The sequence below is a fragment of the Cavia porcellus genome, unplaced genomic scaffold (genome assembly GCF_034190915.1).
Source record: "Cavia porcellus strain 051 isolate PalLab524CR breed Dunkin Hartley unplaced genomic scaffold, mCavPor4.1 scaffold_12, whole genome shotgun sequence".
Classification (NCBI taxonomy): Eukaryota; Metazoa; Chordata; class Mammalia; order Rodentia; family Caviidae; genus Cavia; species Cavia porcellus.
This window is the reverse complement of record NW_026947495.1, coordinates 60,063,154-60,135,242: the sequence shown is the minus strand read 5'-3', so window position 1 is coordinate 60,135,242 and position 72,089 is coordinate 60,063,154. Positions and strand designations below refer to the sequence as shown.

The window sequence follows — 72,089 nt, the reverse complement described above, 5'->3', positions numbered from 1 at the left end:
CAAAGGTAGCTTTTCAGACCACAGTCTTCTCAAGCAGAGCAGCAAGTGGCCCTGGTTCTCACCAGCACTGGGAATTCCATGTTGAGCTTGACTAGAAGGAGAGTTACTCCTTTAAAATTGCTACTTTAACAAATTCTTTTATTTTATGCCCTGGATGCATTTAATTCAAAGTCACTTACTTATTGCACCAAAGATTCAAACTCAAAGATATTTAATTATGTTTAACCTTTATCCCATTAAACCGATTAAAAATCTAACATCCTGGCTGGCCCCCTGTACCGCTGGTCCCTTAGGTATGCATGCTCAATTGCAGCTTACAAAAAGTAAGAAATTACAATAGTTTTAAAACAGTATTTAGCTTTTGCTTCTATTTGGAGCTTATGCTTGGCTTAATTATATGAAACAAAGTAATGATTCTAAAGTGAAAGCAAATTCACAAATACAAATGTAAATCCATCATTGGCTCCCAAGTGATCTTTCGAGGACTCAAGAAATTGGCATTACTTGTGATCTTTTGCCAGGAGTATTCTTAAATATGGTCTCAAAATAGGAGAAAAGAAAAAAAAAAAAACCACACCAAAGAAGGTAGATGCAGAAGATTTCTTATTTGGGTAAGTCCTCACACCATATGAAATTCCTTAAGGTGAAATCAGAAAGAAATTTAAATGTTGTGATGTGTAGTGATGTTACTCTACTTACCACATAAAGCAGGCAGATGAGGATCTTTGATAAGAAACACTATTTATGAATGGAGCTTGGGCAGTACTATAATACTTTGGTGAATGACAAGGTGATATTTAGTGCTGAGACAACAGTAAAAGTGGAAATATCTATGTTAAAAAATGTACACAAGGTCTACATCGGGGTGTGTCTGTGTGTGTGAGTGTGAGCAGCTGTATGCTGGTAAATGTTTAACAACCAACTCTGAGAAATAAAAGGCCTGTTGTGCTTGCCTGTCTCTAGGATGTAAATACTTGTACCACAGCCAGTTTCAAACTACCAACATGAATTCACTGAATACAGAGTTGGGAAGAAATGCATAGCAGCACACCACGTTATATAGTATTGCCATCATGCAGATACGGTAGGAATAAATAATTAGGAAGTAATACATTTTGAGATTGTATTATATTAGCAGTTAATATAATTTAGTTGTTAAGTATATATAAATGTTAATAGTAACTATGTTTATCCTTTAGTTTGCAAAATCCCATCAAATATTCATATCAGCTCTCAGGAAACAGATCCAGAGGATGCTGGCGTGGAGTGGGGGAATGGGGTGCATGTACACAAGTGCAGTCTTGTACACATAGAATACAAGCTCTGGGTCAAGGAGTATGCCAATACCGGAACCTTTTCCTTTGAGTTTAAAATAATTTCAGAGGAGACAGCTTGGTGCATAGAATAAAAATTGGTCATAATCAAACATCCAGAATAACTCCCCAAAATGCAGAATATAAACTTAAAAATTGCTAAAACTTGGTAGGTACAATAATTGCAAGCTGAGATGGAAATGGTGTATCCCATTCCAGAGTAAAATTTTGTAACTCCCAGATGGCTGGTGCAACCTTTTCAGATGCTTACTCAAAGAATATTTTTCCTTGCAGTACAAAAATTTGTAACAAAGAAGCTACATTTCTATTACTTGAAAATATTCTTGTGTATAGAGCGAAGAGCAGGAGAAAAGGAGCTATTACATTTCTCATTTGTTAATTCTTTTGAGTAGTGGACTGTTGTCACATTTTCTTTTTGTTTTCCTTCCTTTCTTTTTTCTTTTTTTTCCCCTAAAGCTTCACACATCCTTTTTCTGGTAAATGAACCACAGGAATGTGTATCGGACCCAAGACTGGAAAATTAGAACACCGCATCCCTTTGAGAATGATTCTTGGTTCATGAAATCTGTGTTGCCCACTAATCTGCCTGTTCCTGAGGTTGAATCAATGCCTGGCTTCTCAGCTTTCCTGTTGTACAAGTAAACCAACTCTTCCTCTTCCGTATCAGGCTAGTTTCTGTCACTAGCAACCAAGAATCTTGTGCTTGCTTTCCATTACTGAGACACCACCTGCGATAAAGGAGCTTTAAAGGAGGAAAGATTCGTTTCGGCTCATGGTTTCAGAGGTGTCCGTCCCTAGCTGGCAGGCTCCATTGGCATAAGCCTGTGGTAAGGTAGAACATCACAATGTCAGGACTGTATGGCACAGCAAAGCTGCTCACCTCAAGGATGGCCAGGGAGGGGAGAGGAAGGGGAAAAATGGGTGGGTAGGGGGGAAAGTGTATGTGTGGGAACGGGTAAGATACACCCTTTCAGGACACAGCCCCAGTGACCTACTTCCTGCAAATAAGTCCCACATACTAAAATTTCACCATCTCCCAATAATGTCGTGAAATTATAAATCCATAGTGGATTAATCCATTGATAAGGTCAGAGACCTTATACTCTATTTATATAGATTACAATCTATAATTATAGATAGAGTACAATCTATATTCTCATTGCTACACTAGGGGGCCAAACCATTAACGCGAGGTTTTGGGAAATTTTCAAATATAAATTATAACAAATCCTAACTAATAAAGAGATTGCAAAAGGCAAAAAAAAAAAAAAATTAAAACCCACAAAAAACCTCTCTAGTTAAAGTCACTGAGAAAAAAGAAAGGAAGCATATGAAAAAAAAATAAGAGTCAAATGTAAGTGGTTAATTCATATGTGGGAGGTGGTTGGGAAATCTGCCTAATAAATTCTTGGTTATGCAGAGGTAAATCTATGAATAAATTACCAAAAACATCATTAGACATATACTTCTGAAACACTGCAATGAAACCATGGTTTGTGAGCACCATTCATTCTGGAAACATATTTATAATCCAAAGTACTTGTATATCAAAGTAAATTTCCCCATGAGAAACAATGGAAACTCAGATGATTCATTTTGCAACCCAAAAATATACATATAGAAGTGATTACAATACTGTAATACAATACAAAATATAAAGAAAAATAAACAAATTAACCTGCACTTACCTTGTAAACCTTGTGGCTGGGGTGAGGAGGACGAGACAGAGGGAGGTTTTGTGTCGTGTGATTTTCACTATCACTGATGAAATTGCTGCTGTCTACTGGTTCAGTGGAATCTTTTTCTTTTCCTGTAACTTGTGCCTCCTTGGAAATGTGACATTCCATTGTCATTAAACATATTCATCACCTGAACTGTGACAGCCTTATCTGGGTGATGCTTTTCTATGAAATTATGAACTGTTTCTCACATTTTACACATCTCCCTAATCTCATTTCAAGCAAAGAATTCCTCTGCCTTTTTCTCTTCCTTCTCTGCAGATCTTCCTCCTTGTCTAGATCTGCTCAATAAGCTGCTGCTGTTGGGAGACCATTGCCCTCAATCCCAGAGAGAGTGATAGAGAGTCAGAGAGAAAGAAACAGAGAGAGAGAGACAGACTTGGCTCCGTTGTGATCATGAGATGTTTGGTCTCACACACTGCTCATATTGCAAGATATTGCTCAAGTTAAAATTTTTTAGAAATGTTTGCTTGTCTTGCAGAACACTCAGATCAAGCTACTCACAATCCAAGGTTGTAGTGTACTTTCCACCCCCCCATTCTTTATTAATATGTTATAAATAAGAGGAATAGGAGCAGCAGCAGAGGTGATTTGCTGGTAGTGTTACCAAACAGACCCTGACAACCGTCTGCACCTTCTTTATCACCCTGTCATGGCCCTCAGTTAGGCCTTCCTTGCCTGGATAGTGGCCATATCCTTATTTCCAATCACTTTTAAATTAGAATTTTATTTTACGACATCAAGTATCTTCCTTAATGGAAATACAATTTTGCAAAAATAAAATATAAACCCTTGACATGATCTGGGACCTCCCGGCCCTGATTTTCCAGCCTCATCTCCTGCCAACCCCACCTGTGCCCTGGTGTGCTATTGTTACCTGGGCACACCAGGATTTTTCTCTCATTGCTGTGCTTCTATGCAGGTTGTTCTCCTCTACTGGAATATTTACACAAAAAAGTTCAATACTTCCTTTAAGATTCAGCTTAAATGTCCTCATGAAGCCTTTCTAAAATTCTCCTTGGAAGAAGCTCCCACATTAGCTCTGCACATTAGGTAATATAGTACCTCTATTATTACAGCTATTATATCCCAGAAGAGTAGCTTCTGTGTTTGTTTCCTCACCGAGTTACAAGCTTCTTCAGGAACAGGAAAGCTTTATGTGTTACTATTATCTGGCACATTGGCAAATTTTGAGCACAGGCATATTCTTTGAATAGGTGAGTACATGAATAATCAAATGAAGATAGTAGATATTCTTTATGCAATATGATATACTAAGCATTTTACATGGAATATTTTGTTTAGTTCCCTCCCAATTTCTATGAGGTAGTTACTATTACTGCAGTTGATCCGTGAAAAAAAACAAGATGTAGAATTTGAGTCACATCTAGAGGTCATATAGGAAATGGTGGTAGAGCCAGAATTAGACCCAGGATATTTGATTCCAATCTGCCTCCCTACATCAAAATCTCCTATTCCCTCCAGATACTCAGCTATTTTTCTTTTGCTGACTGGGATCAGGGATCTATTCAGTTAGCTTATTCTGGAAGCCATCCAGACACCCCGTGAAAATTCAGCCCACAGTCATACTTAAGCTCTCCTCCGCATTTGGCAGCCCTGCCTAACCCCAGCTCAGGGATAGCTGGGTGTGGAGCAGAAAGGATGCTCATCTCCCAGGACAGAGCCTTTTGAGAGAACTCATTTTTGTCCATCCAGGGTGGAGCATTAAGCCTAAAAGAGCTAGTCTTAACTGCAGCATTTTTTGTCTGAGTAAATATTAAACTTAAATTCTACTAGGCTTTTGGTTAGCAAATCACAGCTTGAGGCTTCGCCATCCATGTGTCCTCCTGGGCTCTCTGTGGGAAAATCGGTCCTACAGCGTGACCCGAGGAGCGCTGGTGAGGCAGACTCAAGTCAGCTTGTGATGTGGATTGTCACGAAGTCCAAACACACAGCTCTCCCTTCCAAGACTTCCACAGTGATTGGTGGCACTGTTCCTTCTGCTAGGCGCTAACCAGACCTCCCAGGAGGAGTACATTAAACAAACCAAGGGTTTTCGTGTATTCTGAGAAATCGGATGCAAGGCTGTCTCAAAGGGCTCTATAGTTTAATATGAAGATGGAGATGTCATTAGATATTATTCAGTTTTCCTCTTTTTAACTGGAATGCTGCCCATAGAATCAGGATGAAATGGACCATACTTGGGTATCAACCCAGCCCATCCCCCTGAGCGCCCAGGAAGCTGTCGGACTTTCTGGTGACTTGACTTTTTTTTTTTTTTTTTTAAAGAGATTAAGACAAAACAGGACATAACAAAGGAGATCAGAACAAAACAGAACAACGTAAGCAACACAGTATTTCACCAGGAGACAACTTGTAATTAACAGTAACTACCACAATGTCTCTTTATTTGAAATAGTTGAGCATAACTTCATATACAATAGTATCAAATGTAACAAAATATAAAACCATTCAAGAGAATGAAAGTATTAAGGGCATGCAGAACCAAATAATAGAAAACGAATAATAGAAAATGGCTACTGTATTATCTCATTTTCCATAGAAAATTTGTTTGTACTATCACACATAATACAATCCAATATGATACAACATGGTAGAACCAATGAAAACAAAAGGACAAAAGCATGGTAGGACTTGAGAGTAAGATATTAAATCATCACTGGCTATTATAATGTCTTATTTTCTTCAAAACAGCTGTTCATACCATCACAGATAGTAAGATCAAACAGATCAGGATAAACCCATTCCAACTAATGAATGTAATCATTATAAGGCTTCAAAGCAATGTAATGGGGAATCATGATTACTATAAGCTCTTATGTACTCTTACCATTTCTTATACTAAGGAGACTGTATCATATTTATATATGTGAGTTTGCTTTATTTCTCTTATGAGTATGGTCTCAAATTGCATCCATGTATTTATAAATATCTCAATATGATCATTCTTTATAGCTGAGTAGTACTCCATTGTATAAAAATACCACAACTTTTTTATCCATTCCTCAGTTGATGGGCACTTAGGTTGTTTCCAAGATCTGGCTATTACAAATTGTGCTGCTATAAACATGGGTGCACATATATCACTGTACTTGACTTTTCTTTACATGATGAATTTGTGTTTAAATATATTGAAAACTGGGGGGTCAGGCATAGTAGTATATGCCTATAGTCCCAGCACTTGGGAGGCTGAGGCAGGAGTATCTTCATGAGTCTAAGCCCAACCTGGACTACATAGTGAGTTCAAGGCCATCTTGAGCTACACAGCAAGACTCTGTCTAAACAAAACAAAACAAAACAACAACAAAAAACAACCAAACAACAAAACCTTCTGGGCATAGTAGTGCATGCCTGTGATCTCAGCTACTCAGGATATGGAGACAGGAGGATTTCAAGTTTAAGGCCAGCCTGAGCAAGATCCTGTCTTAAAATATAAAATTAAAAGAAACAGAAAGAGGTATAATGTTCCTGGGCTGCATCCCCAACAACGCACACAGGAGCTCGCGCACAGAATTGGGAAGTGAGGGCAGGATGGGCTCATCAGCTACTTCATTGGAGCATTTACTGGAGCTATTGCATGAACTATTTGTGTCTTTAACAAAAGCCAACCCCACCAGTTAAGGAGACTGATGCCCACAGCACTCGGCAGAGAGTGGGCCATTTACCCAGTGACCATGTACTCTTCTGGGAACCGGACCCCAACTTTAATGAACTACCTTCTCCCCTTGGTCAGGACCATCCATCAAGATGTCTTGTCACCCCCAGCCAAGACAGGGTCTCTGGTCCAAGGTGACCACCTAGTAATCTGAATCCTGTACAAATTAATGAAAGGACTATTTGCGGTTGATTACTTCTGATAAAACACCACCCAGCAGTTCTGCTGCTTGAAACACACCTCCCCAGCTTCCACTCAAACTTCGCAATTTCTGCCTAAGTCCAATGCTTCACCTTTCCTTTTGTATATATAAGTTACTTCATAGCCATCAAATTCATGCCTTTTCTGTTTAAGTTAGTCAGAATTTGTTTTTGTTACTTGGCAGCTAAGAATCATAAGTTTATCCCATATAGATGTGCATGCAGTATATTTCTTCATTCATTTCTGTTTGTCTCCGATCACGAAGTCCACCCACTGTCTGTGGTTTGAGCACTTAAGGGAAGGGAATGGGGGAAAATGAAAAATTAAGATATATTATGTACAGGTGTGTATATAACGTATGAGTGTGATCATTCTGTATGATGAGTGTGATCATTCTGTATATCAAGAGTATTAGTGAGTTTAACTTTTTAAAATGCAGACCTGAAGAACAGACAAGTATAGGAAATGATCCACCATACAGAGACTGGTGCCAACCGGTTCATTCAGGTTGCTTTCCAGTTGCCAAGAAGGCAGGAGGAAAGCCACTGACATTCTTAGGGCCTTCAGGGGAGCCGAGCAAAGTGGCTAAGGTCCTGAAAAAACCAGACACCACTGCTGCCTGGAGGCGGTTTTAGAAACAGAAAAACACGAACCAAGAAAGGATGGGCCCAAGCAAATGCTGCTTTCTCCTGCTGCTTCTCCTTCCAGGCCCTGGGACCCAGCTGCCAGAAATGTGACTGCAGGTGACTATTGTCACGGTAAGAGTGTGACTTCATTGTAGGCTACATATATTTTTGGGGGACTCAAACAGTCACTTTTACATCCTTTCAATGGCTACACATTTTTGCAGTAGCCAAAGGAACTAACACATTTTCTGGACTCAATATTTCCTAAATGTTCCATGCTCTCAAATCTCCAGTCAGTACTTCTGACATCACTAGCCTACCCAGGAGTCTTCGCTTTCTACATACCATTAAGCTGTTGTCCTCCTAAATATTAATATGTTTTACTTATATATTTATATACCTTGAATGCATGACTTAGCCAAGCCTTGGTCAAATCTGATTTTGGAACAAGTAAGATAAATCTCAAATTATGGTAGTTAGTAAATATTTTAACCAACATAAACACTCTGATTATCAGTGATGTTCAGAAAGTAAACAAAGCTATGAGATTAGTTGTCAAAGAAGAAAAAGGTACAGTGATACTTCAGTTCATGAATGCTTTTGTTTGTGAACAGCTTGGTTCACAAACAGGAGCAAATGTTCATATTTTGTTTTTGCTTGTGAACTCTGCACCGGGTGATGAACATGGCCATCTTGTCCAGAACCATGGAACCACTGTATTTAAAAATTTGGTTACTTGTTATATTGTTATGTCCTCTTTTATCTCAATCTCTCCCTTATTCATTAAAAAAATTATTTAGTTATTTTTTATGGTTTTTTTAATTAAGGGGAAAAATTTAAAAATTAGCAGGATATATAATAGTAACTTTTTTTGATTTCCTATTAACTTGTTTTGAAGTCCTGTAATACTCCCACGATCTTGTTTTGACTGATTAGACTCTGTTCCATTCTGTATGATAGTATCAAGTTTGAGGGTATAGGCAACTACTTTGAAGGCAATAGGATTCACTAAGATGCCCATTCTGGTTTGACTATTGTCTCCTTTGGAAGTCCTGTAATGTTTACAATGCTTAAGTTTTATTGGTCTTGTTCTCTACTGTTTTGTTCAACTTTATAATACCTAATGAGATAGACAATTCTTTTTAAGGAAACAAGATACATTATGGTAACCATTGTTGATTACCTTGTACTCTGTTTTTAACATCATGTGCTATGTCTATCCTTGGTTTTGACTGAAAGCTTTGTTTTGCCATATTTGACTTTATTCTCCCCCCCCCAAAAGTAATAAGAACTAAGGAGTAATAAAACCCAAAATGTGTAAATTTTGTTGTAAAAAAGAGAAGGAAGAAAAGTGCTCTAAAAGATACAACAGCAAGTGTTTAGGGGTGTTAAATAGCTGACCATATTAATGTTTTTGGTTGGATCATTGAACACCACTGTTTGCAGTCTCACTGTTTGAATGTCCACTTTGTATGCTTTGATACTGTGACTTGAGCAACTATCTCTAAGATGATAATATGTAATCTATTAACTGGTGATTTCTTACTGGGTTTTTTTTGGTAGTTCTGTATTACTTGTACCCTTACACCGCTTTGTTTTGTTTTGTTTTTTCTCTTTTTCCTTTTAAATAAAATTTTTAAAAAAATAAAAATTTGGTTACCAAGAGATTTCTGGCTGTTTAGCTTCAAATTAACATAAATTCACGTTTATATAACGGTGGAGATTGCAACTGTGCCTTTTGTTTAACCTTAGAACACTGCTAATAGTCTTACTAGGTCAATTTATGAGTTTTTCAAAGAAATAACTTCACAGACGAGACAAGACAGATGGCTCTGTCATGGTCCTTATTCATCAGTTGCTCATATGAAGATGGAAAAAAAAGTGTCAAGATCAGGCCTGCCCCTGTTTGTCTTATGCAATGATCTTCCAAGCTTAGCCCCAGGCCGTGTTGCCTGGGGGTAAAGAACAGAAACTCCGTCTCTGAGTCATTTACTGTAACCTTTTGGGTAACCACACCACCCAGGGCTTTACTTATTTGAGGAATAAGGTGTGAATGAGGAAATAAGAATGCCAAAGTCATGTATAATTTGGAGGGAGGAAGACTAGATTAGTGATGATAACTGTAATGAATTATAAGAAGCCACCAAACTCCCCATCTTTTTGGCAAGAACATTCATAATCAGAAATGTAAATTAGTTTTACTTCAGGTATCCTTTCTTCCTAGAATCTTCTCTTTAGACACAATTGAGTCTTTGCTTGAAAGAATGACAATTGGGGTTTTAATAAATATATATTACCAGGTCCAAGACACACATGTCCCCACATTTTACCATCCCTGAAATCTAGATAATTCTTATTTTCATGTTGCTGAACTAGGGGTGTATCCTACAATTTACGATATCTTAAATTTAATGATATAGTGGCATCTCTCTCTTTTTTTTAATGTAAGTCTGTAGAGGCTTCCTTCCGCCTTCATTAAATTGGCTTGCAGAAAGGATTGTGGTGACTGTGAAGAAGTTGGAGCCCTGAATTTTTGCAAAAAGTTGACATAACAGTGGCCCCAACTCAGGAAGACAGACTGCACCACGCATGGCTTGGCCAGTGCTGCAGTAGGGGGACATGCAGGATTCTTTGAGAACACCCTGCTCAGATGTGGGGTGAGGGAGGGTAATCAGGAAGACTTTCTGGGAGAAGGTGATGTCTTAGCTGAGACTGAGAGAAAGGGCGGGTGTTATTTAGAGCAATTCGACTCAAAGTGGCTGCAGTGTGTCTGTTTTAAGGTATGTTCAGGAAACGAGTCAGGATTTTGAAACTTCGGAAACATTCTATACACATACAATAAATGAGTAATTTTATGTTTCTGTTGGATGTAATAATACAAAATTGGGGAAGCATTTGATGTATCTGTTTCCACAGTTTCATTTTTCCCTAGTAGTTCATTTTATTGTGTTTAATGAAAGTAATGCTCAGGTACAGATAGGAAATGTTTTAAACACAAAACTGATTTTTCACCTCTGGTCTTTTGGAAAACACTGAGCTAGAGGTAGTGAAAGCTTAAGAGAAATCAGCTGTATTTGTGAGGTCCTGGGCCTGAGGGAGCTGAAAGGGTAGGGAGAGAGAGAGGAAGAGGTGAAGGAGAGAAGGAAGGTGAGGAGGAAGGGAGGAATAGGCTCAGTGACAGCCGCTATATACAGTCTCCCAAGGGAGAGAGAACAGTCTTCAAAATGTTTCAAGTGGATTCTCTCTGCCAGTGGCTTTTCAAGGGACTTTTGCTTCCTTCATTCACTGCCTGAATCCTTCAGTCCACTGAAGCAGACCCTTCAGTCCTTGACTCCTAAAGCAACTCCTAAAGCACCTCTGGCTTCTGCGCTGCCCAAGCCTAGGTCTTCAGTGTTTCTTTACATTCTCTGAGTTTTCTCACCCCTTTTAGATAAATAATCTTTGATTCAAGTTAGTAGAGTTGGTGTGACGGGTGCTGTGTATTAGACATGCTTGTAGTGTCTTTGCAAACAGAAAGACTCCAGAGTTGGCCGAATCACTGTGGACTGGTGTTAAGAACTGGTCAACTTAAGGCCAGCTGGATTACATCAGCATGGCACTGAGATGCTCCACCTGAGGAAAGTTGCCAGCATAAATAGATGGAAAAGGAGATGCTGGGCTTTGGGGTGTTAATGCGTTATTGCATTGAGGCTTTGTGGTTTCTACGAGTTGCTGTTTGAGGGGTTCGTTCTCCTGGAGAAGCTGTAGTCTTCACATCGAGCATTGCTTCCTGGTTCTAGAGGAAAAGATGTGTGCTGCTTGGTCTCCAGGATGAACTCTTCACGCTGGCTTCCTGGCAGGTACTTGACTGTGCTTGTTATCGAAGGAGCTCAGGGCCTCCGTGTCACTGAGGATGGTTGTGGTGCTTTTCAGGACAGCCCTGGTCTTTTTGTGAGTGTGACTTCTCGGCTCCAGCATAGACCCCTCAATCTACCAGCACAGCTCCTTCACTCCCTGGCATGGACTTTCTGGCTTCCACCGCTGACCTTTGGGCCTTCCCGGCACAGATCTGTAAAGAAACTGACGTGAGTCCTTCTTGTGGGCTCTGGACCTCCAGTTGGATTCATGGGAGGCATTGTCATGAGCTCTGGGTCTTCATGTGGACTCATGTGGGATATTGCTGTGGGACTAAATATTAGGCCCTTGACTAGGCCCTTGACTAAATATTCTATGTCTTTGGTGTTGCAGATAGATTTTTTGCATTTTCTTGTGTTAACTCCCAGTGGCTATTATAAAAATAATATTATAAAATCCATGTCCTGATTCTAATTGTTCTCTGCAGAACCCCTAACTACAACAACTGGTGAAAAGAATAGCTTCCAGATTCAGAATGCAAGGCTCAAATCCAGCCACTCACCAGCTGTGTGGTTTAGGCAGATTTCTTATGCTGTCTTGTATCTGTCTCCTCATCAGAAGGAAAGAGTGGAAAAAAAACATCTGTTGGACGGAGCTACTGTGAAGATTACATGAGATAATCCACATGAAATACACTATACACATCCAGTGTTGCCCAAGCACTTGCTATTCTGGCTGTTTTGTAGGCAGAGCCTTGGACCAGAACATAAAGCAGATCTGGCACAGCCATGGGAAGTCACTGGACTCCGGGACTCCAGCAGCCATGAGATTTAAGGGCTCACTGTATCTCTACTTCCCTTCAGATTTGCTTGCTTTATGGGCCCTTACTTCTGGTTATGCTTCAGATACACATCTTGAAAGAAGGGGGCTCTGATTGGTTCATCTAGTTTCTATGATTCCCCTTAATTAGGTAAACTGTCAACTGGCCCGCCTATAGGTTGACAGAGCCTGGGGCAGGGCCTCTCTTAATCCAATCAGCTCTCTTGTGCATCCCACCAAGCTCCACCTTGGGTCCCCTCCCCCCCACCTAATAGGACTTGACAGGAAGCTACAACAGTTCCATGACACAGTTCTTGTGTTCCCATTGACCCCAGTGCTGTCAGCCCCCAGGAAATCACCCACTTTCTTCTGGTTCCTTGGATGCGGCCCAGAACTGCCAGAGGGAGCCAACTGATGGTGCTGTTGAAAATCAGATTCCAAGAATGCCTTCCGCAAGCCCTCACAGAACACACTGACAATAGGACTGCTTCTCTACCTTCTCTTGCTGGCACAGCTGCAGGCTGAAACTTTTCCAAAAACTCACATGAAGAATGACTTCAATGTTGAAAATAATGTGCTTAAAGGGAGTTCTAATTTTCCCCATTTAGTCAGCTTCATATACAGAAGATTGGGTGGTTTTATAAGAATGGGGAGAAGATGAATTCAGGAATTCTGAGTGATTGTATCTGGACTTTGTGCCCACAGCTGCAAATGCTGACATCTGTGATTTATCAGATCCTAAGTGAAGCAGGCACATAGCAGCACCTGCGTGGTGGAATTCTTTCCATTTTTTGACATCTGGAGCTGGGTTGTGCTGACACCACATAAATTTCATCTGTCTGGAAAGCTCTCCTCCTGCAAGGAACGCTTACAAGGAATAAAGACCAGGAAACCATATAAATGTGGACTCCTGCTTCTGTAGGAGCAGGAGTAGGAGAGAGAGTGAGCAAAACTGCAAAACTGCACAACGGCCAAGGCCCCAAGGGTGGACATTTCAGGAGCTGAAACTACCACCTGGATAATGGACTGAGCGCTTAGTGCATCAGCTGTTGAGAACATGACCTCCACACAATGGTTGTCAGGCAATAGGCTGCGTGATGATGTCTCTACTGATCAACAATTTAGGTGCTGAAAATGACAAGCCCCATTCGTTGGTTCAGGGATAATCTTTCCATTTTATTTAGTTTCTGTGTGGAAGTGAGGAGCTATGGAGAGGGAAAGAGAACAGTGTGTGCTTCCCAGACAGCGTCTGGAGAAGGGAGATGGCAGGTTTGAGCTAGGGAGAGTGCACGGTGGTTTGCTGAGGCCACAAAGGTGAGGGCCACGTTGAAGTTAGGGGGCAAAGGTGACAGCATATGCCACCTTCCTATTTCCTAGGAGGAAAAAAGCCAGAACAGAAACGTACAAATAATCAACTCGGCAAATTATAAAAAATGTATGCTCAGTCTTGTTTTTCTTAGTGACAGTGTAAAGATCATGAAGGATAGGAAGTAAAATCAGACAAAATACGTGCTCTTTCAATTTTCCAAATCTCTTAGACATGTCCACGTCTGTTCTTCTGGAACCCTCTAGAACATTCCAGTCAAACCCATCTCTACCATGATCAAGCTGTAATTCCCATGTACCTTTCTTTCTCTTTTATATGTACTGTTTTTCTCCCAGAAATGCTTTATCCTCCCTTTTTACCTGGAAAATTACTAATCCTCTGAAACTTTGAAGTTTCAGAAGATGTATTTTGTTTCTCTAGTGATCCCTCTCATATCTCCATGACAATACCTTTCTTTCATTGTTTGTGTTGGGCTGATACTGTTACTGTGATCCATTCTCTCCTTTTCTCCATACAAATAGAATGGCAGTATGTTACTGCTGAGCCCCACAACAATATTCTTCTGTGTGTTGTCTCTTTCCTAGAAGCTGGAGCACAGATGAACCAGGAGCCAGCTTTGATCTTTGTATCAATGAGCTCTCACTAGGTAACAAACCAACCCCAAAGGCAAATTGAAAGCCATGATCATTTGTTCTCTCAGATTGTTGGCTAGGTGGCTCTGTTTCCACTGTGGGTCTGACTTTCTGCTGGGATTGAGCTCTGATGGATCCTACAAGTGTCTGTCATGTAGCAGCTACTTACACTCTGATTGTGACTGTGGGGATGCCAGAGGAAAGCTCAACACAGCAGCCCACAGTGAGCTTCTGGCTGAGCTGCACCTGCTAACATTTTGCTCTTAGCCACAGGATAGTCCAAATTTAAGGAGGAAGAGTAGTGTACACTTTCCCCAGAGGCTTGGAGAAGGAAGTCACTATTTCTGAGCAATAGCTGAATCTACCTCAAGCACACAGACAAGGGCAAGGCCTGTGGAGAAGAGAGGCAGTGCAAAAGGCACTTGCTTCTATAATCCTTGCTGCTTGTGGGAAGCAGGTATCCTGCTCACCCACTCTCCCTGTTATGCAAGATAACAGTTTTTTTTTTTTTCTTCAAGCCACAGAAATGTTCGGTGTTTGTTAAAGCCGCTCAGATTTTTACTCTGGGTAATGCAACAGTCTCTCCACTAGAATATTTATTTAATTTTTTCAAGCATATTTCTTTCCCTATTAGAAGTTTTCTGAAATAAACAAGTATGCCTTAATTGTTGAATCCCTATCCTATTCCACAGTGAGTGGTCAGTGGATGTTTCTTAAATGACTAGATGACTTTCTACATGTCTGGTTACTTTCCCCGGGAAGATAAATGTTTAAAAAAGTATTGCTGGAGCACAGTTTTGGAAAGAACGAAGGCACATTCTATGGGCTAGATCAAACTGTGTTGACAAAAGATGTGCAGAAATGTAATTCCTCCAAGGAAAGTGGCTGTAGGAGCACATTCATTCACATAGTCATCGCACAATGACTCCTGTAATATTTACCATGTGGCAGGCCCAACTGAGGCAAAGAGGACAGACTAGTGGACAAAGGAGACCAAACCCCCTATCAAGAGCCCATCGTCTATGGAAGAAAGAGGGAGATGATACCCAAGTAAACAAGTGAAAGATAAAGTGAGGTGGAGAAAGGTCCCAGGGAGTTGGGAGGAATGGAATCATCTGTGAAGGCAGTGGTGCAGCAGGGCTGGCAGAGAGGAAGCTTCCCAGTTAGCCACCCTGGGGTGGGCGCCTCCCTGATAGATTCAAAGAACAACAAGGGAGCCAGTATGGCCAGAGCAGGGCCCCCAGTGTGACATCCACACTGCAGCAGTGGGGCATGGTGTCCCAGTGCATGAAGAATCCACTGCTTAGCAATCAAGTGCTCAAAGCTCCAGCTCATTGATATCCTTGGCTTCATCTGTTCACGGTCCATCTCCAAAAGTGACTTGAGGAGACCAACGTCAATAGCCACTCTGCAACAAGATTAACCACATTCTACCGGACCGGTTCTCGGGAGCCACATGACGGCTTTTTCCCATTGGGGGAGGCACTGAGCAGGAGACTCTGGGATCATCGGGATATTGTGCCCTGCCTCTCTGTGAGTCCGCGTCAGCCACAGGTGTCTTCACTTAGTATGAAACCCACGTTCATCTCTGCCCTACCCTTGTCCCCACCCCATTCCTTTTCCTTTTCAAAGAAAAGCCATAGCTGTATTTCAATTGCTGCTTTTTTTGGTGGCAAGATGGATTGTGGATCAGGACAGAAAAAGTATTAAACAGAATGAAAAACTATCAAGCGCTTCTGAACATATTGTCTTCAAACAGCCTCTTGAGACCCATTGACTAGGGAGGAAAGACACTAGGGCTTGGATGGTGGGATTGAATGCAGCTCCTCCTGCCTTTTTAATGTTCTAGATGAGTCGTTTGAATACTAAGTCAATACTCGGGAAGGTAATTGCCTTTCAAGCCAGTCCTATCAAAACATCATCAGACCTGGTGTGTTCCAGATGTGACAAATACCAGAGCCGAGGAAGAATGTGGGGAGTGCGCTCCCTTTTCTGGACTCTGACCTGGTAGCTGCTATTGTGGATTCTTCAGCCTTTGTTCCAATGACTCTCTGGGCCCAGCATTGAAACTCACCTCACTAGCTCGCTCTCTCTCTCTCCCTCTCTTTCTCCCTCAGTTCTCAAAGGGAAACAGTCTCCTCTGTTTCCCGTGATGTATTACCCTAGTAAATTATAATTTTATTTGTTCTGTTAAGCAGTTGAAATTTGTATTTTTATTCATTTTGTACAATAGACACTAAGTAATTCTGAATTAGATTTAAGAAAACCTTCACATTGGCCAAAGGTTTATGCTTCTGTGCCACAGTGAATTTTCCCTTGATCTATTCTAGGTAGGAAACGCAAGTCTTTCCTTTCTACTCCATCTCAGGCCTGGGGCAAAGCAGCAAGACTTTCAGACCTCCTTCCTCATACCCCTTATCAGATCCCTTCATCTTTTATACTGGACCCAGTTACACAGCATTACAATAAAGATTTAACTCAGAGGCCAGGTGGCTCATGCCATGAGTCCTTCCAAGCTGCTGTAAGACAATGCCACAGGCTCAGTAGCTTATGAACAACAGAAGTTTCTCCCTGTTCTGGAGGCTGGGAAGTCCAATATCAAGGTGTTGGCAGATGTGTTGTTGGTGAGCTTCCTGTTCTGCGACAAAATACAGACTAAAACAATTTAAAGGCTTATGACTCACAGCTCAGAGACTGCAGTTCATGGTCAGTGGCTCTGTGGCTTTCATGCCTGTGGTGAGGCAGAAACAGAAACGCCAAAGGGCACGGCCGAGGAGAGCTGCTTTCCTTCTGGCAGATAGGAAAGAGAGAGAGGGAAGAAGGAGGAGAAAGACAGAAGGTGGAAAAGGAAAAAGAAGAGGAGGGCAAAAAAAGGGTCAGGAACAAACTATCTACTTGCAGGGCACATCCCCAGTTACCTTCTTCCTCCAATGAAGCCCCCGTTTGAAAATGTCTATCACCTCTCAATACTGACACCAAATCTTAAGTCCATCAATGGGTGAGATTAGAGCTTTCATGATCCAATCACCTTCCTGAAGTCCCTGCCTTGGCCATGGGGGACTGAGCCTTCAACACACCCACTCTGGGGGGATATTTCAGATCACCAGGACTGTTTCTTCCCAGGCTCCCTCCTTGGCTTGTGGTGGCTCTTTCTTGCTGAACCCACACGCAGTGTTCGCAGTGTGTGTGTATAGTCTCCCTCTCACGTGTCTGAATCTCCTCTTCTGTTTGATTATATTGAGGTCCATGCCAATGACCTCATTTTACTTAATCACCTCTTGAAATGCCCTGACTCTAACAGTGCACTCTGATGTATTGAGTTAGAGCTTTAGTGTATGAATATTGGGTACCCAAAATTCAGCCTGAACATGCAGTAAAATATTTTGGTTGTAGTAGGCTAAAATGCCGTATATAATCAAACCTTCAGGTAAAAAGGGGTGGATTGCTAGCTTTGGCAGTACATATACAAAAAAAAAAGGGAGCATGGGAGACATTTTTACTGCACTTTGACTCCTTCACAGCTGGGACAGAAGCTGGCCTTATTCTCCTCAAGCAACTTGATGGCGACAAGGACTGCAGTGGCAATCCTAGGATTGACTGCTCTGGGCAGTTATGAGGAACACATGGAGCACGTGGAGAAGGGAGGCCAGGGAGAAAGTCCCGGTGGTGTCACTTTAGATGGACTTTCAAAAACATTCTACTGATTTTAGCGCCTGGTATATAATCCCAATCCTCTCACCCCAAATCTCTGCAAGTCTTGAGCAAAGTCTGCCAGGCCCGCTTGACTTCCATAAGTGAGTTCTTTACAGAGATGAAGGAAAAGGCTAGGTGGCATGAACCGGAGCAGGACAGAGCAGGCCCAGGAGCAGCGGATGTGGGGGTCCCAGGCCGCTGGGAGGAGGAACGTGCAAGCACAGGGGACTGTGGAGCCCTGAGAGTTGTCCGGATCTTCGGGACAAGGGCATCCGAGTTCTCACAGGATGTGTGAGAGGGTGCCTGAACTAATTTTATTAAATCTCGAAGGACAGGGTGACGTCAGCTGACATCTGGGCTGCACTTGTTATCGAGGAGCTGCAGTGAAGACGCAGAGGCATGCTTATCAAATTTGTGGAGCACAGGAAGCCAAAGGGAACAGCCAGTGAGTAATTAGAATCCAGAAAAGTCTCAGCAAGCTAGAACGCCAGCCTGCATTTAATAAGAGGAAACTTAATAGGGAGGAAGGGGGTGCCTTGCACTTGAGATTCAATAAATAAGTGAGACAAAATAAACCACCAATGTGAGGAAAGGGGTCGGGGATCAACTCGGAGCTGGGCACCTCAAAAGCTGATCAGACTGAAGCTGCTCTTGTGGGAAAATGGGGTGCAAAGGCAGGAGCAGCAATCAGTTTCCAGCCTCCTGCCACTGTTTGTTCAGAGGGATGTGAACCAGAGCACATCCAGAGAGTGAATGGCCAAACCACACAGCACAGGAACGGTGCGAGGAGGCGGGAGAACAGAAGTATCTGGTAGACTGGCGAATTCCACACAAATACCTAAAATTCTGCCACACAGAGATGGAATAGGCTGTTCACCTACAGCTCTGAGCAGTCAGATCAAGGGAGTGGTGGATGCTTCAGGGGAAAAGTACATACTAGATAATTAAGAAACCAAAAGTACCCACTCATAGTGGTTTAATTATAAATAATGGAGATTTTAATTGACAATGACTTCATAAAACTGTTCTAATTCTTTTTTTTTTTTTTTACCAGTACCAGGGATCAAACTCACGACTGCATGCTTGCAAGACAGGCGCTTATGCGGCTGAGCTAAATCCCCAGCCCCAAAATGTTCTAATTCTTAAAAAGAGGCTTAGAAGTAGCGTATGGTTAAGGGACCAGGTAGTTTCCAAGCTTCTTCTCTGCGTTCTTGGGAGTGCGAGTCTCAGTTTCCTGTCTATTGTCTCCTGGTCACAAGATGGCTGCTGAGTTACAACAACACAACACTGTACTCAAAATGAGGAGGAAGGTAATAGAGAAGGAAACAGCAAACCTAGAAAAAGACCTTTTCCTTACAGGTGCTATCATTTTGTCAAGAAAGGAAGCAACTTCACAGACTTCTCTGGACATTTCCTTGGTTATATAGCCAATTGTTATAACAAGAGGCGGAAATAGGAATACCTAGCCTATGTAATGGGAAGCTTGCAAGGGATAAAGAGTGATCTCTTAGTGTTCCCCAGCAGTGTCTGTCATCGCAAAATCACCTGTCATTCCATCACCAATATATTGTTTTAGTCTTTTTAATGCCAATATATATATGTTTATATATGAACACATATGCCCACATATAAGTTTTTACAGATTTGGGATTATGTGTGGTAAATACTTTGATTCCTGTTTGATTTCTTAACATTTGGAGTGCCTTTCCATATCATGTTCAAGTTCTTTGAAATATAATTTTCAACAGCTGCACACTGTCCCACGTGATATCCCACATTCCGCCTCCTCCTCCTCTAGGATATGTATTTGCAGTTTAGTAGGACAGCGTACATTCCAGAGATAAGAGAGTTTGTCACAGGAGGTAAAGAGTTGTTCAGCCCTAGAAGGATTCCATCCCATCCCATCACAGCGATGGGACAGGACAGGTAGGACACAAGCATCAGCTGGGCCACAGATTAGATGACAGTTTAAATGCTTCTCCTTGAGATGCTGATGATAGGATTTAAAAGAGCCAGAGGTGCAGCTGGATAGGCTGGAGCACACCTCTAACCCCGGAGGACTGTAGATTTGAGCCCAGCCTCCGTAACTTTGCAACTTAATGAAAGCCTATCTTAAAAAAAAAATAAGATTAGAGATGTAGATCATTGTAAAGTCCTTGGGTTTAATCTGAGAACCACTGAAAGGAAACAAAACAAAACCAACCAAGAAAAGAGGAAAAATAATCATGGGGGATTCATCTCTACTCCCTCTGCCTGAGCTCACAGGCAAGGGACACCTCTCCTGCTCCACAAGTCATCCCAAGGTCAGCCCTTTGCATTCTCTGTGACCTCTTCTCTCTCACAATTGTCAACAGAGAAAGCCTGAGTTGTTCTTGCTGTACCTTAAAATGGCCTTGATGAGCATAGCAAGGCCTGTAGCTCTATCAGCGGGGCCAAACTCCTAGTGTGAAGGGCACAAGCGCGGGCTGGAGCGGCTGCGTAGAGCACAAGATACCAGGGGCTGATGACATCACAATGGCGATGTCTCTCGTGCTCTCTGGAAATTCATTTGTGGTTTTTAGAGTGGTTTCAGGACAGGACGGGACAGGCATCTTCAAGAGACACTTCTAAGGTTCCTGCGGTCAGCTAGGATAGAATGGGTAAGCAGGGTCAGCATTTCCCCAGGTCCCTGCTCTGGGGGCCGCAGATTCAGGAGTGGTGGCAGACACCACTTTATCATCCAAGTGTGGTGTCAGCTTTTTGCTAGACAGAGATGTTTCCAAGGACGGGCCTAACCAAAGACTGTCTGAATCTTATCAGTGCGGTCAAACTTGAGAATCTGTATTTTCCTTCCATGCAACTGATAGACATTCACTGTCTTCAACAGGGTTGATTTACTGAAACTATAGCTCAAGAACTAGAATTTAAAACAAAATGGATACAAGCAACCTACATGACAGCCATCAATAAAAAATAATAACTATTAATAACATTGCTGCTAGGTTTTTCTTAGTTATGTGGCATTTAACTCTGGTATCTTACTCTTTTTGTGGTTATAGGGAATAAATAGATGTTTAAGGTCAAATCGGTTCAGTATACTTTATAGATATATTGCTAACACTGAACAACCCAGAAAGAAAAGCTCCAATAGTTTTATCTCTTTTCTAAAAATGGAGCTCTAATTGCCTGGTGGTTTTATTGAATTGGAAAAATAGCAGTTTGCTGGGGTCAGCAGCCCTGAGAGTCACTTTCTTGCCTATGAGGGCATTGTGCCTGCCAGAAACACCAATCACATCTGTACTGACAGCTCCTAGGGGGCAGACCAGAGGTCAGAACAGGAAATTTAGGGAGTCCATTTCTATTTCAGTTCCCCCAACACCTCCCACAAGAAACAAATTTCTTAATTTTTCAGTGTTTGCTTTCTCCTTAAATGGGATTTCATGTAAAGTCCATGAAACTGACCACCAAAGAAATCTGTTTTTTGTTCAGTGTTTTTGAGACAGGGTCTCACTATGTAGCCCAGGCTGGCCTCAAACTCATGGCAAGCATCCTGGCTCAGGCTCTCCGAGTGCACCAGCAGAAGGAAACTTGAAAAGTCCTTACTACTGTTGGCAGCCCTCTATCCCCAGATTAATATCAAAACAAAGAACCCTGTTACAATGTTTGGCTTTGATTAGGGACAAGTCTCATTGTGCTCATCACAAGTCTCTTAAAATTCTACTGATTCTAAGTTTTAGAACAAAATAAAGTGTGGCTCATCTTAATGAAGCACAGATTGGGAAGATGTTAAATATTCTGCTTCTGTTCTCTGTTTCAGCTCTCACAGATGCAGAGCACGGCATGAAGCCACTTGCTGGCGTGTGGACCTGGGTAGGCCAGGCCCCTGGACTGCAGGTGTTTTTGAAAGGAGAACAACCTCCTGACAGGTGATCACTATAAATATTAAGAGAGAAAGGAAAGGGGATGCAGAAGTTACACGTATTACATGAGCAGCTGTCATAGGCACATCTGGGATGTCTCATGAGCCAAAATCTCTCTCCTGAAAACCTGGAGTCATGATTCAGAGCGCTTGAGAACTCAATCAATTTTGGGCAGCTTTAAATGTGGAGGATGAGGCAAAGAGGAAGAAGAGAAAATAGAAGAGAGAAACAGCCACCAGATCCCATGGGTGTTACCCGTGTGCCTCAGAAGATGTCTGTTCTGGTTCCCAGTGCCTTCCCTTTCCTAGTTCCGGAATATCTTCCCAAAACATCCCTGTAGCCCATGAGCAATTTCTCCTTTCTTCTTTGCCTGGCTCATGTGCATGGCTGTTACTTATACTCAATCGTCTTGATGAGGACTTGAGCAATAATAAGCCCTACTCCTGTAAAAGTAGACATGGATAATCCAAAAGAGCCCAACATCCAAAATAACAAATCATCCAGCCATCCAGAAATGGCTCTGGAAGGCACTGTAACATGCATATGTTTAAACTGCTGGAATTTATAACACTTCAAATCAAAGTACAAACCCACACCAACATTAACCTGATCTGAGAGATCGGCAAAGCATGTGCACTGTCTTCATTTTGCCTTAGGTTCTGTTCTCTGGTCCTTCCAGGGCACGGACAGCATGGTCACTCCTCTCTTCCTCCATGTCACCTTCCTAGAATGCCACAGCCATCTCCGGTGATGTCAACCTTAGCTTGGCACATCTTTCCGGAGAGGTAAATTTTCACAAGGCCTTCTGGAAAGTCACAAGCAAAAGAGACAGCAGCCTGAGAAAACAGTCAGTAGAAGAGTGGAGAGGACCATGGAGACCTTCGTAGGAAGAGTTTACCATTCAGCTCAGATGATGCACCAAGTCAACAGCACCTGAAAGGAAAGTAAAAGAGTGGACTTGAGTGGCTTCCAGGCCAATGAGGGCATTTGACCAATGAGAGTGGCTCAGAAATGCTACGGAAGAGCCATGAGGAAAGCACCTACCTGAGGACACACAGGAATAAAGCCCGTGGGAGACACAAGCAGGCAGAGGGCTGTGGCGGTGTTTGTCTGACGTGGAGAAGGTGCTCGCTAGGCAGGTACAGGAACACAAGCAGGAGTTCTGCAGGCCAGGAGGGCGCGTGTTCCTGGAAACAGAAGCCGGTGATTGCACTGCAAAGAGATTTCTTTTATGACACAAGCTTTTCTCATGGCTTTTCTTCCTCTTAGCAGCTCCTTGGGAGTGAAATTAGGGTTAGAAATACACACAAACTGCCACAGGCAGTGCACATATACACACTCACATACCTTGCATTCAACTGTATTGTTCACAAGGGCCCTTCTTCACTTTTCCACACAAACATTCTCAATTCATAGACATATCGAATACCATGGTAACCTAGGATCACATGAGGTACCTAGTAATGTGCACCTGACGAGCTTACAAGGACTTTGTCCTGTAGATTATAGCTCCTTTAATTGCAAAACAAAGCCTGGAGGGACCTCAGGGAACTGTCTTCTAACACACCTTCTTCAGTTTCCTGATGAAACCAAGGTTCCCAGTGTGGTTAGTGCCAGCCCCAAAGCGAGCCTTCCTAGCCTGGGCCAGATCTGTCTCGTCTCCCATCTAACAGAGCAAGCCAGCTTGGACAGGCTCCCAGCCCAGTGTGCCAGGTTTTACCAACAGGCCTCATAAATGCCCAACAGAGCGGCTGCCAAGCCCAAGCCTTGCACTGGCTCATTATCCACAGGCAGGTTTCTCCCATGACTTTCTGGCTGGCCTCGCCGCCACCTCTCTTTGTGGGATGACTGTAGCAGCTTGGCTGTTGGTGCATTCAGTGATAGGTCCTGCCTTTGTTTGGTTGATAAGCATGGTCCAGTTCCAAACCCTACTGCTATGACACGAGGCATTCTGATTCTCTGCAAAGCTTACACTGCCCTAGTATTGTCTGAATCACCCAGAGACAGAGATGGTCTATTCCTGGGTCTGGAGAGCATAGGCCACAGCAAAAGAGGAAGCACAGTCACCAGGGAGTCCCCGTAGGAGGCCTCTCTTTCCAGAACCACCCTCCTACCTTTCCCTGCCAGTTGGCTGCTTGCAGTTATTCTTTTGTGCCATAGTTCTTACAGTTTTCCCATGTCCTACAAAGCCTCCTTCCTGGGAAACAGTGGAAGCAATAGTAGAGGCACTGACTATTGCTTGAAACATGTAGGTCAATGTCTCTAAAAGTGAGGTTCACATCAGCAACACTGGGAATTGGTTAAAGACGAAGGTTCAGGGTCCCACCCCTAGAATCTCTTGGAGTAGGGGCTGCAGCCTGGGTTTTTAAGCACGCTATCTGGACCTATGAATATGGTACAACTAAAGTTGTAAGACCTAGCGTGAGTCTGATTTGAGCACATTTGCAGCATGGTGTAACGGTGCTCTCTGGTCCTCTCAGTCCACTCTTCTGGGATTTCTGTGAAGAAAAGTTCAAGACCTTTGGAAATGGCAACTTAATGACTGAGAGTATTGTTTCCTGGGGACACTGGTCTATTTATTTTTCCCTGATCTTAGTTCAAACTCTGATAATAGACAAGATATTTGCTAAAACCAAGAGCATATGGGCTATCTTCTCCTGCCCCTGATTTCATAGAATTTTTTTTTAAATCTTATCCTCCACATCCCATGAGAGATTTCAAAGTTTAGTGACCAGTGAAGGGACATGAAGCTTGAATGCTACTTTTCATGAATCAAGGGTCTTTGGTGCTACTGACAACCACTGTACTTGCTTAGGAAACAAGATAACACAAAAATAACATTTCAACTTGAATTTCAGAAAGAGGACTACAGCAAAGCAGAAAGTACCACTCTCCAAAAACAAAACAAACAAACAAAAAACTCCAACTCTGCCTGAAGTACCAAGATAACCAAGTAAACTCTTATTGTCATGGCCAAGATGACTTTTCTTCCATTGATGGAGAGGTTAAAAATTAATTTTAGATCTTTAGCATGGTTCCTGCAGAAAGTTGACAGCCACTGTAGTTTGCATCTCTTTTTGAAGAATCTAGTCCACTCCCCACCACCCCCCAGCTCTGTGTGTCTTCTGACCTGGAGGAAGGCTGATATCCATTCTGTTTCACAAATGACCCTTCTGAGGCCAGAGGATCATGTGGTTTGTTCAAAATAGAGCACTTCAGCTATAACAGAATTTGAGAAATTGATTTATATCACTTGATCCTTGGGTCAGAGAACTATGCCACTCTCCCCGCATGAAGTCATCTTTTTGGGTATTCAGGACAGCTCAATCCTGTCAGCATTCAGTCTGCAAATAAGGTTAACTCACAAGCGGCTCCCCAGCACCGTATTCTTTTCCCCAATCCCAACTTATTGCTGTTGAAGTGCTCATTTGTTAATATTCATGGCAGGGAGACAGCCTAGTAAATTAGTCAACTTCAGAATGGTAAGCACTTAACATTATTTCCCTGAGAGGTATGTGGATTATTGAAGAGAAGACAGAGATAGAAGATGCTTTATTCTTGCAAAATGTTTACCTAACATTAAAATTGTAGATACCAGCTGGAGAGGGAATTTCCTGGGATCCATTTAAAAATATACTTATCTTACCCAAGAAGAATGCCAAAACCTGTCTATAAAGTAGAATTCATTAGAATGAGGAAAACTTTCAAACAAAAATTTAAAAACGTAATTTAGCTAATCAAACTTCATCTTAAATTACCTCGGAGAAAGTGGTCTTGGAGATCTGGAGTCACGATGTTAAACTTGTAAAGCTTTTCTAGGCTAGAAACTTTTGTTATGGACCCAAATTTAGGAACAAAAACTGCATTTTTCTCTCATTCAAGTTAACTAAAAACAACCAGACAAAATATAAAAAATGATATTTCTCAAAACATTGAACATCAGACAGTTGAAGGAGAGGGATCCCTGAAAGATGGAATAACAGATGAAGTGAGACCTAAGACCCCAGCTTTCCGCACTGAGAGGGCGTCCAGGCCGCCAGAGCAGGAAAGGAGCTATCTCCCCAGGTGGAAGAAACTGGGGCAAAGCTAAGGTAGTAGAGTGCACAAAGAGAAAAGGCAAAAGAAAAGCTGGAGAGAGAGAGAGAGAGAGAGAGAGAGAGAGAGAGACAGACAGAGAGAGAGAGAGAGGCAGAGGGGGGGGGGAGAGATCTGGAAATGAGATCCTCTACCTATTTAATTTATTGTTATTTAGTGTGTACATGAGAGGAAATTTCCAGTGAAAGAACCACCCTGATAGGACTAAAGGAGTACGGAACAGAGGAGCCCTTACAGGGCTGTGAATAGTGGAATACCTGGTAATTCACAGCTTATCAGGTAGACTCCTCCAAAGGATCTTAACTTGATGGTGGATAAGATTAAGACTAAATGGTTAAACACTACTGCAGTCCCACCTAATGAAGTTTACTCAGGAAGAAACAAATAGCCTAACTAGCTTTACTAAAGAAACAGAACTCATAATTTAAAACCTTCCCACAATAGTAGCCATTGTTGGTTTTCTGTTATTTGGTTCTGGATGCCCTGTAATACTCTCATTCTCTTGAATGTTTTTATACTATTATGCTATGTTTGATCCTGTTGTATATGAAGTTATACTCAACTATTTCAAAGAAAGAGACATTGTGGTAGTTACTGTTAATTACGGGTTGCCTTCTGGTGAAATACTGTGTTGCTTACATTGTTTTGTTCTGATCTGCTTTGTTATGTCCTGTTTTGTTTTAATCTCTTAAAAAAAAAAAAAACTTCCCATGAAGAAAGCTCCAGACTCAAATGCCTTTACTTGGAAATTTTACCAAACTTTGAAGGATAAATAATACTAGTTCTACATAAAATCTTTAATTTTATGAAAGAAAATTTTTTACAAATTCTGTGCAGATACCGGAACCCAGACAAAGATAAAGATGCAAGATTTTTGCTGGAGAAGAGGTAGCACTGAGGATTGAACCTAGGCATTTCACACTGAGCTGCAGCCCAGCCTTTCAATAATTTAAAAAACATTTTTTAAATTTAGAGATTATAGGCGTGCACCACCATATTTAGCAAGGTGCAAAAATTCTTAACAAAGTTTGAGCAATTGAATCCAACCGAATACAACAAGAGTAATATATTATGATTAAATAAGATTGATCTTAGGGATGTGAGCAAACCTGGTTCACTGCCCAAAAATCAGTCAATATAACTCTCTATGTTAATAGACTAAAACAAAATGGTACTCTCAATAGATGCAGAAAAGCGTTAGCAATATACAACATCTATTTTTGATAAATGCTTTCAGACACACTGGGAATTTAAGTGAAAAACATCTGAAAAAAATGAAACAAGACAGACAAACAAAAACCTATGTTTTATATCACACTTAGTGAAAGATCAAATGCTTTTCTTCAGAGACTAAGAATCTGGGAACCCACAGATAATATGACCATTACATAGAAGTCCTAGGAATTTACTGAAGAGCTACTGGAACTAGAAAGCAAGTTTAACAAGACTGGGATCCATGATCAATATAGAAAAATCAATTATATTTTTATATGCCGGCAAGAGACAACTAGAAATTAAAATTTAAAAAGTAATGCCATTTATAATAACATCAAAAATACGTCAAACTTAGGGGCAAATCTGAGAAAAGTGCAAAATCTATACATTCAAAAATACAAAATGATATTGACAGTAATTACAGAAAACCTAAATAAATGGGAAGATACTGTGTTCTTGCATCAGAAGTTGTAAAATTATTAATATGGCGGTTCTCCCCAGATGGATCTATAGATTCAATGCTGCACCCCCTTTTAGACACCAGCAGACTTTTATCCTCCCCCACTTCCCTTTCCCCCTTTCTTCTCCTTGCTCTTCCCCTCCCTATTCTCTCTGGCAGAAAATGATAAGCTGAATATAAAACTCACGGAAATATAAAGAGCCTAGTCAAAATAAATTTTAAAATTAATATTGAATGATTTATACTTCCTGACTTTAAGACATAGGATAAAACTACCAATCAAGACTCATTGAGTGTGATATTAGTGTGAAGATACAAAACATACAAAACATATGACATAACAGCATACAGAGCCCAAAAATAGATCCAAACATACATAGCTAACTGATTTTTTTTTTTAAGGCAAAAAGGCAATTCTATGGAGAAAGTATAATATTTCCTTCTTTCTTTTCTTTCTTTCTTTTTTTATGGAAGGAGGGATGAGGTCTCAGTATGTAGCCCAAATTGGCCTCAAACTCAAGATCCTACTATTTTAGTCTCTTGAGTGTTGGGATTATAGGTCTGTACTATCACACCCAGCTTCACGGATAATATTTTCAACAATGGGACTGGAACAATTAGATTATCCATGTGTGTGTGTGGGGGGAACTCTGATCAATATCTTACACCAAAAGCCGATTAACTGAAAAGTGGACAAAAATTTAAATGAGAAATCTAATATTATATAACTTCCAAAAGAAAACATGAGTGGAAATTAGCTGGGTGTGGTGGCTCACGCCTGTAATCCCAGTACTTGGGAGACTTGAGTCAGGAGGATCATTGCAAGTTCGAGACCAGCCTGGGCTACAAAGTGAGTTCAAGACCAGTCTGAACTGCATAGAGACCCTGTCTCAAAAAGACCAAAAAAGAAAACATGAGTGAAAATCTTTGTACTTATATTAGGCAGAGCTTATATTAGGCAAATCTTTGTACTTATATTAGCAGAGCTTTTCTTTCCTTTTTTTTTTTTTTAAACACAACAGCAAAAGCACACTGCATAAGAGAAAAAATTAATAAACTAAACTTTAACAAAATGAAGAATGTCTTCAAACATTCACAGGAAAATATAAAGACAAGTCAAAAATTGAGAGAAATATTTGTACATTGCACATTATATTCTGAATGTAATAAACATTGTCTTAATGATTAAAAAACCAACTCAATTTAAAAAATGGCCAAAAGTTTTGAACAAACATTTCACTCTAGAAGATGTCAAAAAAAAGAACATGAAAATTCTTCAATAGTGTACGTATAGTTAACATTGTATTGTACACTGAAAAGTACATCAAGAAAGATCTCATGCTATGTATTTTTACCATAGTAGTAAAAAAAAAGCATATGAAAAGATGAGCAATGTAATTGGTATTAGAAAAATGAAAATTAAAACCACAATAAGATACCATTGCACACCCTAGAACATCTAAAATTAATACTGAACATACCACAAGACAGCCAACTGTTGATAGGGCTATAGAGACACTAGATCTCTGTACACTGCTGTACACTGTACACTGCTGGTGGGAATGTCAAATGGTCCAATCCTTCTGGAAAGCACTTTGACAGTTTTCTTAAAAAGTTAATCATACATCCTAACATCTTGATCCTTTTGGATCTACTCCTGGATAATTACAGAAGAAGAACAGAGTGTGTGTCTATAAAAAAAAAATCCACGTATTTAAGTGCTCATAAGAGTTTTAGTTGTAATAACTAAAAGCTAAAACCAACTCAAATGTCCATCAACTTGTGAATAAGCAAACAAACTGGGTCCATCGTGTATCCATGCTAGTGAATGCTAGTTGGTAGGCAAAAGGAATGAACTATTGATGTATCCAACAACATGAGTTAATTTCAAATAATTGTGCAGAATGAAAGATGCCATGCAAAAAGGGATTTGTTGAATGATCCCATTTATTAAAAAAAATTCTAGGAAAAGATAACAGAGCAATAGTGACAGCAAATCAGAAGTTATGGGGGGGGCTGAGAAAATTTGGACAAAGGGAGAGATTGTCAGGGAACATGAGAAAACTTCTGAGGGAGACAGATATGTTTTCTATCTTAGTAAGAGGATGACAAAGACATCAAACTATACTTTATGTGTATGCATTTGATCATATGTAATATTCTTCAATAAAGCTGTTTTTAAAAAAAAGAAGGAACAACACAGGGCTGCTGCCTTTCTCTCAGCCTTTGACAGACATCACCAATGGATCACACAGCCATCCAGGCAGCCATGACTAATCAGAGTTGGATCATGAGATAAAACCTGTTTTTCATCTCTGACCAAGGTCAAACACCTGGTTTCCTAAAACCAAGGCCCAAGTGCAGAGCAAATTAGTAATTAATATTCCTAGTTGCTTGTCCACTATGTCACACAGTTTAAGAAAATTGGAGTAGAGGGATACTGAAGCCAAGTCTAGCAAGGAAAGGCTGACCAAAAACCATGAGAGAAAAAAAAATCAAAGATTTAAGTGGGATGTCAGATGGTGAATTTCTGAAGAATGTCAATAATGTGTTATGGTATACATCTATTTTTCATAAAACCAATAACAGTTTTTATGTGAAGAACATAATTATCTGCAAGAAAATTAGTGAACTTCTTATTTTTATGTTTTAATGCTGTAATGAAGATATTAAAATGACTCAAGCTGTTTTTGACCTAACACGTAAGTGATTTTTATGACCAGAAAATTGCCCTATTTGTGAATAAGTTTAAGATGACAAATGATGTAAGATTGCATGAAATGTAAACTAATAAAATCATATAAACATGCCAAAACAATATTAATCTTGATGAGGCAATACATCATTAATTTATAGCACAAATAAATAGTTCTCCTAAAAGGCAATGGCTTATTTCATAGCTATCTGTAGGCAGTACGTTCATTTGTAATAATCCCATGTGCTTATTAAAATGAAGGCAGCATGCCAGGAGTATAGCTACATGGTCAAGTATATGCTTAGTGTGCATGAAGCCCTGGATTCAACCCCCTAGCACCAAAAATTAAATAAGTAAGATAAAGGCAGAATACCAGCCCGACAGTGACACACAAATCCACAGACCAGTTGTGCCTTACGTGAGTTCCTCGAAAGCAGGAGCTAGGTCTTACTCATCTTTGCGTTGTTGGGGCTGGCAGAATCCCTGGCATCCACTGTCCTTCCTTCTTGCACCCAGTCTCTTCTCCTGTGAGATAATAAACATCCTTTGCTTTTTGAGCCAGTAAAGGTGAAGTTTTCGCACTAGAATCCACTCCACTGCATGGAGTCCTTGTTTCCTAAGTAGAACAAGGAAGAAGTGGTTTGTGGCAGTGAAGGAAATAATTCATTCACAATCCCTTGCACAGTGCCTGTCTGGGGAAGTACCAAGTAAGTGTGAGCTCTCTTCCTTCTCGCCCCCACCTCATTCTTACAGAATTTTCAACTTAAATATTGAGACCAAGTTCAACACTGATAGAGTCGTCCATTATGTCACCTGCTAAACTTGATGGTACCGATTTGGGAAGAATTAATTACCATATTAACCATGATTTTCTCTCTAATTTTTTGTTATTGTTCAACCCCTCAGAGCATTTATTCCAGGAAATGATTAAAAATGATCTGTGAATGAAATCCTAAATTTGCCCAGGCAAGCAACAAAGAAAATGGCTGACTCTTCCTCCCAAACGCAAGCTGTTATGTTGATAGCCTAGCAGCTGTGGCCCATTTTCTTTCCATCATGATTTTTAAAAACTTCTTATTTGGAAAATGTCAAACTTACAGAAAAGTTGCAACGACAGAGAGCGGGAATACCAGGAACACCTGTACACCCATTACCCAGATCCGCCTATTGTTAACCCGTGGCCCAATCGCTCTCTTTCCTCCACAGATATCATTATATACACATTATGTTGTTTTCTTAATCATTTGAAAATTGCACTCGTCATACCTATTGTGATAAACTTTAACGTTAAATTTCATTTTAGAGTTTAAACAACTCTTAAAAAGTAGCAACATATGATTTGTACATGGTACTAAACCTAAAGTATAAAAAAGGGATAAAGTTAAAATAAGCCTTTTTTTGTTTGTTTAAGCGGAGATACTGATGTCTCTGCTTGAGAATTTAATATCCTAAAATCCAAAAAGGTAGCTATCTTGAGATTTTCTGAATTCACTTTTTTTTTATACCAGGGATCGAACTCATGACCGTATGCTTGCCAGGCAGGTGCTTGTACTGCTGAGCTAAATTCCTGGCCTGAATTTACTTTCTTTCTCAATCCTGAAAACTTCTATATATCCAAAACAATGAGGAAATTATAGACATTTACCCAATGAGAGAATCCTAGGGAACTAACGTAGAAACCCTGAGGAGACATTGTTCTTTCTGGAGCTGCAAAGGCTGGAGGCTTTTGGCTTCACTTAGCCTTTTACTTACTCATTCATGTCTTTATTTGTTCGCCAATCATTTCTGGCCGGGATCCCCAATTCCCTGGCCACAGACAACTCCCAGTGGCCTTTTAACAACTTGGCCATACAGCAGGAGGTGAGCAGTATTTGAGCTCCGCCTCCTGCCACATTAAATTCTCCTAGGGATGTGAACCCTACTGTGCACAGCACATGTGGGGGTGTTCTTTGAACCATCCCTAAACTACTCCCCTAAATCCACATCCTTGGAAAAATTGTCTTCTCTGAAACTCAGAGCCTTTTAGGGCCAAAAAAGTGACTGGGGACTGCTGGCCTCATGGGGAAACAGCTCTATCCTATGCTCCATCCTACACACTCTTCTTACTGATTACCCTGACAGTCCTTCCCACGGAGGGATAGGGTCCAAATTCCCTCCTGTGGAATCTGGTGGACTTGTAACCACAGTGGAAGAAGCACAGTATGAATTCCAAGGCTAAGACATGAAAGATAAAATAGCTTCTTCTCCTTGGATCTCCAGAGACGCTGGTTTTTAGAACTCAGGTACCATTTTGCTAGGAAGCCCAAACTGCCTTGGGAAGCTCAGGTGGCAAGGAACTGATGACTTGATGACTTTGCACTAAATTTCCAACCACAAGAGCGAGCCACGTTGGAAAGAAAAACTCCAGCCCCAGTGGAGCCACCCAAGCTGTCAAGTGACATGTGCTGTCATCATACAGACTTCTGGATTGGTTACATAATTATTTATTGATTACATAATTATAACATAATTATTATTTTAAGCCATTGAGTTTAGGCTCTTTTTTTCCAAGAAGTGATTTAACCAGAATATCTATGCTCAGAGGAATACAAGAACAGAATGATCGACTAGGTCAGATGAATCAGTGTTTTTTACTTGAGAAACAGATTTAACGCAAGATCTTGTATAAGAAATTACAAGATTGGCTTATGATGGCCAGCCAGAGTTGGACGAGGAAGCATGCAGAGGGTGTCTGCACATTGGAGACTGAAAGATGCAGTCTGAGGTCTGGAGCTCACTGCAGTGTTCTGTGAGAGTCCGTTTCAGGAGGCTGGTGGGTCTACAGCAGAAGGCTGAGAGTTCACCATGGAAGCTGGAGAGTTTGCACCTACATCTAAGCTGAAGGAAAGAACAGAAGAAGCACAGGAACATGTTTGTCCCTCCTCATTTCACCTTTATACCATGCAGGCGACAAACTACCCTAACGAGGATCTTCCTTCTACACCCTAGGGTGAATTGCTGAAGGAAGGACCAAGTGAAGGGCTCTAGTGGGAATAAGAACAGAGAGCCGGGAGGAAGCAGCACAGGGGAAGCTGGCAGCCAATCAAGTGAAGTCACCATCTCACAGCTGCTGGCCAGGCAGGACCCTCCGAGAGTCAGGACCAAGAGCTGGGCCTGATTCTCCAAGAGATGAGTTCAGTGAACCCCAAGAGTAGAGATTACCTTTGGATTTTTGAACCTATCACCTCTGGTGATCCCAGTGTCAATAGTGTAAGAAACACTATTGGATGAGTGGAATTGGACTGAACTTCTCTTGTTCTTGGTTATTTTTGCATAAAGTAAGAAACAATAAAATGTGTGGGTTCCGAAGGCAACAGTAGACGTCTCACACAAAACTACAGTATTACTTCTGAATACCACATCTGACCCGAACTACAAACTGAATGCTTTTCCCCTTTAGGTAAGAAAATGGTATATTGTTTTCCCTTCATCTTAAGGAAGCAAACTTACTTTGGCCAGTAACAGGAGCTGCCTGATGTGAGAAGCTGAAGTTACTGCTGAGACTTGGCAGCCCTGGGGTGGTCTGAAACTCCAGTTGGATATTGTGAAATTTACTCCAAACCCACTCTGGCTGGGCAGTGCTGAAAGCATTGGCTTTGTGTTTGTGGTAAACACTACCAGGAAGAAAAAAAAAAAAAAAAAAGAAAAAGCTGGGGATATAGCTCAGTGGCACAGTTCCTGGCTGGTAAGCAAGGTCCTAGGTTCAAATTGTGACACACATGCAAAAAAAAAAAAAAAAAAAAAAGAGAAATCAGCATCTTCTAGAATCTTTTAGAAATCCAGTTGTGTAAGAGATGAGACAGACTGATTTCATTGGCAGGTGCAGAAACACAGCCAAGACAGGAATCTTCTGGAAATGAAAATTGGGCCCTGGATAAACTTCTTGCAACCAGACAAGTAGAAGCAGGGTGGAGGCATGGGTTTGCTTTTCAAATGTTAATGAGCATTCTTAATCAGATAAATGCAGCTTTCACTGAGTTCTGCTCCCACACACTCTGGTTTGGGCTGAGCTACACTGTTGTGCACTTGATTAAACTCAGCCAGGATCTGATCCAAGGGCAGTTCTGGCTTGTTTGTTTTTTAGATCACCAAGAGGGTTGTAAATAAAACAAATTTACTAAATAAAAATCTCCAACAAACCATAGAGGTACGCATCTATTTTGCCTGAAGGATTCAACACTTATCTGAAAATGTGTACTGTTTTTATTTACTCACACTGGAAAAGGTGGGAAGGAGAAAGAAATAAGGAAGCAAGAGAGAAGAGGAAGAAGAATGAGGAAGGGGTGGGCTGTCTCTTGGAGACAGAGCCTGGGGCATCACTTGTGGTAGCTCCCTCCTTTGGTCTGAAACCTTGGACCTCAAGTCCTTAACGAAAAAGAACGAAGCATCAAGGGGAAGCGGGGAAGTCTGTGCTCCCTGCTTCTCCCCAGGGCCTCAGCTCTCTGGCAGCAGCTGTTGGCTGCCTCCTCCTCTCCTCCCACTGCTGCAGCGCTGCTGTGCACAAGACCTCCCACCAGGTAGAAGGGCCAGGGAAGCTGCCCCTGTGCCAAGCATTCCAGGAACTTGTGACTTACAAGGAGACACCACTCCTAGGCACGAGAGCTGCACCCTAAAGAGACAGGCACTACAGTACATATGTTAAGTTTTTCTTTCCCATGAGCTATACTGCTACCAAGTGTCTGTCTATTAAAGTCTAAATAGGGGGCTTTTAGAGCTTAGACTCCAAAAAACAAAATAAAACAACAGCTGTGGTGAACTATCACAGTCCACTGTCTAGTAGAGCTACACACACACACACACACACACACACACACACACACACATACCTCAATTTGGGCAAAGATTTATTTCTATGGAACGTAACTCCTAAATTTTTATTCTACATGATATAATGGTCCTGTACTTGTTTTTGCAAACCCCAATTCATGTTAATGTTGAGGAAAAAATATTCTAACCACCAGCAAAATCAATCGGTTGTTAAAGGCAGGACGGGATCTACCAGCTGGATCAGAGATGTACCATTAAGTTGGTGCCTGAAAGCTCAGAGATTGGGGTCACCAAGGGTGGGGGGACAATGGGACTCAGTCATTACTACCACCTAAGCCCACCGCTGTTATCACAGCCAAAAGATAAACACCAAGGGCAGAAAAACTTAGCATAAATATCTCCATGAAAGCATGTTGTATTTTACTTGCCCATGAGAACTCAAGCACAGAGCCACACTGGAGACTTATTTTTCTCTCTCATTATGTAAATGTATTATTTCATGAGATAAAGAGCCTATACTCCCATGCAAGGGGAACCCAGGTGCCCTGGTAATGATTAGGTTATAGACAGCTAGGGTCAGCTTGCCTCCTCCCAGAAGGCAATACAACCAGGGATGGAAAACAAAGGAAATATATTTTTTCAAGGTCTTCACATAGATTTACCATACAATGTATGCAAGGAGTTTAGAAAATGGAATAATCAAGTTTTACAATGAAGGTCTGCTCCTGACCTGTCTGTTCCCTTTCTGCTATTTCTTACGTTTGCCTTCAAATTTCTAAATAATGTGCTTGCACCAACCTTGATTTATCCAGTTGGGACATCATTTGTTGGCTTTCTGTTAAGCTAGAAGACTCTCCACCTTCCTCCCTATTTCGCCTCCCCCATCCTCTCAATATAAATAAATCGTACTTTCTTTTTGTGTTTGTGTGGTGACGGGTACTAAGGATACACCCCCAGCACTCACACCGGCTGCGCGGGCTCTCTATCGCTGAGCTACACACTCGGACCTTATCTTGAAACAAGGTCTCCCCAGATTGCTCAGGCTGGCCTCAGCCTTGTGGTTCTGCCTCAGTCTCTCAAGTAACTCCGAGTACAGACTGGCAACACCACATCCAGTAGATTATAATTTTCCGTTAAATCAACAGTCTATGATCTCAATATTAAATGTTGGTCAGTAGTGAGGACAGAATTGTGCTACAACTTTATTTCATTGATCTCTTAGATTCCAAGGCTGATGCTGCGAATTCTTATGCTGTTCCAATTTCCGTTCCTTTGAAGAGATCTGTTTTATCCCTTGAGGGAAATGTTTAAGTCTTCTCTGCGTTCACTTTTTGAAATTTCAAAGTAGTGTAACGGTGTGGATTTTTCAAATTCACAGGAAATTTTCTCGTATGATTTGTTTGTTTGTTTGCCAATCGCTTTTACTTTCATTAGTTTAGTCTCTAAAGTTCCAGTGAGGCGAATGTTGGCCTTCGGGGACCTAGTCTCTCATTCTCTATCATCTCTTCCTTATTGGCCATCTCTTTTTGTCCAATTTTTTCTAGAACATTTTCCCATCTTATCTGCCAACCCTTTTTTTCTTTTCTTTTTTTTAACTGTTCTATTTTTAACTTCTAAGAGCTCTTCTTTCTTGTTCTTTGATGGTTCTTGAATTAGAGCATCCTGTTTTTGATTAATGGATACATCACCACCTCTTATCTCCCTAATAATATGAAATATGTTGTTTGTGGGTTTTTGAAGTTTTACTCGGTTCCCCCGCACTGTCTGTTTCTTCCTAAATCTTTCTCCCCACTTAAACGACCTGGGTCTCTTTCATGCCGAAGGCTTTTCTTCAGAATCAGATGACCTCCGGATGTCCATTTATAATGAAGACTGCAGTCCCAAATTCTGATTCATGGGCTGCTCTGCAGCGTGTGGACAGGATCCTCGTCAGCCGGTAAATTTCATGGACGGAAATGGGGCTGGGGAAGTGCGGTAAATGGCCTTCTTTTCGAGTCTTTTCTCTGTGTCTACTCAGCTGTCCCAGGGAGAATGGAGCAAGGGTTGCGGGCAGAATCACCTTTATGCAGCTATGGTCAGTACCGACTCTCGCTTTCCCCTTAGTGTCAGCCCAAACCTCACTTCTGTCCTCTGTGTATAATGTGGCTAGTCCAGAGCATTCTGGTCCAACATCTTTAGAGAAAAACCTCTTGTTTTATATAAGCAGGTTGCAGAAAAAGTCAGGGAGTAACTGACTGTTCAGGTAAGGTAGGACACCTGAGAGATCTCCAAGGTATCCCATGTTCAGCTTCTCCATCCTTTCCTGCCTCCTGTAGCCCCTGGTGTCCCAGAGCCTCAGCCTTCCTGGAGTTCTGCTTTGGGACGTGCTGGGGGAGAGGGCAGGTACAGCTCTCTTCTCCTGGAATGCCCTCAGCAGACTGAGCCAGCCGCCACTACTCCATCTGCTTCCCATCTGCCCAAAGAGCGCAGCCACTTCAAAATCTGGGGAGCTCCTCTTCCAGTGCATCTGTCTGTGTGTATTTATATCCTTATATTTCCCTTCTGGAATTTCTACTTAGAGTTTAAGGAGACAAAGCCTTGGATCTGCCATGTTAATCAAAAGCCATTTGCCACTATTTAGATTTCACATTTGCTCTGCAGAAATCTGTTTGTCTTGAGTCCATGGAAGCCACAGAGATTCTCTGGGATTACCAAGGTGGAAGGTTCTAATCTAGAGTCTTCCAGGGACAGGATGTGTGGCTTTGGGCTAATGAACTCACCTCCCTGGAGCTTAGTTCCTTTTTTTGTTGTTTTTGTTTTGTTTTGTTTTGTTTTATGGTGCTGGGGTTCAAACCCAGGGCCTTGCGCATGACTCTACTGCTGGGCCACACCCCCAGCCCTCATCTCCTCATGTGAGAAATCTGGGAAGGGGAAAGACTTCTGTGGAGTAAAATGTTTTTGGTAAATTATTACATCCTCACTAACAGAGAATTAAATTGCTTGTTGTATTAAAGATAATGTGATAATGTTCAGAATAACAACTCAGAGGGATGGGTACAAAGTGCCCCTGCTTTCCAGATGAGTTCTACGAAAAGGTGGCCTTCACCCACTGGGAAGTACTTAAACCTACCAGCTCCCAGTGGGTGAAGGCCACCTTTTTGTCTGGCGCCCTACAATCTAATTCTCCCCCTAATAGGTTTTTTTTTTTCCTTGTGAAATCTAGATTCTTCATTAAATTCTCTAGTTTGAAGAGTTTAAAGGTGGTGAGTGACGGGAGCCAGGAAGCCAAAGAGTTCTTCCTGGTTATTTTTAGGAACAGGGAAAAAAGAAAAATTAAGATTTCTAACTGCAAACAGGAGCTATTCTTCTTGGTCCCTTTGTGCCAGTTTACCTTTACTTTAGATGATCATTGTTCACCGAGATCAGTGGTGGCAAACTTTTGGCACACCTGTTATTGTGTTTTTATTTTGAGACAAAAGAGGTTAATGTGTGAGGGTTTTTTTTTTGTTTTGTTTTGTTTGTACTGGAAATCAAACACAACTGTGTGCTTGCAAGGCAGGCGCTTATGCTGCTGAGCTAAAGCCCCAGCCTGTGAACGTTTTTTTGTTTTTTGTTTTTAACTAAAACCTCAGTACCCAGGTTTAGTTGCAGTGCTGGCACTTTGCAATACATAAGTGAGTTTTGGGTTGAAGTTTGGGCTCAGTCTCTATAAGTTTGCCATCACTGACCTAGATGATCAACATAGATTTGTTTCTAATTTAAAATGATTTCATATCCTCTAACAATAAATCAACATATTCCTCATTTAAGAAAGTGACGTCTGCTGGGCATGGTTGTGCATACCTGTAATCCCAGCACTCCAGAGGCTGAGGCAGGAGTATTGCTGGGAATTCAAGCCAGCCTGGGCTACACAGTGAGTTCAAGGCCAGCCTGAACTATATAGAAATACTCTGTCTCAGAAAGAAAGAAAAAGAAAGAAAGAAAGAAAGAAAGAAAGAAAGAAAGAAAGAAAGAAAGAAAAAAGAAAGAAAAAGAAAGGGAGAGAGAGAGAGAAAAGAAAGACTTGTACCTTTTCCTCCATGCAAACTAAATAAAATTGTATGTCTATTTCACCTACTGGAGGTTGACCTCTGTGAGGATTTGGAATTGTTCCCATTCTTTTGTTTTCTATGCAATATAGGACAATGCCAGCTCCTGTGTTGCTGCCTTTAGGAGCTATAAGAAATCTGAATGTATATCTAGTCCACACCCTTACTTTTTTTTGCTGATCTAGACAAGCTCTAACAAGATGAAGTTATTACCCTGGTCCTTGAGTACATGATTGTACCTTATTTGTGCTCCTGTTTGTCCTTGTGTCTCACCCAAATGGGTTGCTTCACATCACCATTCATTCACCTGGCAAATGTTCACGAAGGGACTGATGTTTATGCCAGCCACCGACAGGCCCTGGGAAACAGCACAAATAAAACCAAATCCAAGCTCCCTCTTCGGGAACTTACTTTCTAGAAAGAGCATTAATAAAATAAGGATTATACAATATATTAGAGAACAGTAAGTACCCTGGAGAAATAGAAAGTCCCCTGTGAGTGAGTGTGTGTGTGTAATGTTGGGGAGAGTGATCAGAAGATGACATTCTGGCAAAAACTTCAGGTGGGTAGGGATGAGCCCTGAAGACACCTGGGAAAGAGCTGCTCTTTTGGCAGAGGGAACTGCAGGGATAAAGGTCCCAAGGTGAGACAGTCTGTTCACGTTTGGTTCTAGGTCACACCACCTTCCTGCTGGCTGACATATTTGGGAGGAGAATTCTGAATTAAAAAGAGATAACATTCTTTGATTCCAAACAAAACAAATGTCACAAAAACAGCTTCTAGAACTAGTGACGGGAAAGCTGGAGGTGCAGAATCTGTAACAGTGACAAGAAGGTAGCACAGGAACACTGTGAAACCAGGAGACACCACTGAGAAAGAAGGCAGCTCGCTGGATTCAAGGAACCACCTCAGGTCTGATGACTCGGGGCCTGAGTCTTGCTTCACCTTTGGATTCATAGCGTCCAGCCAGACAGAGCACATTTTAGACTCAAGAAACGTCTGTGGAAGAAAAAATGACTAAAAGAAGCTATAAAACATGACTTTTTTATGCTTTGGAACTTAATTTAATTGTAAGAAGGGGACTAAAGAAAAGCTAGCAATATTTTCTTTCAACTCCTCAGTCATATCCATCTGTTTAAAACCTAATGAGGGGCTGGGGATTTAGCTCAGTCGTGAGTTCGATCCCCGGTACCGATAAAAAGGAAAAAGACAAAAAAAAAAAAAAAAAAAAAAAACTAAAACCTAATGAAAGAATCTGAAAAAATAAAACGTATTTCTAGGGCATCTTGGAATGTGAGAAAGTGCAGTTTGGTAATTGAAAGAAGCACATGCGTGCTCTGTGTGTGTGTGTGTGTGTGTGTGTGTGTGTGTGTGCGCGCGTGCATGCATGCACACATGCCTGTGCACCTTCAGTCTGTTTGTGATCAAGATGTATTTTATGTGGTTGGGTTGAATGGATCTGAACCGAGTCTATAGCTATGCAAACCATTTTAGGCTGTATTTACACATGTTCCAGCATGGTGTTTCATTGCGTTGGATTCTTTTGGTTGAAGTAACAGAAACCACTCCAACTTCATTTAAGCAAGAAGAAGGATATCACTGTAAGTATAGAGGAGTAGATCCTGGAATCTCCAGAGCAGGAAGATCAGTCAGAGAGCTTTAAGGAACCAAAACCTTGCACCAGACATCCAGGGGGAATTGGGAAGCTCCTGCAGCCTGGCTCTCACCCCTCACATCTCCATTGCCCGGGGCTCGGGTCTCTCCCTGCCTCTGTGCACTGGGCCTCCTTTGCTTGGATGCCTGCCTTTCTTGCCTCACCGTCCACATGGCCTGCCCCCTGCTGCTTACATCACCTCTAGCAGTGAATATGGTATTTTCAGTGTTAATTCCAACAGGCGGGAAAACAGACCTGATGGACTCTCTTGGGCTGATGTCTCTCTTTGCTCTAAACAATCATTCAAGCATGCAGCTGTGTGTGATTCCAGTGGCTGGAAGCATATGGCGGCAACAATCCCCCTCCCTAATTGACTCATTGTGGCTGAGTGTGCATGTGAAGGCAGGTCCCCAGCAGAATTCTGCCACACATGAAAAATATACAAGTAAACGTCATACCACCTACTCATTCACGTTCAGAGAGGTGGCAGCTGATGAAGACAGAAAGGACAGAGCTCCGCCAGCAGCATCAGTTCAATTTCCAATCTGCTGGCACCTGTAGGGTCTCTGCACTTGACAGAGCTCTTACCCTGCACCCCTCCAAAGTGGGTAAAGCTGCTGCACCCACCTTGTTACCACAGTAATGCAAGGGGAGAGGTAGCTTTATAATTCCTGCAGCCATTCAAAGCTAGATCATGAAAAATTTTTTATGCTAATTAAGAGACTCAAGTGTCAGTCTTCAGCCACCCTCAAATGCATGCATCATACTGTAGACTCAGAATATAGGTTCCTAGGCAGAAGCTTTGGTTGTTAATCAACCTAACACACATACACACAGGATACATACACAAATCCCCTGGGTGGCAGTGGGTAGTTGTTACATAGGGGCCCCTAAATAGGCCTCCATTCTAAAAGACCTGTCCTGCAAGCCCCCCACCCCAGCCCACGCTGTAGCTGATATGTCACTCCCAGCTCCTCACACAGGATTTTATCTCATTTAGTCCTCACACAGACTCACGGCTGGCCCACGGTCTGGCTGCTAAGGAAACAGAGACAGAGCAGGATCAGCACCCAACACAGCCAGGATTTGACTCTCATACACATCTGAAATCATTCTTCAAGTCTATGGATTTTGGCTACTGAGTCACTAGATAGGATCTTGTTCTCTGAAAAGGAAGACATTGAAGTCTGTCTGCTGATACTTAAGAATATGCCCTTACCTGGGAACAGAGTCTTTACAGATGTAATCAAGTTAAGGGAATGGGCTGGAGGTGTAGCTTAGAAATAGAGCGTGTGCTTTGCACACACAAAGCCCTGGGCCTGATTCCCAGCACACATACAAAAACAATGGATTGAAATTAAGATGAGGTCACACTGGCTTAGGGTAGGTCCTGATCCAATGACTGTTGTACCTGTAAGAGGAAGGAAATCTGGAAAGGCACACAGAAAAGGCCATGTGAAGGTCAAGGCAGAGACTGGAACAATGCATCTGCAAGCCAAGTGATGCCAAAGATTGTTGGCAAACACCAGGAGCTCTGAGAGAGACCTGGGATGGTTTCTCCCTCAGAAGCTCCGCAAGGAACCAACCCTGTTTACATCTTGTTTGAGACTTTTGGCCTCCAGAACAGTAAGAGAACAAGTATCTCTTGTTTCTAAATCAACAAGTTTGTGATGCTTGTTACAGCAGCCATGGGAAACTAATACACAGTGTAAATACGTGAAGGTCTTACAAGAGGCTGATATGGCTTGCTCCCTACCACCCGCAGCGCACACTAGATTAGGTTCAAGTCACTGTAAGAGCTGCCAGGAGAGGGGGCAGGGCTTTACCTTCCTGAGGAGTTGCTGTCTTTCTGGAATAGTCCAGTCCTTCCCAAGCATGTGCCTTGCTCCTCATCTCTAGGGAAGAAGTTCATAAGAGTTGGGCAGAAGAGGATTCTGATGTGTGTGTGTGTGTGTGTGTGTGTGTGTGTGTGTGTGTGTGCTTATTGCATTGCAGTTTTTGTTTGGAGGAAGACTGGATCTATTTGCTAAGCAAGAAGTTACTTCAAAGACCAGGGTTTTCTATACTTTGAGCCATTCCATCTTCAAAACTATCAAATCACCATATAACTTTTAAAAAGTCATTTATGACATTTTCCAAAATGGGAAGTCAGAATTGCCTGCTATAAATAAAAAGTAAAAAATACTAAAATAAAACATCTTTATCTTTTTTTATTATTTCTGTATTAGGGAAAATCCTGGCCAGGGAAAGGGCAGGATTGATGCTGTTCTGATTGGCCAGAGAGTTTTTTAATGAATATAGATATTTTGAAAACTACTATAAAAGCTGGTGTAAGTATTGCAATATGGGAAAGAATTTATTATTGTAAACATTATTATTATAGTGCTGTCAAGATTCTATCTGTTTGATACAAAATTCTTTGGAGAAAAAGTTCTGGAATGGGATACATTGACCAAGCTTTCTACAAGGGCCTTTCACACTTAAGAGAACACATGCTGGCATTTCAACTCTGAGAAAATTAATGGGATAGACATTTGCCGTCAGCATGGCCGTACTCAAGTGTCACTTTATCACTGCTGATCATAACGGCTGATGTGTCTTGTCTTGAGTGGAGAAAATAAATAAGACTACTGGACTAAAAAGAGATCCTTTCAATGCGCCAGTTAGAGGAAAAATCTGGAAACCTAGCCAAAGAATACAGGGTAACCTTTGTTCCAACACTGGCATGGAAGAGAGAAGCAAGTGTTGCTGGGATAAAGAGATACTTGTGTTTCCAACTTGTAGTGGCTGTGGGGATGTGACACTCCACAGCATACAGTGGGCCCTTCTGATACACTAAGGCCTAGCACAGACAAGTGTGTGTAGTTTGGTCTAATATTGCTTTTCCTGGAGAAAGGTGAAGACCCCTTCATGGATGCAATCCCAGGACAGAGACAGAAGCATGAGGGCCTAGCTTGCTGCACAAATCACCCATTCTGTTGACCTTGACATTTAAGAAACTGGCTACCATGTAAAATGCCAATTAAGTTGTGTGTGTATTCTCTGCTATGATCTTTTTTCTCCGGCACGATGTCATTTATAGCAGCAACAGGATAAGAAAATGCAAACTACCCTCCCCCATTACCTCAAGTTTACCATAAACACCACTTTCAATTCATGACAGCTCAGATGAGCATTTGAAGACCATTTTTGCAGGTATGTGTAGGGTTAAGGGACAAGGGGAAGGTGAGGAATCCAAGGACTGGCAATAGCAGAAGGCTGTTATACCTATAACAAGGGACAGGAAATAGGTAGCTTAAACCAAAGAAATATGTTGTCTCACAGTCCTGAAGGTCGGAAGTCTGGAGTCAGGGTGTTTGCAGGATTGTGCTCTATCTGAAGATATCAGGGAAGGGTCTGTTTCAGCAGTTCTTCACTCATAGCAGCACAGCTCCAGCCCTCAGTGTTCTCCCAGAGTGCATAACCATTTCCAAATCCCTTACAAGGATTATCAGTCACATTGGATTAGGGCCCACCCCTCTCCAGTATCTCTTCATCTTAACTAATTATACTCTCAATGTTCCTATTTCCAAATAGGCTCCCATTCTGAAGTATTAGGAGTTAGGAATTCAAGATATGACTTCAGGCAGGATATAATTCAGCCCATAGTCCACTCCTATGCCAGCAAGGCAATCAGGAGAGAGGGTGTTGTAGGCCCTGGCTGAGAGCTGAGGCCCCCTGGATGGTGATTGTCAGGGATGAATAGGGTGATACCAGACTGCGCCAAAGCAGGAAGAGGCAAGAGAAATGAATACCCCAGTCTCTTTCTCACCTCACTCTCCAGGAATCAAAGTCAACCGTAAGACATAGAGCAAGGGGGCCAGGTGTTAGAACGGGGGGAGTCAGCCTTCCCCAACATCAGGCAGAGAACAGAGGAGAAGGAATGGGGTGGGTGGTGATGGTAGGGGTGGTGAGAGAGGGTAGGATGGTGAAGGGCAAGTGAAGAAAAAACAAGAGAATAGCTATGACTTGGGAGAATAAAAGGTCTAAATGGGTTAAGGATAAATTGGAGCCCAGTGAAAGTGGTGCATATAAATAAGTGCAAATCATGTCCCTGGAGGTATAATAAATCATTGCCTTGTAGATATTGACTGTTTTTGCATATGTAAATTCTTTTCAGCATTTCCTTTTTTGGGGAGTACTGGGGGGTGAACCCAGGGCCAGGGGTCCTGTATCCCTGAGCCAAATGCCCAACCCTCTTTAGCATTTCTGGGCACCTGTACTCAAATGTTCCTTGAGTTCTCCTTTGAATCTTTTTGTAAGATCTTCTTGGTTTCATCATTTATTAATGACTTAAATAAAACCTTTGACAGCCTCTCAATTTATAATTTTATAATAATCATTATTTTATCCTTTTGAAAAAATATCTATCCTTTAACAGCTCCTGTCGTTCAGGTCACAAAAGACAGGGCAACGCTCTTGTCTGCCTGTCCGCCTTTGTGCAAGCTGCTGACATCCAGCATGCTCATCCCCCGCTTTTACCTGCTTTTGACGTTCACCTAAAGGCTGCCTCTCTGTGAAGTGTCCCAACTTCCCGACTTGGACAGCACTGTGCATATGTCTCTTTTTCTGTGGTTGGTGTGTGGCAACACGATGTCCTTCCCTGACCTGGAGCACCTGTAGACAGGGGCCATGGTCTATTTTCTACTGTAGCCACAGAGTGGGTGTGTAAAACTATTACTGAATATTTCTTTGTTCAACACCTTCCATGGGTTTCCTTTTAGTTCTCAAGAGGAGCTTATGAAGTTGATCTGTGTCTCCTTTCTTACAGATGAAGAAACTGAGCTTAGAGAAGGCTGAAGACTTCCCAGGGTCACATACGCTTGGGAGGATATGAAGCTCATTTGTGTGTCATTTGTGTGTCTTACTAAGCGAACTTAACTGTGACATTGTATGGTTTCTGAGTTAGCAAAGCTGTGACCTTCAGGCCCTCTTTGTGCTACATTTTTTGGTTCTGTATTTCACCATGTTGCAGCAATAAACAGCAAAATGATTTTTAATACCATAAGTGTTTTACTCCTCAGAAATGAGCTAAGATGTATCAACCAAGGAATACTGACTATCCAAACAAACCTCCTGGTTATTAGCATACAGTGAAGTTTAGCCTACAGCTTTCTGTCCATATAATGAGCACAGTGCTTGCTGTGTACAGTCACTTAGCAAGTATCTGACCATGGATGAGTTGCACAGGGACATTGACATGAAAGGGGTCAGTGTCCAGAGGACCACAGTTGGGGGAGGCCCTGCCCTGGTTTCACCTGGCCCATCTTTCTGGCAAGCCTGCTCCTACCAAGGATAGTTCTATTAGCGTGGCTGCAACTGTGGGTAGGAGCTCATAGACACCTCTGGAGTGTCTAGGTGCACCCAGTTACTCGCAGGTGAAGAGTCATGTAAATGCTGCTTCCCCCAGGTAAGTACTCAGCCTCTGCAAGAGCTTCTAGGGTCAGCCTGACCTGCCATTCACAGAGGATTGCTGTAATAGGGAAATGAGGAGCAGGGTTGGGCTGGGCTTTGATTACCTGCAGTGCTGTGATTAGGTGCCTTTGATGTTGATAAGCAGCCAGAGGGCCCTGCATTTCAGCACTGCTGCCCTTGGAAGAAATGGAGGACAGGGCTTCAGCACGCCAGTGTAATCATTACCCAGGCTCCAGATTGTGTAAAAGCCGGAGCCAGAAAGGGCAGCCTGTGCAGAGGTACAGGAGCACTGAGGCCCAGCAGGCTGCAGATGCATTTCCTCCCTGTGCCAGGAAAGGTTTGAATGCAAAAACAAATGTATTTATCACTTCCAACTGCTCTGCAGGGCAGGGCATCCTGCTTCAGGGTGGAGCATTGGGTTGTGGCGGGAACAATGGCACATGGCCAGAGGAAACTGCACATTTCACCAGGGTTCCTGCCACCCTGTTGTGATGCCAAGGGCCAGCCTCACATTAGGAAGAGAGTCTGATCTCCCACCAGCCATAACCAGACACCAGGGAAGGGGTGGGTCTTTAGGCCACCATCCAGCCAACCCCTGCCACTGTAGAATGGGCCTGGGACACAATGAGCCATCCCTACTTGGTGACTCAGGTTATTTCTAGCCCTTAGAAGGTCTCTAGCATGAGCAGGCAAGCTGTGATCTGTCTGCAATGCACCCTGTGAGGTCCCTGGCTAAGTCACTGCAGGGTTATTCTGCTCTAAGACAATCCTGCCTTTGCCTGTTGCCCAGGGCGGGCTGGACATTTGGCACAGAAAATAAAAGGAAGTGCAGACAGTTGCAGTTTTCCAGCAAGCCTGGATTCAGGCTGCTGGGTAGGCCCTCCCCACCCATCCGTGCTGGAATTCTTTCAAAAGCAGACTAGATTTTGTCATTCTCCAGTTGAACATGTCCTGGAAGAAGCCCACACCCCTCTGAGGGCTGTTCCAGGTTCCTCCCAGTTCTTCTTGCACCTACCTGTCAATAGCTTCTTTTGGTACTGTCGCCTTCCTGTGACTCACATTCCCATCCACAAGTCCACCAAACAATCCTTCGTGCCTTGTCCACCTTCTCCCACTCATGCTTCAAGGCTTAACTGTCACCTCTCAGGTGAAGGCTCTCTTGCCCTTTCTACTCCTGTCCAAACTAAATTTGAATGGCTTCCTCCCTTGGTCCATAACAGCTCTGTGTGTATAACTTTACAGTATCATTAAACCACACTGTAGCTGACTGTTGTATGTTGATATATTTCCTTACTCAACTGAGCCATGATTATGAATGTCATTGGATAAGGGCTCTTTTTCTATTCATCTAATCTCAATGACTAAAAAAGTTCCTGGTACATGGTAGGGGTTCTATAAATAAGAAGAAAGAATGAACAAACTTCCTAAAACCTCCCTTTCCTTGGATAAACCTCTATTTGTTTAGATGAAAGTAATGCAATTCTTCAGCCTTCTAGGGGTCCTTCTAGAAATTCACTTGCAGGAAATTCTTTGCCTGGATAAATTCTGCCCTTCCCTCATCCCTAGAGCAACCTCAAGGAAAAATAGGTAATGTTTAAGTTAACCACTTCCAGATAATGAGCCTCAGATGCTAACTATTTTACTGCGTGTTAAGAGCCAAGCTAAACCACACATAGAAGTAAAACTTCCTAAACATCTCATGCTAAGCACTTAGTTACCGAACTGTTGGAATTTTAATGAAAATAGTCATCTGAATAAAGATGCATTCTACAAAAATGGAGAGATCATGATGGCTTTTTTTGTATAAATCTTGGGTCCTAACTTCTGAATACATTATACCCTACAAGAACATGATTTGTATAATAGTTTTGGTTTATAATCTGGATTGTTCCATCCTTGTAAAATCCAGAATGTAAAACTTCAGCACTGTTACTTTTTTGCTTTAGAAATGGTTATTGTTTTATTATTTATTATCATCCTATTAAGATTGTTATTAAAAATCATCACTGAATATATAAAATGAGTTAAAACCTGAAACAAGCATTCCAATTTTCCCAGAGCTAGACTTTATAATTTCAATATTTTTATAGTAAGATCAAGGTCCCACCACTCATAATCAATTAATATTTATACAAGGAAATTGCATTTATAAAGCTCCCTTGTATATACAATGTCACTGGTAAAAAAAGAAAGGAGGAATACACATATAAACTTTTTCCTCATTCTCAGTGTTGCTGAGCATCTTCTTGTCTGTGCTTACTGCAGGTGGAAAGGAAACCAAACACCCATTCATGTCTAACACGTCCAATCTCACTTCCTAGAAAAGAATGTCATATCTCTCTCTAGCAGAAAGAAGCAGGGTCACCACAGTTGGCCTCTCCCTGCCTCTCCAGTCTATCCTCCTATTCCCCCCACTCCACTGTAGCCATGCCAAGGACTTACAACTCCCCAGCACAGCCCTCCAGCACCTCCTGAAGTCCTCCCCTATCTCTCTGTACTTCACACCTTCTATACACCGCCTCCTCCAGAAGCCTTTCCCCAGCTCCCAAGCCTGTGTGAGGGCCTTTCAAACTCCTAGAATTACATTCCCTTCCCCTTACCCCAAAAGTAACCATGTGACTTAGAATTTAGATCATCGATGACTTCTGTATCACAATTTCTAAAGCAGGCCCATTATCAATATAATACTACCCATAGGTAGGGTTATTAATTTTTTATAGCCTATTTGGTGTGTATTTTTGTTTCCCAGTCTCATGCAATCATAAGCAGACTTTTGTAGAGGGTGTGATTGGATCATGAAGATGTGATACTCATCAGTGAATTAGTCTGCTGATAACTTTATACCTAAATGTGATGTTGGGGGCCAGGGATTTACCTCAGTGGGATTTAGTTCAGTGGCATAAGCACCTGCCTGGCAAGCGCAAGGTCATAAGTTTGATCTCCACAGTACCAAAATCAATCAATCAATCAATCTGATGTTGGGAGGTGAAGCCTGGCTGGAGATAAATCATGGGCTGGGGGTAGATGGCCTGGGAAGGTCAGTTTCCCTCTCCACTTATCCCTTTTTCTTTCCCTCCTGCTGCCATGTCATGAACTATTTCTCTTCTGTCATGCCGCCCTGCCTTGGAGTCAACCAACTATAGACTGAACCTCTATACACTGTGAGCCAAAATAAACTTTTCTTTTTTAAATTTTGGGTGTTGAGTATTGTGTTTCAGTAATGAAAAAATAACTAAGACCTATATAGCCTCGCTAAAAAGCTTTTTAAAAGTGACATTAATTTCCACTTCCGAGAGAACATGGCGGACAGATAACAGCAACTACTGGAGGCTCTCTGAAAAACTAGGCTCAGAAGCCAGGTATGGTGCGGACTAAGGAGACATAAGCAGGTGGAGATATTCTCTGCTGACTCAGGAACGAACTCGGCTGAGAGAAACCAACTTGGAATGCAGTCCTGGTGCTAAAACAGGAACAGAAAAGTCTCGCTGCTGAGGCTGGACCCTGCGCCATTGGAAGCCGCGATTTGGGTTTCCCGCCGCGCAGTGGCTGGCTGCCTCTACATCGGCTCGGCAAGGAGAGAGACGCGCAGAAGCTCTGAGAACAGCAATCTGCGAACAGCAGGGAGGTGTGCACTGACTTGTGTGGTGAGGTGAGTGAGAGAAACTGACACTCCACCACAGTTTGACTCCAGCAGAGGACTTTCTGGGCCCGAGCAGTCCTGCGGGAGCAGGGCGCGGTGGCGACTCCAGCCACACATCCCCCTCTCGGGCGGGATTGGTGAAAAGTGCCTGGCCTTCGTGACGCTGCCGGCGGACCCCGTAGGCTGGCCCAAACCAGATCCCAGAGCCTGACGGAGGCCGGGAGGGGCGGGCCCCGCGTAGGCTGCCTGGTGCGCAGCGGTGAGTGGGAACACCTAACCGGCACAATTCGATCAGGCTGTGGTTGACAGGGAGAGAAGCTGGGCCTCTCATATAAGCTTGCATATATAAGGAACAGAGAATATGGGAAGAGGCAGCAACAAGAAAGGCTCCTCGGCCCCCAATTCTGAGAAACAGGCAATAGCGGACACCGCACCAATACACATAAAGCACCATATAGAGAGCCTCATAGACCAATTCAGGAATGAAGTTATCAACGACCTGAAGCTAGAAGTATGCAAAATAGTTAGAGAAATGCTAAGCCCCACCCAAGAAAAAACAGATGGTGGAATGGAAGAACAGAAAAAGAGGGGAGAATTGTTTGATGGAGAAAACAGGGAAAGCATAGAGTACGTGAAGCAGGTTCAAAGGGACTATCAAGAAATTAAGAAGTCTATCCAAGACTGGCATAACAGCTTGAAAGAAACTAAGGACAGACTATCTGAACTGGAGGGCAGAATTGTAATATGGGAGAATGAAATGAAAAACTTCTTAAAAATAACAAAGAAACAAACAGCAATAATACAAAGACAAGAAGATGATAAGAGGATCCATAACTTAAGGATTAAGAACATAAAAGAAGAAGTAGGGACACAAACAAATGAACTACAAAAGCTACTCACAGAAATAATACAGGAGAATTTTCCTAATTTAGCAAAAGGTAAAGATACTCAGATGTATGAGGCATATAGGACCCCAGCTACCTACAACCCAAACAGAGCAACACCCAGGCATATAATAAAAATTCCAGAAATTCAATACAAGAACAGAATATTAAAAGCTGTCAGAGACAAGAAACAGACCACTTACAAGGGAGCACCCATCAGAATTACAGCAGATTTCTCTGCACAAACCATCAAATCACGAAGAGCATGGGGGGAAATAATTCAAGCTTTGAAAGATAATAATCTCCAGCCAAGATTGAGATATCCTGCACAACTGTCCCTGGAAATTGATGGAAAAACAAGGTGCTTCCAGGATAAAGAGGAACTGGGGGAATTTGCAACCACCAATTCAACTCTACAGAGAGTATTGCAGGATATTCTAAAAAAAGAAAAATACAAAGAATCCAGAAATAGTGGAGGCCACAACGAATGGAGCAGAGAACAAAGTGAAGAAGACAAACTGACAGCTACTGACAGAATAAGAGCTCAACAGAAATGAGGCAGAGAAGATTGGATGATAGGAACAGCTATTTTGGAGAAAATGACATCTTAATAGGTAATACTGATTTAGTATCATCTTGTTTTGAAGTCTCATCTAGCTTTTGTCCTTCTGTCTCCAATGGTCTAAATAGGTTGTATCTTACTGGATTTTATTATGTACGATAGTATAAGCAAAAACCTTTTAAAGACAAGGAGATTATACAGAAACCATTATTCATTTTCTGTTAGTCGATTCTAAATACTCTGTAATGCTGTCATTCTCTTAAATGGTTTTACATTGTTTTGATATACTTAATGCTACAGTATACGAAGTTGTACTCAAGGATTTCAAGGAAAGAGACAATATGGTAACTACTTTTAGGTCAGGATTATCTGGTGGTGAAACACTATTCTGCTTAAATGGTTATGTTTTGATCTGTGCTGTTTCGTTGTTATGCCCTCTTTTATCTCAATCTCCACTCCATTATTTACTTTTTTAATACTTTTTTAAAATTTTTATCCTTTTAATTAAAGGAAAAAAAATAACAGACTATATTATAGTAACCCACTTTGACTTTCCATTACCTTGATTTAAAGCCCTGTATTACTCTCACCATCTGGTTTTTAACTGATGTTCCCCTATTCTGTTTTGCTGGATAGTATCAGGTTCGAAAATTTAGGCATCAGCTGTGAAGATAATGAGATTCATTATAACGCCCATTAAAAATAAAAAAAAAGTGACATTAATTTTAATAATATATTTTACTGAACATATAATATCCAAACACAGTTCAACCTGATTTCAAACTCACCATTCTTCCGACTCAAGTACTGAGATTACAGGCACACACCACCATAAATAGCTAGAGTTACTAGTTTTAAGGTTGCCTATTAAGAAACAGCCAAGTGGTGGTGCCAGGCAAAACAATGACACCAACCTCAAATCCCAGTAAGGAAACCTTCAAAAAAGGCCACAAGGATGCATGAGAAGATAACTCTGCAGGAATCAGGACATGAATGGCCAATTCTTGTTCTGTCTGATAGTTCCAAACCCCCAAATAGGCACATCTGAAGAATTTCTGATGGAACAGCTGATAAAATGACTGTTTCTGAGAGCCCTTAAAGCATTTCAGGACCAAGCTGAAAATCCAGACTGTTGGATCCCATTCTCAAGAGAATCTAAGTTGGTCTGAAGTAAGTCCTCAGATTGCAACCTTTGCAAGTACCTTAGGTGATTCCCATAGGAGTTCCACACCTTGAGAAAATCAACTCAAAACAATGGTAGAAAGCTCAGTTATCCATTCACTTTTCTTACACTCTCCCTTCTGAGAGCTCACCAGGCTACGTTTCCTGGGCTGTGTCATGGCTGTGCAGCTCCTGCACTGCGTAACAGCACTGAGATACAGGAGCCTTGCATCCCCATGAGGTGTGAACCATCACTCTTTGGACAGAGGTATCTCCAACTTGTAAGTCCTGTGCCCCGGTATAGGGCTGTATCAGCCCAGAGGAGAGCTTTCTTTCAGGATCATATGAAGACACTGTGTGGGCTGACAGGGCTCCTGAATCCACTACCCAAAGCCGCTGACATAGCACTCCCCAGAAACTGATGGCTGGCACCCGTACCCAACCATTGTTCTCCAAGGGAGAACTCAGAGATGGGTTTGATGACAGCCCATGATCTTCCTTATCTGTCATTAGACCATCAACAACTATCCAGGTCTTTCTAGAACATCTACTATTACCTGACAGGGCTGGAAAATGTCCCCAAAGAGGAGGCTGAGAACCTCAAACATTACACTCACAGAATAAGTAGTAAATTTGCTGACTTCCATCACAGAAAAAGAGATTTTTAAGATATGTCAGTGGGAGGTAAAATGAAATTTATTAGACAGAATTTTAAAGTACATACTCAGAGGGGATAGAGTATGGGCCCTCAGGATAGGTGCATTATGGTCTGCAAGTAGGGAACATTTATGTGGTCTTAGGGTGTCTGCAAAATGGGTGGCCTGTGTGTTCCTACTGTCTGTGAGGTCACCCTTTAGGTGGCTGGGCTACAATGTGAACCATTTACATAGGTTTGAAGCTGAGACCTTCTGCCCACTTACTAGCACAGCTTTCTGGAGGATGGAGGTCTCCAAGAGGGAGCAGAATTTAGAGGTGAAAAGCAAAGGCCTGGAGCCCAATTCTTATGTCTGTAAGAGTCTTTTTAAAACAGAATTTCCTGAAAGGTAAAGATGACATTGTAACTCTGAGCAACTGCAGACTTTCTTAAAAGTACAGTTTTAAAATTATGATTCTCCTTGTCTCATTATTTGCCTTTATTTTTTCCTCTGCTAGTTCACTATGGATGCTCTCAGCAGTGGCCAGCCCCGAGGCTGGGTTCTGCGGCCAGGTCTGGCCAGCTCCTCTAAGGGACTGAGGAAGGAGCCATCCCATCCCTGTTGTCTCTTTCCTGGAAAAAACACATTGCAGATATTAAGTACAGATCTCAGATTTTGACTGTGCTTGAGGATTGTTTAACAGGAATGAGGGGTGCATGGGAAAAGTACTGAGGAGGAGGACCACTGGGTAGCCAGGTGCCCAGAGACTGACCCTGCTTTTAGAAATCCTCATCTCCTCTTCCCCTCTCCAGCCTCTTCCATTTTCTAAACTGGTTGAACTCTTTCTGGCAGACTGTGCATGTCGGGGCAGAAAAGAGCTAATAAAAGGGTCAGCAGACCTGGGCTGAGTGTCAGATGCACTCTTCAGGAAGTGAAAGAAGACCTGTGAGCTGTCAAAGGTGGAGAATGCAATCCACACCAGCTGGAAACTCTAGCTGTGTGACAACCTGGCTAATTGCTGCAGAGCACAGAGGCAAAGAATAGATAAGGATTTGCAGTTGTAAGAAAAGAGAAACCTGAAAGGGTGAGAAAGTTGAGTCAAAAGAGCTGGAATCCGATCCCATCTCCTTTCTTTCAGGGAACAGGTATGAGATGCCTGTTCCCATCAAGTTACAAGGACCAACTGTCTTAGGTCTTTCAAACAGCTCGCTTGCAGAGGAGCAGGTTCATAACTGTAATTATACACACATAATTACAATCAACAGAAGCAAATAATGAGAAAGAGAAAGGCACACAGGACCAGGGGCGCATCCAGGTAGGGGAGCCCTGGAGGGTGACGGGTAGTTACTTGGACGGAGAAGGGGCCAGCAAACCTGATCCTAAGATGAATCACAACAGTCCAGCCTTGCAGAAGCACCTGGATTGCTGGGGGAGGGAAGGGAGTAGCTGGGATAAGGCAGAGAAGGCAGGCTGAGGCCAGCTGGAAAAGACCTTTGAATTGAAGTGCTGCCGTAGCAGGAATTTCTCCAGGCCGCTGAAGGCTTTCTTAAGCAAGAGAATAACTGAGATCAAATCTGTGGATTTTGTTTTCTTTCTTATACACTTAAAGAACTACATTTAAACAGTAACTTTCGAACAAGGTAACAAATTTCATTCTCCAACTTAGTATAGAAGACTGAGCCTCCTTCTGTCAACAACCACTAAACTCCCAGTTTTCTCTTCCCAGAAGGGAACTTTCTAGTTCTACATATATCATACTAGAGGTATCACAGATAAGGATAACCACTTACACACAAGGGCCACTGTGTACTATTGTGCACAAGGCCAACCACCCAAGGAGCCTAGAAGAGGTAAAATCCATCACACACTGGCTTGCTCCCTAGTCTGTGGGTACATACACCAAAGGTGTCATTTTTTCCCTAATTTGTTTCCCTAATTTGTTGTTATCTGGGCTCACCAAGGCCATTTATATACATCACACGCATATGCATAAGCACTCACCCACTCTTACAGCTTTTTGATTGCATATAAATGAATATATGCTATGTCCACTGTGTTACATCTTTACTTTGCAAGGTATTGAGATATCATTCCACACAGCGCAAGTAGATCTGTCTGGTTTTCTTCCACGGCTACTTGCAGTTCTTCAGCACTTAAGATCTTTCTAGTTGCAAGGGAAAAGCAACTTACTTCAGACCAGCTGAGACTAACACCAACCAAAGCCGGAAGGAAATTCACCGGGCTGAAGCATGCCACACTGTTTGACCTCAGCAGACCCTGCGCTTCTGCCGTACTTTCCTGTGTTAGCTTCCCTCTGTAGGCCGCTTAGAAGCTCTAGGCCTGTGATGGAGAAATTTTTAGACATACGTGCCCAAACTGCAACCCCAAACCCACTCATTTGTCGAAAATGGCCAACACTGTAATTAAACCTGAATACCGGCAGGTTTAGTTTAGTATCTTTTGTCTTAAAAGAAAAATGAAGACGCATGCCATAGGTTTGCCACCACTGGCTCCCTCCGCAACTGCAGCTGTCTCAAGCCTCGTGTACATTCTGACTCCTTTGGCTTGGACTTCGCTCTGCACTCTTTGAGGAGAATGCACCCAGACACAGCGCTGGCATCTCCAAGAGTGCTTGTTTCCTTTCACCCTGGCCTGTGTGTCATCGGCTATAATAGACTGTACTTTCAGTTTGACGTTACAAAGTTAGGAGTGGCTGATAAATAAGGAGGAGAGTAAGAGAGGACTTACGAAAAGCAGTTATGTGATGGCAGTAATTAAAGGAAGAAATTATAAGGATCTGAACTAAGGTAGCAGCTATCTGTTAAAAAGCACCGGTAGGATCAAGACTTGCGTGTTCTCAGCACAACATGGCAGTGGAAAATGCAGCTATGTTGTTGAAATTTTTATACGAAGAGGACTTTGTTGTTTTTCTTTTTTAAAAAAGTAAGAAAAAAGATTTTGCGATTAACACTTTCAAGTTAGAAAAATAAACAAGCCATGTATCAAACCCATAACATGGATCATTATGCAGAGGATTGAGCTAAACAACTCAGATCTCAAAAACAAACCCAGAAATGGTATACTGTGTGGTCAGTGCACACATTAAAGGACATTCTAAACGCATACTTTGGAAATCTAAACGGTCCACAGTGTGAGAGAACACCTCAGTAACAGTCATCCCAAAGCAGAATAAAGCACTGAATCCTGTGGTTCTATTCAGCCGGTGAAAACATTTTCCTCTCTGGATGCTTCCTCTTGTAGCCTATAGGCCAAAATATTCTCAGCTCTGGCATCAAATTTGTCACATGGACTCTAGGCATTATAGCAAATGCTAGCTGGAACAGTCCAAAATCAATTTCTTACACATCTGCCTTGTTTAAAAGAACATTCTTGATTATTTATAAATCTTCCCATGAATATAAGGGGCTCTATATGACGTGCTTCGCTATTGAACTGATAAATCCCACTGCATTTCTCGGGATGGCTTGAAACTTTTTCTCCATTGGGTACAATGATGGGGGGAAAAATAGTTCTTCCAAATCACTTGACATTGTAACTACCTACCCAATCCTGTTTTTCTCATTATCTACGCCAAACTGTTCCAAGATTCTTATAAAATTCTTGGTGGAAAAAACAAAAAGGAAAATATCTTTGACACATTTACAAAGGAGAGAAAGATCCAGTATATTTGTAGGAGGCCTTAACATGCCCATGGGGATAGGTTAGATAAACCGAGATGAGTGGGCGGAATGAGGGATGAGGGATGAGGTCCAGGGTAGCATGGCCAGGACATGTTACACCGCAACTAGTGGGAGTCCTTGAAGCAGGAGCTGGAGGTTTGCAGAGCTGAGTATCAGAACTGGGGAGGCTTCCCAGGCATTGCAACTGTGACTTTCTCTAGCAACTGTGTGTAGCAAAGCCTTCCTGAGCTTCTGTTGAGGTCATCAGTATATCTCTCAGTTTCCCTAACTTCTCAGCAAAGAAACATAATTAACATTCTTTGTCAGGATGCCAAAGAGCCCAGAGTGCAGAGACTACCCTGTACTCCCATGCCCAAGTTGACCCTAGGCATGAGGTCCACAGTCCTGTCCTTTGCACTGACTGACTGATCTGCGGCCAGTGACCCATGGCATGAGGAAGATCACAAGACAGGGCTAGGTGCTCCTGTGAAGACCTGCTATAGCTGGGCCAAAAGGCCAGCTCTGCAATGCTGTGTCTCTCTATCACAGTCCTGAGTCTCACTGGCATTTCTGACCAGTTACCACTCAAAGCCAAGGGAAGAGCCATCTCCCCTGTGAAGCCTCTTTGCAGCACCATCCCACGAAAAAGGCCCCCACTGGTCCTTTGCTGCCTTCTCTGATGGTTGTTGCAGGAGTGGCCTCCCCCAACAAGAGAAACAGCTCCTCAGCTCCCCCAGCCTTTCCTTCCTCCTCGGCTCAAAGCAAGTACAGGAGATATTTTGGCTGTTGAGTCAAAGTAGACTGTGATTTCTTATCCTCCCCAGGAGCAAGCAGTCCAATCCCAGAAAGAATCCAGTGTTTCCTGTAGCTGATCACAGGTCACTGAGGTCCCCAGGATGGAACAATCATGCATTTACTTCTAGTAAGTATGGACTAACTGCACCCCAAACAGAGTCAGAAGCCGACTCCAGACGCGTCCTGCCGCTTCCTCAGTCTGCTCCCTCCTTCCTTTCTTTCTCTACCTTCTCCCCCCTCCCTAACCCTTCACCACCATTCCCAAGAGCCTCCCAGCCACAGGGCCTCCGAAGCCTGCTTCATTCCAGCAGACCTGCATGAGCTCTTTTTTCCAACACCTCCTTAGAAAAACAAGCCTCTCTTTCTATTATTATGATCTTTCAATATTTGCATAATTTCAGAGTATCATTATGCTTTAAAATTCCCTTCCCACCAAAGATGAGGAAGAGGTGGAACAAAGTTTGTGAGGAGACAGACATTTCTGAGATAAACCCCCCTGAAGATAGCAGGTTGCCCAGGAGATGGTGCCCCCTCAACAGCCCATTCCTGTGCAACCACCCGGAGGCCACACAGGGCAGGGACTGGACTGTGCTCTGCCCCTCCGCCACTTGGGCTCTGTGGACACACGGAGCCCCTCATCTAACTCACATGTTTTCCCTTTCTTCACAAAGCTGCTTCCTCGACAACTCCGGGGAGGAAACCCCTGAGTAAACAGAAAGCACACTGTTGGTTGAGGTCTCTCCTAGCAGCACCCCAGGGACACACCCCCGGACCAGGTCCACTTCCAGTCCAGCTGCCAGCCTCCAGCCAGCCACAGTGTGGTTTCCCTAAAGTAGTTTCTTTCAAATTCCTTAACTTCAGCCCCTGAAGGAAGAGCTTGTATCTCCAAACTGGGAGGTAGAGGAAATCCCCAAGGCAGATGTCTGGGAGGGCGCTGAAGCCCTGGGCCCCTCCCTTCACAGGCCCTCCCCAGCATAGAACAATGGTTCCAGTCCTGCCAGAGAGCTCTCAGGCTTCCAGGTTGGCTGGATGTCAGCATCTGTGTGGTTGGAGGCCTCGTCTTGTGTGATGGGTGTGGGGTGAGAGACCCCAGAGACATAGAAATGGCTATTATCCTCTTTTTATAGAAGAGGAAGTTAAGGCTCAGAGGTCGCATAGCTGAGCATGGCCCGAGGTTGTACAGTTTGCAAGTCCTAATTTTAACCAGTACTGTGTGGTGGGCTATTTGGGGTACATGAAGCCAAGGCCACAAACCAAGCTTAATACCTGGACAGGAAGGGCCCTCAACATACTGCCCAGTTTAAGGGCTGGATTAAGGCTTAGTAAGTGAGCTTTATGTCAGGAGGGAAACAAAGGAAAGAAGATTTTGGCAGTAGCAGAAGACTGCATTCTTGGCCACTATTGTTACAGTCCAGAACCCACCAAAACATAGTAAGCAATGTTTGCCGTATATTGATGCAGATTTGAACACTTTTCCTAATCCCTGCATGCCTTGTTTTTCTCATCTGTAAAATGGAAATAAGAGCCCTACTTTCGTGGGTAGTCAGGATCACCTGAGCTAATATGTGCAGACCCCAGAACAGTGCAGAGCTCATGGTAAACACCATACATTGTTGCAGCCCCATGATCATAACTACTGTCATTATCTTCCCTGTCTACTTCTCATTCCCATTCTCCTGGTCTACCCACTCCCTCCAGGCAGACCTGCTCTCTTGCCCACTGCTTCCAAAGTCTTTAATGACAGGGGCTGGGGATTTAGCTCAGTGGCCTAAGTGGTCTGGCAAGCATGAGCTTGTGCATTCTATCCCCAGTACAAAAACAAACAAAAGTCTTTAATGACAGCTTGATTGTAGCCTTTATGACTTTATATTGATTCTCCTAATATGACTAGAACTTGTGACTTTCTCTCTGAATCTTCAGCGCCTTAGACAATGCCCAGCATATAAGCATGCAATAAATAGGCAACAAATGAATACAAAATGGCGCTTACTTCTAAAAATAAGGCTTTCGGATAAATCAAGGTTACTTGATTCTTAGAAGACTTTAGAATATACCCCAAGCTCATCCCTTAGAGATTGGAAGGAAACAATAATATGTGATTATAAAACTAAAAGGGCTTTAAATTGTAAAGTATTGGAAACATGTAAGAGATTTCCATTATGACAATCATTGTATCAAATAATGGTAACAAGCCCCTTTCAAGGGACTGTTACTAGCAGCCTAAAGGTATCCTTTTCCCTTTGGCATTTGAAAATCCAGAAATAAGCAATTCCCAAGAAGTATGTATCCCCATGAAGGTTGCCCTTGGTGAAAAATTTCCCAAGGACTCACCATTGTTTAGAGTGCTTAAAGTGAATTTTCCAAAGATTGAACCATGGAATATTCATTGAGCACCTGTGGGTTGGGTACTGGACCTACAAATCTGAGCTCAGGAGTGCTGCCTGCCTTAGTGGAGTTTCCTCTCAGATGCATAAACAGATAACACAAGCATCCTGTAGAGATGGCAGTGATCTGTAGAGGCACACACATCTGGCACTTGCAGACTGCAGCAGAGAAACCCAGTTAGTGGGCTGGAGGATTCTTAAAGGGAGTAGGGATTGGCCTAAGGACAATGGTTGTGTTTTGAAGTTCCTTCCTTGGCAGCTGTGATCCAGAAATGCCAAAGACAGCTGTGCATAATGCTGCACATCCTGAGAAGGCACAACCAGGGCTATTGTGAGCCACATGCCAGTGGCAGGCAAAGGAAGCCCTCCTCTTAGGTAGCCCCGAGCCATGAGACCCTGGGCAGGGCATGGCCTCTCTCCAACACCAGCGTGCAGTCAAACAAAGCCAGTGCTGTCCTGATCACCACAGGCTTCTAAGCAGCCCACAAAACCCCCAGCTGAGGCTATAAATAATACCTGAATGACCTCTACCTCTCCTTGAGAAGGCACAGTGGTCAGTTCCTGAAGGAGGCACATTGACCTGTTGTTTTTGATGACTTCCCCTTTTAAGCGCAGGCCTGTGCGCTCACTGGTCAGTATGGATGGCTACCTTTTGTATGACAATTATTTTTATAATAAATGGTGTGCTGTAACAAGTGGAACCATAGTGTCTGTCCAGAGGTAACTGACTTTCAGGTACCCTGAGCAGCTGAGTCCCCCAGACTAGAAAGAACCCTGAAATGATAAATAAAGGGAGCCCAAAGGTGTTAGACCAAAGCTCACCTCTGTTTAAGGGCGCAGTCTTACAGCTTGGGCCCCTGGGGTGAGCACCGCTGCTGTGATGTGGCTTCCTCTAGGGGCAGGCTTCTGCCACCTCTGACGGTGGAACTCCACTAGGGTGGCCCTACTGTGAAGTCACAGAATCGGACTAAGGCCAGTGGTTCCTTCGCACTCATCTGTTTTCCACTAATTGCCCTTGAGTAGGCTTCCCTCCTGCCTTGGAGGCCTAGGGGCTAGAAAAGGCATCTCATCCCTCCACAAGCTATAATGCTGGTCCCAGAGGACAAGGGGGAGGAGGCTTGGTAAACCTGACCTGGCATCCACAGAGAACTCGGAACACCCAGAGTAATGAGTGCTTTCGTAAACTGAGTAGCGCCCAAAGAAATCCCCAACTTCCAGGTGCTTGCCAAAGCGGGACAGGCAGAGGAAGGAAATACAGGGAGGCAGGAGCTGACAAAATATAGCCCCGTGGAAGAGTCATTAGATTTGTAAAGTGGAAACACTGAGCACTCCTAAAATAACAGAGCTGTGCTGCAGTTTAGAACACTTGGCCAGCACAGGTATGCAGGGATTATTGTCAATAATAGGCTTTAAAAATAATAACAACACATTGGTTTCCCTTTTATTATATTTGTATATTTACTGCCAAATTGCAGAAATAGTATAATTGCAAAATCCAATCAACATCACCAGGAGCAGCCACAACTAACTCTTGCTCTCTGTCTCCTTCCTTTTCACCTATGGCCACTGAAGTCACCTGAAGTTTCTGTACCAAAGTCATACGACACTGTGGATTGTAGATAAAGTTTTGTTGGTGGTCTCACAGGTATTTATTGATTGCCTACTATGTGTGGGCCATTCAGTGATAGATGAAACAGACATGTTCCCTGTCATTACTAAGCCACGTGCCTCGAGGAGAAACAGAAGATTGAAAAATACATGCTAAGTGCCAGCAGCAGTGACTGCTGGGGAGAAGAGAAAGACAGGGGAAGGGGACCGGAAGTGGGGGTGACAGTGAGTGGGGGAGGAGCGGTTGCTCCTCTTGTGGTGTAGCCAGGGGCTTGTGGCTGAGAAGGTGTGAATCAGTCACAGGCTGAAGGAAAAGGAGGTGCAGCCATGCACTATGCAGGCAGAGGTACCGGCAAGTGCAGAGCCTTGGGGTGGCCAATGCTGGATCAGTAGGAAGAACACTCAGGAGTCTGGGGTAGCTGGAATGTGAAGAAAGGGCGGAATGGTAGGAAACGGGGTTAGAGTTTGGGGTGGCACGAAGGACACTAGCATCATGGAAGGCCTGCAAGTTTTCCATCACTGAGCTACACGTCCAATTTTGACTTCAAGATAGTCAGTCTGGCTGAATTGGCCAAGTTGGCTTCACACTTGCAGCCCTCCTACCTCAGCCTCCCAAGCAGCTGAGATTACAAAACATGTACCGCTATGCTGAGCCAAAAATGTAATTTCTAATGGCAGCATGAAATTCTACCAAAAGAATGGGGATCGAGAAAAGATGGCAGATAGATAACAGCAGCTACGGAGGCTCTCTGAGATAGCCAGCTTAGATTCCAGGAATGGTGCGGTGTGGGGAGTCATAAGCAGAGGGAGATACACCCTGCCGACCCAGGAATGAACTAAGCTGAGAGAAACCAATTGGAAATGCAGTCCCGGTGCTACAAATGGAACAGCTAAAGTCTCGGTCGAACTTACGGATTGAACTTGCTGCCGCTGCCGCACTTGAATTGGCATAGTCGGGATAGCCCACTAGTTTCAACTCACTGGAGACATGAATGCTGTGAGAGTGGGAATCGGAGAACTGAATCAAGAGCAGAGTTGGCAGGGAACCCTGCATCAACCTACGGTGAGTGAGAGGAATAAAGACCTTTCCATAGACAAAGAGACATAGACAAAGAGGTTCCAACAGGGGACATTCTGGGACTGGGCAGACTGGCAGGAACAGAGCACTGCAGTGACTTCAGTCACATATTCCCCTCTCAAGCAGGATTGGTTGGGAGCACTGGACCTGGGTGACACCAGACTGAGGCCCAATAGGCTAGTCCAAACCAGGTCCCTGCACCTGGCAGTGCACCTTAACGCAGTGAAGCCTTCAGTAGGTTGACCTAAAGAGGCGGGCCCAGCAGAGGCTGCCCAGGTCTGTACCTCCTAGTACACTGCAGTGGGCAGGAACACCTAGTCAGCGTGCTTCAGACAAACTGAAACCAACAAAGAAAGAAACTGGGCCTCCTATATATGCCTGTATGGAAGGAACAAAAAATATGAGAGGAGAAGGCAACAAGAAAGGGTCCTCAGTCCCCAATCCTGAGAACACTGATGCAGGAAAGGTAAATGCAAAGGAGAATGAGGACAGAAAACATGCAATATCAGGCACGGCATAGACAAGTACAAAAGTGAAGTATTTAACCAAGTAAAGCAAGATATAAATAGAATAATTAAAGAAATACTAAGCACCTCTCAAGAAAAAACAGATGGTAGAATGGAAGAACAAAAAAGGAGGAGAATTAATTGATGGAGAAAATAGAGAAAACATATGAATATATGAATACATGAAGCAAGTTCAAAGACATTACCAGGAAACTAAAAACTCTATTGAAAGCTGGCACAACAGCTTGAAAGAAACTAAGGATAGATTATCTGAACTGGAGGACAGGTTTGTAATGTGGATACATGAAAGGAAAAACTTAAAAATAACCAGGAAACAACCAGTAATAATACAAAGGCTAGAAGATGACAAGAGGATCTATAACTTAAGAATAAAGAATGTGAATGAAGAAGCAGGGGTACAAACAAAGGAACTGCAAAGGCTATTCACAGAAATAATTAAGGAAAACTTCCCAAACATAGGAAAAGGAAAAGTTGCTCAGATGTATGAGGCATACAGAACTCCAGCCACCTACAATCAAAACAGAACTACACCCCGGCATTAATAATCAAGATTATTATATGCAGAAATCCAATATAAGAACAGAATATTAAAAGCTGTCATAGACTAGAAATAGATCAATTACAAGGGAAAACCCATCAGAATTACCAAAGACTTCTTGGCATAACCATCAAATCTTGAAGAGCATGGAGCAAAATAATCCAAGCCTTGAAAGATAGTAACCTCCAGCCAAGATTGATATATCCTGCACAATTGTCCCTAGAAATTAATGGAGAAACATGGTGCTTCCAAGATAAAGAGGAACTGAGGGAATTCGCGACCACCAATCCAACTCTACAGAGAATACTGCAGGACATTCTAAAAGAGAAAAATACCAAGATTCCAGAAACTGTGGCAGAGAGGCCACAATGAATGGAGCAGAAAGCAAAATGAAGAAGACAAACAGACAACTAATGACAGAAAAAGAGCACAACAGAAATGAGGCAAAGAAGGTTGGATATAATTTCTAATATACATGGCCTAGATACACTAACTTAAGGGAAAAAAGAGAATCGCAGGCAGAGTGGATCAAGAGGTAGGTCCACCAAGAGGCTCTTTATAGGAAATATAATTAGCCTGAAGGAGGTTATATGGACCAAAATCAAATATGAGAAAACGGAACTCGATGTGATAGGGAACCAGAGAGTAATAGGGGTAACTGGACCAGTATTTATGGATAGGTTGAACAGACAGGCTTTTATAAATGAAAAACTATAACTAGAAATCCAGCCCAGGAGTGAGAAAGTTCAGAAACACTAAGGTAAATAGCAAGTTGCCCCCCCAATATAAAACCGTGAGTTTTGGGGAGACCCAAAAATAGACAGTTCATTCTACGGGAATAATGGGGAGGAATAGTCCTCAAAAAAAAAAAAAAAAAAAAAAAGACAACAGAAGATATAGCTAATAGTGTATCAAGAATTAAAACCTTTATTACTCACACCACTCTGCTTGGTTGGAACTTGTTCTGTCCTAGTTTGTATACAAGCACTGGATCTGAGGGCACAGACAGCTGTCCCCAGATATCAGGACATAGCACAGTGGTCATCTTTAATTTTCTATTAACTCAATCATGATCCCTGTATGACTTATACTGTTGAATCATGATTGATCTTAGTTAAATATAACTTATTTGATTGCTGCTTATTATCGACAGATTTTATTCAAAACTGTTAGGTTACTGTTATCAAGTTGAGGAGTACAGATAACTATACTGAAAATGACAATGATTCACCATGATATCCATTCTGATTTGATTACTGCCTATTATTGTAGCTCTACACTATCTACAAAGTTGTATTTCTATTAATTCAGCTATGTACTGATATATTCAATTATACTTTATCTGATGATATAGCCAATTTGGTTGATGATAACAAGAAACAGCACAATGACCATGGTAGAACTCCTTATACAGCAGTTTTATATGTCTTTTAGTTTTATGTGTCTATAGGAATATGTTTAGTTCTGTCCTGCTTTGTTCTGTTTCTCTCTCTAATATAGAAAGGATTGAAACACATGTTAAGACTCATGCTCGCGTAAACAGTTTATGAGGACTGATCTTATGACACATGATGAAATGAACAAATACTTTGAAGGAAAGAAAGGGGCACTGCAGTACCCAGTGCTGATTCTGGAGTGTTATGATGTGAAATCCAGCAATATTATTAATCTTTGTTCAGAAGGATTTTAATCTAATAAGTTTTGTTAGGTCTCAACATAAATGAAGATATAGATAAATGCATACATGTCTAAGTGTATAGGATTGATAGCTATATTAGTTAGTTTTTGTTGGGTATTTGAACAGAGCTGTTTGCAGTCTCCCTGGTTGAATTCCCACTTACATGTTCCACTTTGTACCTTGAACAACTATTTGTGGGGGGACAATATGTATACATCAACTAGTGATTTATTACTGTTTATTTCTTGTCTTGAAAGTATATACTATTTCTGCCCCATTTTCTATTTTGTTTTGTCTTTCTTTAAATAATAATTTTTAAAATTCTAAAAAGAAAAAAAGAAAGAAAGAAAGAAATTCTACCAAAAGAATCAACCATCACATATTCAAACAATGTCTTATTGGTAATTTTTTTTCTGTCATTAGTAGCATGATACTTACCATGTACATCTTTGCAAGATCTCTGGGAAAAGTTAGTAATGTGGTCAAAGAACATAAATATTTTAAAGTTTTTGATACACACTACTAACTTTTCCCAGAAAAGATGTATCAATTATAGTAGAATGTAAAATTTTTTGCTTCACTATTAGATGTGGCAATATGATAAAGACCTATACTACATTGGTATTTTAATTATCATTTGCTTGGTCATTATTGAGGATGGAGTTTCTTCATGTTTATTGGCTATGAAAAATTATCTGATAAGGTTTTTTGTTCATTTTTTAATGGAGTTTTTCTTTTGTTTTGAAAAGCTATATATTAAAGCCACTTGTTTATTTGCTGTTTGAATGTTTTATTTTCCCTCAGTGATAACAGTTTATGTTTTCTTAACCTAAATATTCCTAGATAGTCAAATCTATTAAGATTTCATTCATGATTTTATCTTTTGCTTTCTCACTGAAAATCAGATAAACATATACTTTTTTATTTTTAAAATGACTTCCTTAAAAAAATCAGTCTTACTTTTAAAGAATAAACAAAAATGTTACTTTTTTTTTTTTTTTTGCAAACTAATTATCCTATCATCATTAACTGACCAGGGTAAACATTTCCTACTAAAATAAAGCTCACATTTATGATGCTCAAAGTTCATCCATTTGTATCTATTATGAGAATTTTTCTTATAACTATTAATTTGTAAGTCTGTTCTTAAAACTGTATGACACTAATTCACCTATTATAACATTATGATCATTTCGATGCTCGGTTGGGAAAACTTTCTCAGTAATACTCTTCGGCAGATTTTTGGTCCTCATGATAACTTTATTGTTCTGTGGTCATTTGCAGTTCGGGGGGCCAAACCCAGGGTCTCATATATGCTAGGCAAAATGCTCTACCACTCAATTTTATCCTCAACCCCTTGAGGTAACTTATATCATCGTTATGATGGCCCATAAGCCATCTCAGAGTGATTGCATTAGACTCATTGAATATAAATTAGCATTATAGAATCTATGTTTTTACAGTTGAACTTTTCATGATGACTGACTCATGCCTTCTTTCCTGCCTCTTCTCCATACGAGGGCTCTTATAGAAGTTCTTCCTCCTCACAGGGTTTGGCTGCTGGCTCCTTTTCATCTCAAGTCAAAAGCAGAACTTTGGTAAATAGAGGTGCAAGAACCAGTGGAATGGGGACAGGTGGGCTGTAGGGATGAGAGGTTTCTTTAGGAGCAAGTTACATGCACGACTAACCCCATGATCCAGTCTTCCTGTTCTCCCTTGTGGGTGCGACCCCGACCCCCAGGAATTGGAAGGTGATCTGAGTGTGGAGGGGCCACAGGTCCTCTTAGAAGGCCACCAGTTTGCACCCATGGTAATGTGGTCCACATTGCCCTGCTCACCTACCCGCTATCCTTGCCTCTGCATCCTGGCAAGGTTTCCCCCCACCCCCACCCCCTTTGTTCCTGGTTCTTGAAATGGTAATGAACATTTTCCTTGTCATCTTGGAAACTTGCAATGTTGTCACGGGAGACAAATGCATCAGTGTTAGTAATCCCTAGATAAAAGGTGCTTTACACATGTGAAAGAATTAGCTTTAATTTTGTCTCTGGGGTATGTGGGGAGGATTAATTAGTTAATCTTGGTAAAGTGCTATAATTGGTGGGAAGAATTATCAAAGCCCTGGGGAAGGAGTAGCTCTGAGCTGCATTACTTAAAAGTGTTCTGCTGTTAATAGCAGCTGAAGTTGCTGTCCTTCTCCCAGATGTCACAGACCAGCTTGGCTACCAGTGAAAGCTCAGGCCACAACGCCCCGCCCCTCATACAAGAGTGAAAAGGTGAGAATTACTCTGGGTTGGAGGTAGAGGGAAAAGAGGTCAATGTACAAAGACAATTCAGGGCCTGAACTAAAAGCAGAGTCTGTTCTTCTCATTGACCCCACCTGTTTCCCTGGGGAATGAACATCTGTGTGAAGGAATTTCCACACAGCTGCTGGTGGGTGTTGACCTGCACAGAGCTGTCCCAAACAAGGAAAGGTCACTCCTCTTCTCCCACAAGGCCTTACAGCAAAGAGCTTGAACCTCTGTCTCCATGTCATGGACTATAAAATTAAAAGGCAAACCAGATGTTTAGGTATTGCAGGAAGACACAGAAACAGTAAATGTTTACCCAGAACTTCCTGTATATAATACACTGCTCTGAGTCCTACAGAAATGATGGGTCATTTTTCTCACCCCCCAGAGCTGGTAAAGGTAATGGGTTAACGCTGGTCCAGTCCTGCAGCCCATGCTTTGAACTACTACATCACGCTGCCTAATCAAGTATAAAATCTCTTTATGAAGAACCTATGGCAGGAATGTTTTTAAAATGCCAAATGAAATTCTTCTATGAGCTCCACAATTTAAGCCTGGGCTCATAGAAATAAATAGCTCTGTTGTTCTTTCAGGTATCTGCACTACTAGGAGATATAAATACAAAGAGATTGAGTGTACACAAGCTCTCTCCTCTGAGCTTTTAACAATCTAAAGTGAGTCACATGGTGGCTTTTAAACCTAGATTGTATCCTTAAACTAAAACGGTTTTTTGGACAATGGTGCTTTTGCAGTCTCTTAACAAAAATGGACCAATTACATGAACCCAAAATGCCAAGCTTATCTGGTTTGCAAAAGCCATTTGGAAACTTAGGTACACCGATTTGGGTAATTTTACCAGGGAATCATAAGAAGAAATCTAAGCATGGAGATTTTTATCTATTCTTTCTGGTTCACATTCCTATATCAATCAGTCAATGAACGGTCAACATTTGCATGGCACACTGGATAAACAATAAGCCCCGTGACTGTGCTGTAAGTGGCAATTATTTTATTTAGTACCTGATTTTTGCTTTTTTGTTCTCGGCTCAGTTTCTTCTAAAAAAACAATGTATTTTTCTAAGCGAACTCCAAGACAAACGGCTTTAATAGTTACTCATTAGAAGCCTGACACCTTAGTTTCTTAAGCCAGTGCTTCCCAAGCCTGTGGTGCACCTGAGAATCACCTGAGGATCTATCACACTGCAGGGAGAGTCTGCTGCCCTGCATTTCCAAAAACTCCCAAGTTGTGCCAAGAAGGCTGACCTCCAGCATGCTGTGCGTCTCTAGCTCTTACACCTCTCTGATGGACAAGAAGAGGGGGAGAGGAGACAGACAAACCAATCTTAATAGGAGTAAAAAAAAAGATGGTATCTTTGTAGGGTAGTTCTAAAGGATTGGTCAGGGAAGGCCCTCCAACTTATACCACCTGAAATTTTACAGCAAGGAGTTATCCCATAGTTTTCTTTAAATACACTCCAAGAAGAAAGGTACTAGTATATTGCAGAATAAAATAAGGACAGTGCTATGGTTTAATGTCCCCTTCAAAGGTCAGAGTGAAATTTCATTGCCATTGAAATGGTATTAAGAGTTGGAACCTTTAGAGGTGACGAGGTCATGAGGGCTCTGCCCATGGATGATTAGTGCCCCGACCAAGAGGGTGAGTTCCTCATAGAAATGGTGAGTTTGCCTGATTTCCTGTTGGGATGTCACACAGGCTCATTGGCCTCCCACTCTGTGATGACGCAGCACCAAGGCCCCACCAGATACAAGTGCCTTCAGAAACGCATTTCTTTGTGAATTTCTAGTCTGTAATGCTCTGGACTAAGGTAGAGAGGAAGTGAGGCCACTCAGGGTAGAGGGTGGAAATGCCACAGGGAGAGCGAAGGGATGCCAATATCAGGAGGGACCAAGGGCGTCTTCAATAAGGACTGAGTCGAGGCCCAAAGCAGATCCCACAAACAACGCGTCTGCTGGTGACACGGGGGTCCTGGCTGAAGGGCGGTTTCTCCTCAGGCTGGCAGCCCTGCCCACCTTGCCTGTGCTTTGCAGGGGGTTCAAATACAAAGCCTCAATGAAATGCTCTCCTGACACAGAAGGAGAACTAAACTTAGAACCAGAGAGAGTTCCCGAAGTTTCCAATAAGGAGAAAGAAGCAGCAAGGCATTCCAGGGAGGACCAAAGACACAGCACTTGAGAGCGGCACGCACACTGCCTGGGCTCGAATCCCACCTCCAGCCCTGTCCTTAAGAGGTGGGTTGCTCTGCCACGCTTTTCCTGGCTCCTCATGGCTCAAGAGGCAGGTGGAGAAACTGTTAGCATCTCCTCTGATACCCATCCTCCTCTTCACGACAGCAGGACTGAAACAGCCACCTGTGCTGTACTGCTCGCTGGGATACGATGACTGCACATCCCAGCCTCTCCTTGGCTAACTTCTAACCAATGAAACTTAAGGGCAATAGTGCTGGAATTTCTAAGAACAGAAGACAGTGGCCTTTTTATTCTCTCCTCTTGTCACCTGCTGCCTAAAATGGAGATGAGATGACTGGAGTTATTGCAGCTACGTTGGCCCATGAAGGATCTTTGATACAACATGCCAAGGATGGTAGAGCAGAAAGACACCTGGATAACCCCATTGGGCCGTCATATTAACAGTGGCCCAGCCCACCTTCAGATGTTTTCTTGTTTTTGGTTGTTTTGTTTTGTGTTGTTTTTTGTAAACATGGGAGAAATATAAAGTATCGTATTTAAAGCCACTATTATGGGGCTGGGGATTTAGCTCAGCGGCATAAGCGCCTGCCTTGGAAGCAGGCAGTCCTGAGTTCGATCCCTGGTACCAATAAAAAAAAAAAAAAAAAAGCTGTTGGGCGCAGGCGCTCAACATACCATACCTCACCCGGGACTAAGGACCACGCCAGCTTCCGCAATGCGCTACGTCCCTCTTTTTTTTTTTTTTTTTTTTTGGTCTTTTTCATTTTTACCGGTACCAGGGATCGAACTCACAACCGCCTGCTTGCAAGGCAGGTACTTATGCCGCTGAGCTAAATCCCCAGCCCCACGTCCCTCTTTAAATTAGCCAACCCGTGCGCACTTCGTGCTCACTCCGTACTCTGTGGCAACTCCTGATTGGCCACAGCTGGATATAGTAGTCAGAGCCTGCATCCCATTCCCGCCCTGCTTCCTTGTGGCAGCCTGTGATTGGTCACGGCCAAATATATAAACCAGAGCCCGCATGAATAAAGCAGCAGTTAACTGTCGCCCACAAGAGCATCTCCTGTTTAATTGGGGCTGCGCCGGTCAACAAGCCACTATTATTTACTGTATTTCTGCAAGAGTAGCCAGACTGAATAGTGATACATGAATTTAATACAAAATAACTGCTTCAGTTTGCCTTCTGTGAGGACTGAGAGGATGTTTGTAAAATTCTTAGCACCTTTCCAAGTAAACAATAAGTTCTCGTATTATTATTATTATTATTGAAAGGGTTGGAGCTTAGAATGATAACCTTGAGAACAACAAAGACACTGGGTTTTCACCAACCCCACATTTTAAAGATGAGCTCACCAAGGGCAGAAAAGCAAAGGAATTGGAAGCGAGCATTTGGTCTGGTAGAGGCAGCCCAGGTCTTCTCACATCTATCTGTTGCAGACCTTTCTCAAAGCTGGAGGGAGGGAATACAGCAAGGGCCAGTGGAGTCAGGAGGTGCTCCTTGAGTAATAAGCCACGTGTGAGGCAAGAGATAGTCATAGGTCCACAAACTGGCCATCTTTAGCTTGGCTATGTTAGATATGCAGGAGTTGTGTTAGACCTTTGAACTCAAATAGAAGCAAAGCAGACCCCTCACATGGATTGTTGGAGCACAAAGCTTTGAATTTTGAAAGTGACCCTACCCCTTCTCACAGAGATTGCTTACAGAAGAATGCACTTGAAATTGTGTCCATTTTACAATTTTTGCACTTAGAAGCATTTACTCTGCAGCACTCGCCAAGTGGGATATTATCAGGTATTTACTCTGTACCGTGGAAGATGAAGTGAAATCTCAAATGTGTATAATACTACGTTGGTTGAAGAGCCAGCACTGCAGTGTTGTAGGCCCTGCATGTCCAGAAGTAATTCCTCTTCTCTGGAAGTCCTCCCGCTCCGTCCTCAGGCCTGGACTCCCAGTAGCTGTTCTCCCATGACATACGGTAGCTCACTGGTAGAACAACTGACCAGGGTGTGTGGGTCCCGGGTTTGATCTCCAGCACTGTAGGAAAAAGAAGCAGACTTTTGGAGTCATCAGAGTAGAGCACCAAAATTAAATCCTGGTGGCTTTATAAGAAGAGAGAGAGGCTCTAGAAGAGACATGTAAGCATAAACCTGCTCCCCGTCTTTTGCCGTGTTGTTCCCTGTGCCACCTTGGGGATCT

At 42.4% G+C, this 72,089-nt stretch overlaps 1 long non-coding RNA gene across 6 annotated transcripts; it reads right to left on the bottom strand.

The window, feature by feature from the left end:
• Positions 1 to 22,138: 22,138 nt before the first annotated feature.
• Positions 22,139 to 60,895, bottom strand: LOC134478305 (uncharacterized). Of its 6 annotated transcripts, none has more exons than XR_010050860.1 (5): positions 60,790 to 60,876; positions 39,358 to 39,476; positions 30,664 to 30,770; positions 22,825 to 22,992; positions 22,139 to 22,713 (listed from the first exon to the last, which is right to left on the bottom strand). It is a non-coding gene; the product is annotated as an uncharacterized LOC134478305 (long non-coding RNA). The 6 variants fall into 6 exon arrangements; XR_010050861.1 differs by having other exon boundaries at positions 22,825 to 22,967; XR_010050863.1 differs by lacking the exon at positions 39,358 to 39,476 and having other exon boundaries at positions 60,790 to 60,895.
• Positions 60,896 to 72,089: the final 11,194 nt, after the last annotated feature.